Genomic DNA, 61210 nt, shown 5'->3' with positions numbered 1-61210 from the left:
TTTCTTAACTTCTACTGTGCCGAAATCTACTGTTAGGCAGACGTTTCGAAGGAATTTCTGGATGAATTAACGAAGGCATTTTGAGAGGATTTTCCGAAGGTGTCTCTGGAGGAAACTCAAAAGGAATCAATGGAGAAATTTTCTAAATTATTCCTGAAGTGGAACACAATTCTGGATATTTGAATGAATTCCTGTAGAAAGTTCAGAATAAATTCTCGAAGAAATTTCCAGAGGGAAGCCTGAAAGATTTTCGTAGATTTGGCAATGAAATTCTTTAAGAAATTTGAGATGGAATTTTCAATAGATAGGAATACCGATTAGAATAATAATAAATTATGTAAAACATTCGCCATCACTGCTCAAAGTGCGATATACAATTTTTCCAAAAATCCTCGAGAGCTGGAATTGGCAATAACTTCAAAAATTCCTTCGGAAGTTTCTCCTGGATTAATCAAAATTCAAAGAATTCAGTATGTTTTCCCAGAATGATTTTAGCGTATATGATTAAATTTCGGAGAATTATTCTATTTTTGTTGCCTGTATCGATCGTTGAATAAGTGCACAGTGGAGAAGAAATAGTTTGAAAAATGTAAAGATATCTGCGATCTCAAACCTTGTGCTGTGGCTGCTGTGAATCGTTTTATCACATCAGTCAGCAGTGCTATTTATTTGCCCTCCATGTAGGATCGAGCTGAATGGTCGTTCGATTCGCTCCTGTTATGCCGACAATAACAGTTGCCGACCATTGGCTATGAATCCTTACGATCAAGCGCTCGTTGATTTACCTGAACGTGTTCAGCAGCTTTTTGAAGTGTTTACTGACTTGAGCATAAAAATCGATGTTTTCACCGGTAAGTCGCAACAATTCAACAATATTGTTGAATTCAACAATAAGTCTTTTATTGTTTCAAAAATATTTAATTTTGATGGTGAAATATCCACAAGGCTAGCCACAGGTAAAAATAATATTATTTTCTAGATAATCATATATAAACATTACACCATTTGTAGCAGAATCTTTGATATCATCCGCTTTATGAAAACAGTTCCGTTTGTATTATGAATATATTCTTCCTAGTGAGGTGATTATTCCACCGCAGCTGTAATGATATTCTTTTATATTCAAAGTATAAATAAATTTAAAACGTGGTTGATTCAAAACATAAATATTATTAACCCTGAGTTAACAATATTTATTGTTGAATTTGAACAGGAATATTGTTGTTTCTACAATACACTTCTGTGTGTGAACGAAAGCAAATTCACCCTGGGCTTGAAAAACGCTTGCTTTGGTCTCATCGCACAGAAAAGACGAAAACTTGTACATTACATACAGCTACGTAGTTCATCGTCACCTTTGCGTTCAATCCGTTTGGGCTACACCTTTGAGTTTTCGATGAAGAACTAAATGTACAGTTTGTCTAGTTAAAACGATTCCCCATTGATTCGACAAAAAATCATAGTAGAATGAGCGAAAACTTTCCTTACCATTACCATACACCATTCACAATACAAGCATGGAGACGCATGGTTGTTCGTTCACCTTTATGTTTTGTTATGTCAAATTGTTACTAATTATTTAAAAGTAATTATAATTGCTTATGTATGTTCAGGACTACATCAAAGATACTTGGAATTAAATTCGTAAAATCGTAAGTTGAAACTATCGACACATCCTTTGGTTGACGCTTCCTAACCAATCTTTTCGGTCGTCGTAACCACGCAAAACCAAGTTTCAAGGCAGAGAGCATACTGCACTTTTTTTCTTGGTTCTGACATCCCAGTATCCAGAAGGTAGCTAAAGCCGGAAGGGTACGATGGGCAGGACATGTTGCAAGAATGCCGGACAGCAACCCTGCAAAGATGGTGTTCGCTTCCGATCCGGCAGGTACGAGACGGCGTGGAGCGCAGCGAGCGAGATGGGCAGACCAGGTGCAAAACGACTTGGCGAGCATGGGGCGTATCCGAGGATGGAGAGATGCGGTCTCGAACCGTGCATTGTGGCGTCAAATTGTTGATTCAGTGTTATCTGTTTAGATGTTAACTAAATAAATGAATGAATGAATGACATCCCACAGATTGCATTAAAAGGAATTTTAATTTTTAAAACACAACCGAGATACATTTGAGAAGGAATGTTCTTCCAATAATTGAGACAACATGCACAATACAACGAAATGTTCCATGGTCGAAAAAATATCAAATCTGAAACTGAAAGCAAATTAGTTGAATCCCAGATTTTCGTTTTGTTATAAAAAAATCTGGAAAATAAAAAGTGTTCGGTTTTCACAAAAAACAAATTCCTTTTTTACCACTTTTAATGTGACAAAATATAAGAAAATCACGTCTCATTTATCCATACAAAAATCCTCCAGTTAATTCCTTATTCATTCTTTGTGAAATTTTGAAAATGCTCCTTTTTAGTCTGATATGATCATTCAATCGGAAACGGTTTAATCTTGAAATTTCAATTAATTTCCACAGCACGGTTTCATCACGAAGTTCTAGGTTATATCCCTGATTAATCAATCAAGAAACTGGGAAGTTTAATTGAAGTTCATGCTTTGCGTATATGTTAGAAAACCACTGTGTTTTGAAATATAAAGTATTTGACGGTTATTGAATGTAGATATTGTTTATTGGCATGAGAATTTTCATGATATCTGATACTCACGCAAAAATATCGTTCAACATTGTTAACCAACTTCCTTGGTATTTTCGCTTAATAAATCATAGGTTTCAATTGAAACTGACTAGCCTGTCTATTAACGAAAGAGAGCGCGAGCAAAGAGAGCCTCTCTTTTGCACATACGATCTATTCTCAAAATAATCTAGATTTGTTCACCCAACCAGTGGATGGCGGATTTTAATACAGTTCTGCATAAGAACCTTACAGAAGCTGTATAAAATATTGGCATTTACAGTTACAGAAGCTTGTTACCGTTTATAACAGTAGGTCTGTGAGATTAATAAAATTTGATTATCCTACGTTAAAATGTTTTTGTTGTTGTAATATATAATTAATTCAAAAATTTAAATAATGCAAATGCCAATACATTATACCCCTAGGTTAAAATCATAACACTGTCACAGTATACTACAAGAAAACTGAAAATGGAATTGTAGAACAGTTAGATTCCGTGGATCACTATAAGGGGAAGCGAAAAAGAATCGGAGCTAGTGAGAAGAATGTATTAATGAGGGACAAGGTAGTGCGTAGGTGAGAAATCGGGCTACTTCCATTAGAGCTTCAGCCAGACCAGAATTGAGAAATATTAATATGTTTTTATTACCAAGTTCGTTAGATACGAAATTTCGAATCAGGTATGTGGCTCGATTATGAGTTGGTGCAAAGTGCAATCGAAATTGTAGTCAGGTTTTAAAAGAAAGTTCTCTTATGTGATTAGTACCCGTATGGTTTTGGACAAAAGTCTTCACCGGAACAAACGCCAGACACCTAGGTGCCCTATCTACAGGTGACCATTTTGAGGCTACGACCCCAAGCGGCGTCGACTCAGAGTCCCATCCATCATATCCCGATTCCTCTGTGGTCAAACCAGTCTTGCTGGCCCGAGGGCCGCTATATCGTCGCGGCGAGTTCAGAGTGACCTAACCTACAACTATAACGAAAAGGCCGTATCGTTGTTGGTCGGTGTCAAGCGAACCGAAGCTCCTACCCTCCTCCTCGTCGCTGACCTCGAATATGCGATCCAGTCTCATCACAGTTCCAGCAGTTGCCAGCCGGCCAGGTAGATTAATTGTAAGAAACATTACACCTAACACACACCCACACAGTTTTGTATGGAATAGTGCAATATACCGAAAAAGTGTAATCCATTAGTATTTTTCGACATATCCGAGGTCTGATTTGCCTAGTAAATTCCACATCAGCCGATCTTGAGACCAAAGAGGTTCTCCAGGCCGATCTAACCAATAAAAGAGGTCGTTGTGAAACCCAGCCTCACACGGCAGGCCGTTGCTTACCCAAGCTTGCCGAGGCCTTTGTTCTGGCAGTCCTCGTGCTGCCCATCATAGCAATTACAAGCTTCAAGGACAATCCTCACGGAATCCAAATTTCAAAGTACTCGCGTTCCCAAGGGAACACCACTCAATACGGAAGCAACGCACAACTGTCATTTTCATTATTCCACGCATGCTACGACGCAGCAAAGCTGGAATATTAGAAATTACAGTTGGCCGTTGCTTCCGTATTGAATGGTGTGGCCTTGAAAACCCGAGTTGACTCAAATTGGTCAAATTTGAGTTGATTACAGCAAAAAATGCTTGGGTTTTAGAGCTTTGCGACAATAAATTGTTATAGTTTATACGCTATTTGCGAAAAAATTTGAAAATTCGCAGAAAATTAGTAATTTTTTTCCAAAAACGAAAAAAAATATTTTGAAAAATTTGACACATTTTACTTCAAAAGTTTTTGTCACTTATACCCCTTTGAGTCGAGCAAATTGGCGTGATTTATACAATAGACATAAGGAAGTGAAAAGGTCTTTTCGTGTATTTATGCCGACGCGCAGCAAAGTGATTGTATATTAAGCATTCACAAATTTTACTCCAAATTTATGTAATCAAAAGCCACTCCGGTGCACGGTTCCCCATGCCTCCATTCCGGCAACCCATGCCCTGGTATGCGAAATCAAAATATACAAATTGAGAAAACAAATAACCACCATCCGCCGCCAATACCCCCTCACTCTCTAACCGAACCAAAGGTCGCAATTTCAAGGCAACTTTCTCATGCAGCCATCGTTGATGCGAGGCTGTCGACATTTGAGCTTCAAGAGAAGCAAAAGTCGAAACAGACCATATGAAAACAGTAGATGAGGAAAAAATGGGGGAAGCTTTCTTGAATTATGATGACTTTCACCCTACTTGCCCTGCCAGCAATGGAGCCTCAGTAAGATAGACCAGACCGAATATCAGGAAGCGGGTGGCGTGTTTTGAATACCTATTTCGAGAATTTCATAATTCAATGATACGCATAAATTTTGAGCTTTTATTATACACTAAGCGCAGTCGTCTTGACATGTGATTGAGTTGTTAAAAATGAGTTTATCTTACTTTCCTCGCAAGTCTACTCACGTACAGAAACAACGAGGACGGACCGCGAAAGGAACTGTTGAATCAGTTTAGGCAGAATGTGGAAGTTTATCAAGTGATAAGGAAACTCTCCCGAAGTGTTTCTCTTGGGAAAACCATTACCGTACTGTGAGATTTTCCACCTATACAGCGCAACGAATTTCCAGTCTCAGAGAACAACCCACGAGTATCATTGAATGCGAAGAGATGATGCTGATTCAGCTGGTGATGATGATGATGATTTGTAGAAACCGAGTCATATCAACAGCTGACGGATTGAGGTAGATATTCGTTCTTTTCCATGTGGCTCTTGAAGAGGAACGAGTCAAACAGTGAGCAGCCACATGTTGAACGAGCAGTCCGTGGTTCGTGGTGAAAACATGCGCAGAGCTATTCAGTCGAGGAAGGTATCTACAATCAGGAAACGTATCGAAGATTGACATCTTGCTACAGGTTTACTGGTGTTGTTACTGCGAGAATCATAAAATCTTTGTTGCCATGCCATTGCTGTGTATCAAAGTCCTTGCCAACAAAATTTCGAAATTCAAATAATTCGAGGAAACAGCCGTTGCCAAAACCATTTTACTAGCTAGGTATTTCTGAGAATGATATAAAAGGAATGTGGTTAAGGCATACGTAAGTGATCTAGGGCACGGAGTTGAGTCGGGAACATACTATTAGTTCAAGAATTCTTGATATTGATTATGATTTACAGGACCGTTAACAGTCAGTTTATTCAACTCTCCGGCATTCAAACGAAAGTTGATAAGTTGCGACAACCAGCCGATTTTCTGTGACAAAACGAAAAAAAGTCAGTTATTTGTTACCTATTTTGGATCAATATCAGGCCAATTCATCAGACCAGTTTACACTGCAGCACTTTTTCATTTTTTCTATTCAATTTTTTTTAATATTTAGAGCAGGCATAAAAAAGTCACTACAACTACAACAAAGCAGGTGACATGCAGCATGCAGTCAAGCCGCCAGTCCTTTACCTGCAGTGCCTTTAAATCTCAATATCCAATCCATTGAGCTTTTTGATCCGAATGTGAACTTAGCCTACGTAGATCTCAATTAAATACAGCGATCTTAATTGAGTAGCCCCTGTTTATTCAATTGATAGCAGCAAAAGCAAAAAAAATCCGTAAAACAATTAAGGCTTTCAGAGAAATAATACCTCATATGAAAAAATCCTTAGAATATTCAGAAAATTGTCCCCCACACACTTTTACTCCAACATGTTCAGTTATAAAACATGCCGTCAAAAAGAACTACGACTCGCATTTTACAGTATTTGTAAGTGAGTGTGAGTGAGTAAGTGAACGAAGATCGTGGGAAAAGTACACGGTGGAATATTTAAGCGTGAAAATGTTTCGAAAACTGTTGAAGGATGTTTGGTCTACAGAGCTCCATTGTATACAAAGTGGATTGGAAGATCAAAGACACGAGGCAACTCATCAATAGGATCAGATCACCATCCGGAAATGGCATGTGATACCTGCGAGATTAAACTACGTCGCATGGCGGACCACTGACCATATGCTATTATTCATTAATCTAAGTTTGAAGACTAAGGTAAACTCTTTATAAAATGTATATCAGATTAAACTGTACTTATTTGTTGTTTTCTTTCCGAGCCATTTAGTGGCCACCCGGTAATACAGTCAGCATTTAAAATTAAGACCGAAAAACATATGGAAGGCCTACCAAGAACCTCGTTATCTCTAGATAGGCAATCCAATGCCTTTGCCCACAAAGCTAACAGGAGACCCACTGCCTCCCACAATTATGGAACACTTACAACTAATCCCTTTTCCAAAAAATAATAATTTCACAATCAATGTCAGTATTTCCATGGTACATATGTTTCTATCAGCAATATTAGATATCTACCTGGCGACCCAACATAATTTTGACTGATTTAAACATCTTTATTTTTATTTTGACGTTGGACTTACGTCTTTCTTTACTATACTGGGTGTCATTTAGATTTTTGGAAATCGAGAGCGTTACGCTGGAAGGGAAGATTTTGAACGTTACTAGCGCCTTTATCTTTCGATGGATTTTGAAGATTTATATATCAATCGACTCGGACACTCTCCAGCATTTTGCCTATTTCACTGAAACTTAAGAATATTAACGATAAGCTATTGAAAATTTCAATTCTTGTCAAAGCCAGCAAAAATTTCATATGTAACCAATCCCGTGCATTCCTAACACGGACATCAGAATGCGGTATGTCACAGACCTTCAGGTCCGTCGGAAGATTTTCTTTGTGTATAAAAGAAGCAGTGCCTGCCGCGTGCGAGTCATTACAATTTGTGACAGCAGCGCGTGCTGACGTGCTTTTAGCTCGCGCATTTTTCGTTTCGTTCGTTCGTTCGCTGTGTTTACCTACACAGCGACAGCATGCAGTCACCAGTGGTAGAACTGCCGGTGGGTCTGCGAATATGCATGAAAGAAGTGGGCGAATTTTTGTCATTCTGTGCTTGATGATGGTCGGATGCAATGGTGTCGGTTGCGATGGATGCAATCGACCATCGCATCGCATCGCTCGGAGTTCGGTGGTGGATGAAGAAGAAGAAAATTAGAGAGATTTGGTCTGCTCTTCTTCTTCTTCTTCTTATTGGCATCCCCACACTGGGACAGAGCCGCCTCGCAGCTTAGTGTTCATTAAGCACTTCCACAGTTGTTAACTGCGAGATTTCTAAGCCAAGTTACCATTTTTGCATTCGTATATCATGAAGCTAAACACGATGATACTTTTAAGCCCGTCGAAACAATTTCCAATCCGAAAATTGCCTAGACCGGCACCGGGAATCTCCCCCTCAGCATGGTCTTGCTTTGTTGCCGCGCGTCTTACCGCCCGGCTAAGGAGGGCCCCTTGGTCTGCTCAATCAGGTGATTGGTTTCATAATTCAAATGATTTCGGGATGAGTACGAGTCATGTCATATGACTGACCGTATGTTAAGTTGTGCTTGGTACTAAACGACATGTACATTAAAACATGGTTATACTATAACAGTTCTGATTTCATATAAAAAAAATCAACTACACTGATGAAAATAAGATTTTAGATTAGAAAATTTTGCTGAATTACATGTAAATGTTTTAAAAAAAGTCCGCAAAAAATAATTTTCAGAAGAATATTTAAATAAACTTTATCTTATACTTTGTTTTTTTTTTATTTTCTGAGAAATTGTATCATTAAACTTGACGCAGACATGGAGTTTGGAATCGAAACATTATAATTTTTCTATGATGTATTAGCAGTATCTCCTCTATTATAGTAGGGCTCCTTGACTTGTTTCTTATTGTTGTGATTTTTTTTTATCAGTAAGCACGCATGGTAGCAAAAAGAAGCAACGAAATTGGTGCTGCATTTCTTTGTTTGGAAAACGGGACAGTTCCCCCAAAACAGCACATTTTGCCTAACTCTGAAAATTTTATAAATAGAATTGTTTAACTTCAAATGCTATCATCAATAAGAGATCTATAAATGCCCAACACTTGCTTGAGTAAATAAGGGCTTAATGAGCTTGAGCTTGAGCTTGAGCTTGATTGACTGCTCGTAGTTGCTACTCCATTATGACCAGATCAGCTGTTCTTGCACAGGGAACCAACAGATGTTTGCTTGGGACTAGCACACATCTTCAATGTACAAGTACTGGTGATCTCATTTGTTAGGTCATACTGGCGCCTGCCACGTCAGAATGCAAGTCAATGTAGGGAAGGGGAGGAAATGATGATGCAATCACTCGCCCACGGCAAGCCGAATATACCTCTGCACTTGCCACGAGTTCATGCGGAATTTGTTGGAATTTCTGGGTTAGGTTGGAGAGGCAGAGGTCCGTCTTGGTTAATGAGCTGCCAATGCGATAGATAGGAGAAGGTAACTGATGGAATTTCTAATTGGATGTAGGAAACGAGCTTTATAGTTCATTTCCAATTCTAGCAGATTACTGATAGAATACTCAAGTTGAAGGTATAGGAATAGTAATGGAAACGGTATGGAAGTCCATTTCCAGTTCTAGCGATTGCTAGAACATGAGAAATAAAGAGAAAGATACAAAGTAGGAGAATGGAACGGACCTGGGATTGAACCCACGACCTCCTGCGTATGAGGCAGAAGCAGTAGCCATATGACTACCAAGCCCGCTCCTTGCTTGAGTAAATAAGGGCTTAATAGTTAGAAACAAAGCAATTCTTATTATGTATTTAAATATTAGTTTTATTTCCAGAAGTTTTGAATACACAAATTGCTAATAATTCTACACAGCATGGACGTTGTCTTTCCAATATCCATACCGATAATCAACCTATATAGATCCAAAAGCTACAAGTTAAATGTAAATACGTTACGTTTATACAAGTCCTACGTCTACTCGCGGTTATGTTGAAAACATTACCCATTGCTCGTTTTTTATTTGAAGAAATATAATTTGATCAGTGTGATGACAATGACCATGACAATATTTTCCCACAGTTATGGAACAATTTAGTCTTTCCTGTATAAATCGCTTCTTTATCATTTTTTGTGACTACATCCACGATGCAATAATTGTAAGTTTGTTTTATATAGCTGTAATTGCAATGGCAAAGTAATCAATTTTGTAACTAATATTTGCATTAAAACAGCATTGTAAACATTCGTCACCATCTTGGATACAAAGTGTTCCATAATATTATGGTTATTTTCCATCGATCTGAAGTCGTGGAATTTTCTTATAATCAAACCTGTTTAAGATTGGATATTACATAGCGGATCTATCCTAACGATGATATTGGTGTATTATTATCTACAATTGATTGATTTTGTGGCGTTATGGATGTAATTCAATGTTAAGAAATTTGTTGTGTGTTCCATAACTGTGGAGTGAGTGTCTCAGCACTGACTACTGGCAGAGCATAATTCATAGTTATTTCTCTCATTTCCAATGCCGAAGACAAGAAGCGAAAAATTACATTTATTGTACACAGTAGAATATTATTAAGATCCGGATTTATCCAGCTTTTAACGCTCGCCATAATGGCGGAAGCTTTTATTTTTGACAATAACTTTTTCCCGACACTCAACTGGAATTTTGGTCTGAGCAAGCTTTGATTTTCTTCATCACATCCCAAAGTTTGTTATTTGCTATCAACAAAAATATTACTAAAATTGAAACGTATCTTGTTTACCATTCAAAATTAGATTTAAATAAATTGCAATTAATATGAGACAACAAACAGTTAAACAGTTGTCCTGATGTTTAAGAACGCTGCACTGAAAGTTAAAGGTCGGTAAAAGCTAATCTTTAGAGTGCAGCACGAATTTAGCAGCTCTCTGAGTTGTAAATTCTGTTGCTCGATACTGCAATATGATAGAATAAGCATCACTCACTAGTTCCTAGTCGGTAGTGTGGAGAGTGGTTTCCAGTTTGACGGTTTCGAAGACAACATTCTGCTAATTTAGAAGAAATCTCGCATCACATAAACATCGATACGTTTTCAAGGAAATTCAGAAAAACTGGATTTTTTTAATATGAACGTTATCACGTGGGCTGATCTTTCACATGCACTCATCCTAACTGTCTGTCGATCGTCGGCTATAGAACTTAATTATCAGACAGAAATCTTAATAATTTATAATATCTCAGAACTACTAATTAGCTGTTATGTTTGCAATACTGTATCTGACCCTCTGAATTCTAGAACATCGTTCTCATATTGCGTTTAAAACAAAACATATGCCGAACGTTTGGGTTATCTAATCAAAATGTTTGTAAATATGTTCAAATGCGTGATTATTTTACGGCTTTCGTCTATTTCAATCCATCCCTGAATACCAGAGGAACTGTAGACTCAACAGCCAACTTTCTGTCACTAAAACAATTACAATTTGTCTGGTAGGTTAATGGCGTTCCCTCTGAAGCGGCTAACCAAAGGAAACAGTACCTTCTATCGGATTACAGAGCTATTTTAGATAAATATATTAAGCTCTTTTAGTGGAATGTATTAAACCGTCTAAGACGAATTAAGTACTGTCCATTTAATTCCACCAGTTAATTTTCGTTATCTTTGCAGATACGTGGTCGAAATACGTATCTGCAAAGATAACGAAAATTAACTGGTGGAATTAAATGGACAGTACTTAATTCGTCTTAGACAATCTATTTTAGATGTTATATTTAGTACACCGTCAACGGGGGTGTCATTGGGCCAAAATGTGGTATGGTCCAAATAAATGTTACAAAGCTCTAGTAGTTAACATTGGAATCAAGTTTTAATTAGTTTGGTACAAGCTTGAACAATGAATTTACCACTGTGTGGGAAAAAAATAATAAATGAGGGAAATTCTTCAAAGTTATGTGTTGTTTAAAATTGGCTCATTCTCACCCCTCACAGGGGGTGACATTGGGCCAAGTACAATAAAGTTCAACGGTGACGATTCAATCGTTCATTAAAAATAATTGCCTACATTCCGGCTCTTGATAACTATGTACGGCAAATCAACCAAAGGTTTGGCCCAATCTCACCCCTTTTTAGCGTGCATTGCTCGTTGCTACGAAAACCAGAACCGCTATATAAAATATCCATAAAATTCGATAAAACAACAACAGATTATCGTAACATGATACCCAGGTATCCATTGATCTAAAAACTAGTTATGTAATAGATTTGTGGGGCATTACTGACACTATTTTATTACGGGTTCATTCGATCAATAGTTTTACATTCAAATTCCAAGCATTATGGTACGAGCACAATTAGTTTTTGAAATTTGTTTTATGATTTCCTAGACGTGAAATTTTCTATAATTTCGAACCGTTTGAAGTTTTGATCAAAATTCGTAAAAGTTTCTGAGATATTAGTTGTTGAAACATTTTTCGTTTTTGGCCCAATGTCACCCCGAACGCCGGTATTTTATTATATTCGTGGTATCAATTTATAAAAGAACTGTATCGTGTAAACAATTAATAAAAGAACTCAAAGGAAGAAAAATATGCTAAGATGTGAAACTGAACCAATGGAAAAAATCATGCTTCAGTAGTCCATGCTGCATCTACGGGTCCTTGGCCATAGTTGGTAGTTATTGAACAGAGTCCGGAGTCCGGAATTTGGACCAAATTGAGCTTCAGTAAAGACTGGCTAATCGTAGCACTTTAGGGACTGCTGCTATCTGATTTTCACTCTCATTTTCATCATTGGAAACGTCAAACTAAATTTCAAGACAAAATTTTCAAAACGACTTATCTGCTTTTGTAAACAAAGATTCAAACGACGATTTGACGAATCTGATAGCTCTCCCACGCAAACCAACACCAGCAATAGGTAGGTGAAGGTTTCCGCAACACTGACTATGTTGATCATGCACCTGACCTTGCCTGTTATCGTTCGACCGATGCAACAAGCTATTATGTCTTCCATTGCAAGTTTTACAGCCTCTAGAACTACATCTTTCCATTTCGTGCTTTGGAGAAAAGCAGTTGAAGCACAACTTCAGCTTTCTAACCTTTCGTTTCTTGGCTGTATAGCTCATCGCGATGAATCTCTTGCATTTCCATATGGGATGATAACGTTTGCTTTTACATACCTTGCAACCCACTGAGATCGTTGACATAAACGACACTTGTGGATTAGAATGCATAGGTCTGTGATGTTCACTTTTCGCTGTCATCAATATTTCCAACATGTGGCATCTTTTGGTGATGAATTGAATGATCTGTTCGTATGTCGGCGAATCGTCGTCCTGGGTCTGGTTTTCCCAATCTTGTCTTGATGCTCTATCAAGCTTGCTGGTGATCATGTAGGTATACCAGAATTGTACTCCATTGATCAGTGGGTTCACCAAGTTGCTTCAGTATATTGACGTTCCGCTGGCACTCAGTCAGCAAACGGCGCAATTCCTTTGGTGAATCTTCAGGCACCTGCTTTATTGTAAACAGTGCCTTCAAGTGTTTTTGTTTTATTATTCTCAGATTCTCAAACCGATCCACGAGCAGATCCCATGCTATGCGATAGTTATGTTCAGTGATGTCCATGGCATCCACAATGTGCACTGCTTCACCTTTCAAGGTTGATTTAAGGTAAAGAAGCTTTTGCACGTTTGATAGCTGTCCGTTTTTATCAATAAGTGCCTCAAACGTGTCGCGGAATGCCGGCCAATCCGTGTATTCACCGCTGAACGTTGGCAACTCCAATGTGGGCAATCGCACAGCTATTTTTGGTGGTTCTATGGCAGGTTGCTGATATTGAGCAGGCACCAGATTATGCCTACTGTTTGCGATAATTTGTCCTGAGCCTTGCAGTCTTTCGATGATTGAATGCAATGCTCCTTATTTACGTCTTCTTCTGCGTCGATGGCAGTTTGCACTGTGTCATAATCTGTCCAGCATTGGTCGACGACGTCTAGTCGCGCTCGAACCAATGCTGATGTTATCCCAGGCTTCGATTCGATGTCTCGGATGAACACCTCGATCCGTGTCAGGCGTCCGAGAATAACCCCACGCTGCCGATTTAACTGAACCATGCTAAACGTTTTGTGGATTCGTTGTTCCGTCGAAAATTGATGTGCCGCTGCCCGGTGACGTCGTTGAATGATACTGTAGCTGCGTTGCTACCATTAAAACCGACGAACTACTAAAATAGTGAACTACTCGAAACCAACAGTCCCGCTTACAGCGACGGACACTGTTACCACGGTCCCGTGATTATCACTTTACGCACACTAACCAACCCGCTACGCGATTCTTCACAGTGCGACCGTACACGATTTCGCGAAACTTGCCTTGCCTTCTGAATTGCTGGATTCACGCTATCCGGCTCGAAGGACCAAATGTACGAAAACGTCTTTTTCGGACAAGAAGGCAAACACTGGCAAGTTACTGTTTAACGAACGCTCACTTTATTTCACTATACTTTACTTGTTACAAACTTATGAAACATCCCTTCACTTACGTACGTTACGCGGAGTAAACATATAACTGAAGCTACACGCGCAACGCGCGCATATTTATATCTCCACGCTTCATGTTCCAGAAGCACGTGGAACGTTCTGGCACAGCGTAGCTCATTCTAAACGTGCATGATGTTGATGATGACGATGATGATTATGATGATGATGATGATGATGATGATGATGATGGCGATGATTATGGTGATATGTCCATACTCGTCTCGCCGATGTGCGCTGTGTATGCCATTGTTGGTGCTATTTGCAATCGAGGAGCACGAACACTTCGCGCTATCGACGTTGGGCATAAATTCACTCCCTTTCTTTCTGAACAGTACCAATACTATTAAAGCTTTGTTTTGGTACTCAACCCACCTTCACCTTAAAGACTATTTTTCCTATATACAAGTTTTATTGTTGACAAAAAATAACAAACTTTGGGCTACTACGAACAATATCATCGCTCGCTCATATGTTCAATTCCAGACTCGTCCTTTTCCTACTTTGTATTTCTATCTTATTTCTTTCTTGTATGTACGTTCTACCAAAACGATTCCTACTGTTATAACCTTCCGCACAATCCCAAAAAAACCTCCCGTGGTACCTATGAGAGGTCATATAGTTCTCTGCATTTTTCTTAAGTAGGTGATCAATTAATCATCCTTCCCCTTCCTCAGCATTTGCATGGACGTGGCCAGGACAGATCTCGACTATTGGAAAGTGCAATGCTTCCATCGAAGAGATAGTGATTAGTCCCAAATCAATATCTGTGGTAACGGAAGAAAGTGATGCTCCCAAGTAGCACATGCAACTTCATGTGATTGGAAAAATGATAAAAACAGTTGTAAATAAGTTGTGTTTATGTTTCATTCAAACCATAAGTTTAAAGTTAGTGTTAATGTTGTTTCCTGAGTTTTTATTTTTGTTGTTATGCCAAAGGTTTCGAAATTACATAATAAAAACACTTAGTTTTGAACTTAGCCTAATGCAACTGTTTAACAACTCAATTAAATCATGGAAAATTGCAATGTTATTATTAAAAAATTTCACAACCTTTTAACAACTGATGATCAGAATAGAATGAAAGAATAGATCTGATTTTATTTTTCATTTTTAATCACTGATTCACATAGATAAATAAACTCCTTTTTTGTAAAACTTTTATTTGAAATTACCTACCACCGAACACTATTTCCGATACCGTATTAAATAATAATTTTCATGCTATGCACTAAACACACAACACATCACGGAAAACTCTGATTCTGAAGAGGTTTAGATTCCTTTGGGGGCACCCGGCTCCTGTTGATGATCACGCGAGGCCAGCAATGCTTCCGAAGCTGATTTCAGTTGAAGGACATTCGAAAAACGTTCTGATTATGAACACGAATGAATCCGGTATTAAAGCTGACGTTGTATGTGGACATTGAATAATCTTGCCTGGATAAAATTCAAATTGGTATATTGACCTAAAATTATTATATTGTATATTGTATTACTCACCTTCATCTTCGAAATAATAAGCTGATGTACAATTTTCGTTGTTTTTCATCGTAAATTGAATGAAAAGGTAAATCAAAATTGGATTCAAAAACTGTTGCCTGTGGATTTGTTATTGTTGCAACGAAACTTAGTTACGCCTTATCTAAGACAATCAACATGACTTTACATTACCCAAGTGTTATTTAAACGTTGGCCTTGTAACTTATATAGGGCAAACGGAATAAATGTTGATTGGCTTGGATAGGGATACTATTTTTATCTACTTGTTCGATTGTACATTGTATTATGAAGCTTTAGTTAGTTTCAAACAAAATCATCTGACTACAACCAAATCGTGTGATGAACTTATACAACATAAAAAAATATACATGCTAAAGTGTGCTGGGTTAGAATTTCCTTCCAGTTAATGAATTTTTCATGAGGGAAATTTTGACGTCTTATTAATGTATATGCTGTACGTTTGTTTCACTAAATGGGATATGCAAAAGTATGTAGTCAAAAAGGAAGACAACAAGATCTCAATTGAATGTTAATAAAATAAATTAGACACCTGCCAAGTGAACAGATCTTTCACCCCTAGGACAATGCATCATTTTTGTTGTTGTAAGTGTTCAAGATTTCATATCTCTCATACCTGGTTAACAGAAAGCATGAGTATCGATGAAAAAAATCCTTTACCTAAGGTGAATATTCTTTTTTTTTGTATAATTCTCAAATAGTAATAAATTATGCATGAGCTCATAGGAAATGCAAAGGTACATATAACGGGTGGCCACATGTGCGACAATTTCTGAATATTCTAAGGATTAATTCAAATAAGGGAATATTTCTCTGAAAGCATTATTGTTCTCATAGGAAAGTATTACAGTATTACAGTTTGAGGGGATGATCATCATTTTCTCCCCATTGTGTTTTTTGGGTGGTACCTTTGTGGACTTACTATTGCTTGTACATTGAGGATGCATATTGTTCCCAAGTAAGAATTTATTTATATTCTTTGCAAGAAAAGCTGGTTATCATGGAGTAAAAATGCGCTATGCATCTGACAAATGCAGCACCAAGCACTTCCCTAGCAAAATGAACTTATTAAAGTTATACAAGATCCAAGAGGAAGAAAGATAGCGAAAAGTGTGGCGATATAATTTCCAATTTTCAAAATACGTTAACTGATCATTATTTTGCCAATACTTCTCCGTTATCGTATGTGCTCACTCGAGAATTTACGATACAGCTAATTAAGATGGAAAAATATGCAATTGCGGCTTTAGAGCGCAATAGTTTGCCGGGAATATCTGCCGATAAAATACGTTTTAAACTAAGATTAAAGTTCAATTAGGCAGACGAATCGGTCGGAGTTTCTAATAGATACTTCGCATGAGCTGTTGCAATAATGTTTAATATATTTGGTAACCCTATCTATGCAGTTTTAGGAGGCAATATGGTGATAATTCTGATACCAAATTTTCCTATTTGATGCAATGATTTGCCTTTATTCAGGAAGCGCGTGCAAAATACAAGAGTTTAATGTACATATTTACCATAAATCCAAATCCGCAATTGATTTTTTTATATAGCACCTATCAAAAGTTATTACCTTTTTCGATACTTTATTTTATCATCAACATTAGAATCATCAAAGACGACAAAAAACGAAATCTTTTTCTAAACTGATGACTGATGTGTTGAAACAATTGTGAATACTGGATATTTATTTACAATTTGCAGTGAGTTTTATATTAGTCATAATTGAGTTCCGAGAAAATGACAAATGCAACTTTGGATGTGTTTTATATTGGCTCCACCTCTTGCGCTTTTTCGGTTATAAATGAATTGTAAAGAAGTAGTAAAACCAAAATTCCGGCAATCAAAATTGTTGTAAATAAATCACTGAAACATATTTATAATTTTGTGTGTTGCTTGGGCTACTCTCATACAATAGCCTTGGCTTGTACCACCTACGAATTTGTGCGAATTGCTCAATAGACTAACGCAAAATGAACTCCCCCAAGAAATTATGATGTTTGAGCGGTTCGCATAATGAACGCAAAATGAACTTTTGTTCGAGAAGAAGACCCGCTCAAATGTCAAAGTCCATCGGGTGAGTGAATTTGATGAACTCCTGCACAGGTCTATGGTAATGCTAATTGGATTGATTAAAATACGAGATAATGACGACGACCTTACTATTGAGCAGTTTTTCATTGAGAATGATTTTTATTGAGAAAACAATAAAAGGAATAACGCCAAATTTTCACGGATTTTTATTTCACGAAAGCGCACCAAATTATTGTAGACAAGCTGTTTCTTCTTCAATAATGTTACTTCTAACTCGAATATCAGGAACAATATCCAGTATTTTGCGTTCGGTTATGGCGGCGTGAGTGCCACTCGATTTGACATTAGAGAGTTAGAAAACATTAGAACTCATCTAGTCAGCTTTGACAAAATTAAATTTTAATCGTAAATAAACAGTTGTCAAAAAAATGTTGTTGTTGTTGTCAATTCTCTGCTACATCTAAGCCTGAGACTTCTAGAATAGATTTTCTTATAAGATATTATATATTACTTCAAGACCTAAATAAATACATTTAACGATATCTTATATGTCTAGGGATATTGGAAAGGCTTAAACGCAATTGGGGATTGTGAAGCAGGGACTTAAATTTATGAGGTAACAAGATGATGTATGAAGAAAGGTGTTCAACTTTTATCTCTGGAAATGACACGATTTGTAATGCATAACAGGAACAGGTTTTCAAGAGTAAGTTGTGGTTTCCCCACCATTTTTGGAAAATGCTTATCGAAACAAATAATTGATCACCAAGCTTGTAACTACTGGATTAATTATTAAATACTTCAATGTGAATGTGTTTCAATTACATTAACCTTACTTTAAAAGTTTAGGACGATTAATGCATTTTACTTTCCCGAAGATAAGTATGTTGCATTCTGTAATCAGTTTCACAACCATTACTCCATCGCCAATGTTGGTTCAAATATATCCGCTGTAATACAAATAACAAAATTAATTTGGTGGTCCAGAATTTGAATTTTTGACGTTGTTTTGTTTGGAGAATCATAGTGAGTGCCAATATTTTTAATAGATCGAGGCCTACATTGATTATATAGGTAAATATTTTCTACCTCTTGAATATCAAAAGTACATTCATTAGAACTCACTTGGCCGCCATTATCTAGCGCAAAATACTGGATAATTATTTTTATTATCTTTATTAATGAGGTTTTCGGCCCTGGGCCGGTTTACCTCGCAAATACTGGATAATCTTGAAAATCAAATGCAACTGTTTTTGCGAAACGATAACGAAAACTACTAGTACTGCTTCCTCTTCTTCTTCTTCTTATTGGCATTAAATCCCCGCACTGGGACAGAGCCGCCTCGCAGCTAAGTGTTCATTAAGCACTTCCACAGTTATTAACTGCGAGGTTTCTAAGCCAAATTACCATTTATGCATTCGTATATCATGAGGCTAACATGATGATAGTTTTATGTCCAGGAAAGTCAAAACAATTTCCAAACCGAAAATTGTCTAGACCGGCACCGGAATCGAACCCAGCCACCCTCAGCATGGTCTTGCTTTGTAGCCACGCCGCTTTCCGCACCATACTAGTACCATACCATTGAGATCGAATTACACATCCTAAAGTTACAATCAAGTAGTGGAATTAAATGGAAAAATATTAACTCGTCTTATGGCAAGGAAATGTGTTCCACTTTAAAACGCTACCCATGCTAGGGGAAGGGGGGGCAATATGCCCTAGCTAAGCAAACACTGCTCTATTGTCTTATTTGTAACGCTATTCATGGGTATTTTTACATTATGCATCAGTTAAACAAGATAGCTAGTTGATGCCATTCAAAAATTGTCAAAAATCTCAATCATATTGATAATATTCACATTTCAAAAAAGTGGTGATATTTTGTAGCCGGAAAACTCATGAGGCAAAACGCCTTTCAGCTGGCGGCTCCTAGGGAACAAAGTACCACGCGTCGGCGAATCAGCATTCTAGTATGGATAGTCCGTGGAGACGCAAGTACTTTGTAGGTTATTGCCAGTAGGGCGTTTTGCCTCGCCAAAATGTTAGATGTTTCTTCAAAATGTGGAAATTTTCGTTTTTTCCGACCTTCCCATGAACTATTTTGAAACTTTTTTCGCCTACCCTACATAATTTTAGATCTAGTTTTGTTACGGACATATTAATTACGGTAAATATGAGGGAAACCACAAAAGGCGTTTTGCATCGGGGGGGCGTTTTGGGGCCTCTTCCCCTACGTAAAATATTGTAATGAATGAATGCTTAGGTAACAGCTATTCGCCGGGATTCTATCGTAAGGCCGCGGCAAGCAATGTTCCATTTACGTTTCCATACCAACGAGGCAAAAGAATCGCAGTCATCAAGCGAGTGAATCGCTTCTTCACGATAGTAGCGTCGCGTGTGTTTGGGAGAACCTTAAATTTGCTGGATGTGGAATAGTCCTCGCCCTAGTCATACAGGGCCTATAGGACCTATACTATAGTATAAATAATTTTTACAGCATCTTCTTGTAACAAACTATCATTAAAATTGCAATGCACTAGTCCCGTGATATTTTCTGAATTGTTCAATTTTACTTATTTATTCCATATGGACTTCCAAAAGCACGAACAGACTTTCATGCGTACTCGCTTACTTACGATCGAATACTCCGAAAGCTCTCCGATCAGCCTCCTTTAACATCCATGTTTCATAGCCGTATAAAGCCTCCGGAAGAATAAGAGTAGTATACTGCGCAAATGTTGTGTTCGATACTTAAGCTGGTTACGAAGTCCGTAATAATCCCCATTCGTAGTTGCAATATCACTTTTCATCTCGTGGGTAAAATAATTATCGCATGTCACTAGAGTTCCAAAGTACACAAATTCTTCTACAACTTCAAATGTTTCACTTCACTACCACCAGCACTAATAAAGCCACGTTGATTGTTAGCGATCAAATACTTCATTTTTCTGATACATATTGATCGTGAGTCCAATCGACGCTGTCTCCCTATCAAAAGGCACAAAAGCCTCTTCTACGACACGGCGATCAATCCCGATAATATCGATATCGTCCGCAAAGCCCAGGAGCATATACAATCTTGTGATAATAGTGGCGCTTCTTTGCACGCAAGCTCTTTCGTTTCACTGAATCGTACGCTACTTTGAAATCAATAAACAGATGATGTGTCTACAAGTTATACTTCCGGAATTTATCAAGGATTTGCCTCAAGGTAAACATTCGATCCGTCGTTGATCTGCTCTCACGAAAACCTACCTGGTATTCGCCGGAAAAGTACTCTTCAAGGGGTCTCAATCTCTACAACATATGCGGTGAAACGAACGACGGCAGATGACAGCCACGAGTTGGATATGTACTAACTTTCAATAGCAGCTTTGTCTTAATTCTTATTCGAAAAACTTATCAAAACTAGATTTATTTCATCCAGCTCAATACCATAATACATTCGCTCGACATAACGGTTCGGTTCTTTATTCAAAGGACTGCACGCCAATAAAGCTTTTCTCTGCCTTTCTATGAAAAGCAAAAGAAAAGAAATAGATTGCCAATAAATTCTCATTATCCCACAGCCTATCCCAATGAACATCTCCATCCATGGCAGTTCCAATCAGAAACTCATTACGATTATTTCCGAAATAAATATGTAACCCAGTGGAATAAGAATTGTTTTAAGATACACAGAGTTTATCTTCCGCCGTTATTATTTTTCTTCTTCTTCTCCAGCGAAATAACATTGTCAGGCATTCCCCAGCTGTATGAACTAAATATAAGGAAACGAGCATAAATCGCGTCAATCTGAGCGTTTCTTTCCTATTCTACCTAATAAAATGCTCTGATATCAAAATTCAGTACACAATCTTCTTTATTACCGGAGAGAAGAAAACATATACCAACTTTAATCTTTTTGTACAGGAATAAAGGGACAGATCTGAACGGAATTACAAAACCTAAAAAGTAACACAAATTATCGTAAAAGTTAATTCTACCCTTTGGAATCGAGTGACTATGAAAAGTGCCTGAAAGGGTGATGCTTGGTCGTTCGGCAGCACACGGTGGAGCCGTCACCACCGCCACATATCGCCCGGTCGTCAGCAGGAAACACTTTCCTTTCTCCTACGTACCTTCAATCAGCTTTGAATGGACGTCGTACAAGCTCTGCAGAGATATGGATCAGATAGAAAAGAGGGGGTTTCCCAACAGACGGTTGGATACCCGTTAATTAATACTACATCGGAATGAACGGGTTGATTAGCATCGGCAGCGCTTCACCCCTCGTGGATACAACACTCTTGATCATCCTCGTCCATCCGGAAATCACTCACACTTCACTTGCTTAAGGTTTTGCTTCCGTTGCGTCCCGTTCGTAAAATCCTTTCCCGGATCGGGGTGGGCGATTATAATGATGATGTGGCAAAGGTCAAACGCGTCTTGAACTAGGTGGATGGAAGGATATTCGAAAAGGATGTCACCCAACCATTTCCCATCGATGGATTTATACATAATTCGGTCTATAGATTCGAACTCACATCATCAGTTGGGCCGAGTAGCATCATCAAGGTTTCCGCTGGCTGCGGCCAAAACGTAACAATCCTGTGAAACGGGGCCAAGTTGAAGGTACATCAATGGAGCGACACCGGTTTCCGTGTTTCAATTTGGGACGGTGGGATTTGGGAGAAAATATAAAGTTGCACTTTTCCCGACTGAATATAGTTTTATATGGTGGTACTTCCATGCCAGACAATGGAAAATATGACTTTGCTTCTCTATGTAATATGGTCAAATCAGATGCTCATATGCAACTTTTGTTACTTTTTTAAATATGTATGAATGATTTTCTATTTATTTATTTTACTTAATATTGTTGTTTACTTAATTTAAAATTAATTGAAATTTTAGAACTTACTAATGACTAATATTTCAATCTATCTGGCAAGGACGATACCCAAACCGTACGACATAAACCACAAAGAAAGAAAATGCAGTGAGCGCACCGCAAGGTGGTCAGAACCTAGCGCCACAGTTAGGAACAAACAATCGTAAATTTAGTAACAACGAATTCGGGTTACCTTTGCCACACCAGTAAACCAGCAGGAGCCGAACTAGTGCCGTTATGCCAGGTAGTGGGTTATTGATCCTCGCCCCCACCTTTGGCTTGTCTTCGAAACAGCAGTACGGTGTATGTTAACATAAAGCAAATGCAGTGTGGTTGAGTGCGAAGCCGAAGTGAACGATACAGTGCACAAAAGGGTGTTGCTCGATGCTCGGATGCTAGTCAATGAAATTGAATTTAAAAGATGTTGAAAATGTCTCTGCCGTATGGTGTAGTTGGCACAAAGCCCTACAATATAGCTGGAGTCATTTTCAACACCCTGCATTACTATTTAGGTACACCCAAACGAGGTATTGCGGATTTTTGCTCTTATCCAATTTATATGTGTAACAATTTGGTAATGATAGGACGTTGCTAATAAAATACTGGAGGTGATCAGAGGTGTAGATTCCTTCAAGGCAGTGGAGATTTCATACGTCACTCATCGAATTTCACGAGCTCTGCCTAACAAACTATGTACAGTCAGATGTCCAACTACCGTATAAATGATAATATTTGCACCACCGTGCATGCACGTAATCAATAATTCATTCCATATCATAGTAGTCTGCGAGTAAAAGAAGCCAATTTAAATAGATTGGCAGTTGTAAAATGACGAAGTGATTGTCCCACGCACAAATGTTGCAAAAAGGCATTTCAATCACCGTGGGAGTGTCAGGTGGACCATGAAATGGGGAATTATACCCGGTGATCATTCCAGAAGGCAATACAATAGGGGAGAGCCGTCCAAATGCACCCCTTACGCTTTTTCGATGCTTTCAGCAATATAAACTAGAAAACCGAACCATTTCAACGTGTAGATGCAAAATTTACAAAAACAGCTACATTTCACAATGATATCCCTATCAAAACAGTAAGGTTTTCATGCCTTTCTAACGCATTTAAAAAAAATCTTTAAAAAATACACATACGGCAAGCGCCCGTATTGGGGTTAAATTGGCTCAATTGCATGTAAAATAATGGTGAACGCATGGTTGTTTATTTTTTCTTAACGGGTTTTAATCTTGCGGGTAAGGCGAAAGAATCACAAATCGTTGAATTTGAGCGAATAATGGCAATATTCGTTCATAAATGTCCTACAACAGATTATATGTGTGATTTCATTAGTGAGGCCATTTTCCCCCGGGGTACCTAGTCGCATTTTACGTTTTTCACGATATACGATATACGTATCACGATGTATAAATGATTTTTCATAGTAGGATGACAAAACTCTGTCAGACCCACAATAATGACGATTAAAATCGATTGCAAGGGGTAACAGAAGTTTTGATCATGGAGGGGTGGAGGACTTTCCGACTTTTTATTTACCCAAAAAATAGCCAGTAGGGTACCCGGTTACCCACGAAACTGAAATGGTTGTATCTCATGCAATTATCTTGGGTCCATCCGACGTGTGAACATTTGAGTGACCACTTCGGAACAGGTTCCCAGAAAGGCCAAGATATATCAACATTTTTCCGGGCTGAAAGACAATAAAAAAATAAAATAAAAATAAACATTTTTCAATAGAACCTAAGCAATATGGGTATCGAACTTCTTGGAATTGCATCAGCAGATTGCTTCTTACAATAAGATACGACTTTTTCTAATCCGTTTGTTGTAGCAATGTGAGTGCAAAATCGGTCACTCATTGACCCCTAAGTGGTCCTCGGGAAGGACATCCGGAGCAGTGCTCATTTTTAAATAGCAATGTGAAATCATTTTCAAGGACCACCCATTAATCCCGGAGGATCAGTAAGTGGTCCTCCGTAAGTTCCGGATCATCCGAAAAAGTTTCCGACTCCGATAATTTGTCTTAGAAAGCAGCGACTTTTTTAGAAATTGAGTGTTGTAGCCATGAGCGAGCAAAATCAGTACAAGGACTCATTTATTGCGGATGTGATTCTTCGGAAGTTCTGGATCATCCGGAGAAATGATCAGTTGAACAAGTTCGTTGATTGATTGGTTGACGTAATGTGATACCAAAATCAATGCACTGCTCCGGAAGATTCAGAAGATTCGAAGAAAGACAATTCTGGTACTGCATCCCAGAAAACTACGACTTCAAAAATTGCTTATTGTAGCATTGTTAAAGCAAAATCATTGCAAGGACAACGAATTGAACCCGATTGGCAATCAAGTGGTCCTATGGAAGCTCCGAAACACCCGGAGTAGTAACCAAATCGGAAATCGTCCTAGACTGCTGTGACTTTTTTATACGCTATTTGTTCTAGAAATTTGAGAGGAACTCCTGGAGGAACTTCTGGAAGAACTTCCGGAGTAACTCCTGGAGGAACTCCAGGAGGAACTTCCGGAGAAACAACTGGAGGAACTTCCGAAGGAACTCCTGGACGAACTTCAGGAAGAACTCCTGGACGAACTTCCGAAGCAACTTCCGAGGAACTTCCGGAGCAATTCCTGGAGGAACTTCCGGAGGCACTCCTGGAGGAACTTCCTGAAGAACTCCTGGAGGAACTTCCGGAAGAACTCTTGGAGGAACTTCCGGAGGAACTCCTAGAGGAACTTCTGGAGAAACCCTTGGAGGAACTTCCGGAGGAACTCCTGGAGGAACTTCCGGAGCAACTCCTGGTGGAACTTCCGAAGCAACTGCTGGAGGAACTTCCGGAGCAACTCCTGGAGGAACTTCCGGAGGAACTCCTGGAGGAACTTCCGAAGGAACTCCTGGAGAAATTTCCGGAGGAACTCCTGGAGGAACTTCCGGAGGAACTCCTGGAGGAACTTCAGGAGGAACTCCTGGAGGAACTTCCGGAGGAACTCCTGGAGGAACTTCCGGAGGAACTCCTGGAGGAACTTCCGGAGGAACTCCTGGAGGAACTTCCGGAGGAACTTCCGGAGGAACTTCTGGAGGAACTTCCGGAGGAACTTCTGGAAGAACTTCTAGAGGAACCCCTGGAGGAACTTCCAGAGGAACTCCTGAAAGAACTTCCGGAAGAACTCCTGGAGGAACTTCTGGAAGAACTCCTGGAGGAACTTCCTAAGGAACTTCATGAGGAACTACAGAAGGAACTTCCGGAGGAAATCCTGGCAGAACTTCCGGAGGAAATCCTGGAGGAACTTCCGGAGGAACTTCCAGAGGAAATCTTGGAGGAATCTCCGGAGGAACTTCCTGAGGAACTACCGAAGGAACTTTCGGAGGTAATCTTGGAGGAACTCCTAGAGGAGCTTCCGGAGGAACTTCCAGAAGAATTCCTGGAAGAACTTCCGGAGGAAATCCTGGAAGAACTTCCGGAGAAATTCCTGGAGGAGCTTTCGGTGGAACTCCTGGAGGAACTTCCGGAAGAACTCTTGGAGGAACTTCTGGAAGAACTTCTGGAGGAACTCCTGGAAGAACTCCTGTAGGAACTTCCGAAAGAACACCTGGAGGAATTTCCAAAAAAAACTCCTGAAGGAACTTCCGGTAAAAATTTCTGGGAGATTTCTAAGAACAATTCTGGAAGAACTTCTGAAGGAATTTCTGAAAGAACTTCTGGTGGAATTTCTGGAAGAACTTCCGGAGGAATTTCTGGAAAAACTTCCGGAGGAATTTCTGGAGGCTGAAAAGGTTCTGTTACACCACCGCCATAAAATTTCAATCTGTGTACAGTTATATTTCGGAGGACCACTTGATGGCTACCTAAAACCGAAGTGCATGCATTGATTTTGCTGAAACAAACGATGCATGAAAAGTCACAGCTGCCCAGAACGAATTTCCGGAATTATTCACTTCTCCGAATATCCTGAATCTGTCGGTGGACCACCTTGTGGCCACTGGGGGTCAATGAGTGGTCTTTGCATTGATTATGTACTCATCTTGCTAGAAAAATCGATTAAAAACATGTTACAGTTTTCTGAACCATTGAAAATGGTTTATAATCATCAAATTCATCAAATAAGTATACCCCGAAGTGTCCATTCCGAAATAGGTTTCATGATGGGTCATTAGTTTTTTTGTGTCTTTATTTGCGAGATTTTCAACGTGCTAGCTGCACGACATGGGGACCCTAAACGTTTGGAGAAACTGGAGCAACATCGTCCAGGGCCGACGACTACGGAGCTCAATAGGCTAAGCATTGCCCGAGCAAAGACGGTTAACAAAATGAGAGCAAACTGATATTTAGCTTTGCTGTTGAGATTATGTTGAAAACGAATAGTATACGAGTTCTGCCGACGTGTCACGTTATCAATATCACGGACATCTGCGTCGGTTGAATATTTTTTTGGAACGACGCAAATTTTCAAGTTATCAAACACCATGCAAACCTAAGTGGTTGTGTCTCCATAACCAACATACGCATAAGGCTTCCAAAAACAACTCAAGGGCAGGTATCAGATACGGCCAAAAGGCAATTCATACTTCTTTTTAAAACTGATTCAAACAATTTTTGTTTACATTCATATTAGAGGCGAAAAATATTCTAAAAAATAATTAACAAATCAAGCATAATTTTTCATAACGACGTATGTAACAATTATGAGGATTCGAGAAATCCTTTGCAGAAAGTTGTCAAAACTTTTTCTAAAACTGTTTTAAAACTAAATCTTTTTTCAATGTTTTTTCCGCTGGCATGCATCAATACATGGCACTTAATAAGCGTGCTTCACGTCATAGCTCAGTTAATTCAAATTCCCTGTGAAAAACGATAAAGTTATACATATACCGGTATGCTGTACATACGTCGCTGTACATTGGTCGGTTTTCCATAGTGCACGATTGACGCAACTGCAGTTTTGTTTTGTTTTGCTTTTTTGGTACATAGGTCGCTCTTAGTTCCCATATATTAAAGCAACGTATGTAATAGTGAGACTTCAAAAATAGAAAAATCTACATACGTCGATTCGCAAAAAGATTAAATTAAATAATATTAAGATCTAACATCAGTAAAATCGATGCGTATTATATAAAGTCGCGTGTGATTGGCATGTTGTATTGAAAACCTCGTTTTGTTTACTTTTGTTACATACGTCCTTGTGAAAAATTATGCTTATATTTAATATTCTAAAACATCAAAATGTGACATAACCGCACATCGCCTCGTTTGGGTGTATTGGAAATAAGAACAAGTCCGCACAGCAGTATAGACTAAAATTGTACATTTTACCGTTTGATGCTTTGGTCATCCGAAACCGAATGATGGCTCGGTGGTGGTGGTGGTGCTGCTGATGGTCAGTCTCCGCAGGGTACAAACAAACGAATTGCACATCCTTTCAACTTTCAAGGCACAATTTGCATAAGGGTAAAACGTGCACAGGTCAAAGATAGTCACGATAAGGTTAGGAAGTCAATAAAAAAGGGCTTCTTGTTCAAAGAGGGAGTGAATACGTGTCACGGGGAAGCTTGAAAGTAGATTCGTTGGTCCAAAGTTTGCTCGTTAACCTTACTTGCACAGCTGTCTTACGTCTGCCGAGCCCTCCTCAATCAGTTTGTGGTGAACGTTGCTCAGGGCCTGAATACGATTAAATGGTCCGATTTATGTATGGGTATGTGCGGATGAGACAAAATTAAGAAAGTTTAGGAGGTAGTTTAGTAGATATAACGTCTAATCCCATTACCAAGTACCGTATAAAGTTATCTAAATGCAGTAATAGTTTGAAGCTATATACAGTTGAAATTGCATACCCTTATACCTATCATATCATACCTTGGTTATACTAGTCTTTAAATATTCCTCTAGAAAAATTGTGATTAACATAGAATATGTATATTTAATGAAAAAAGGTACGAAGGCGTTGGTACGTTTTGTTTTGACCATTTTTTCAAGCTCGTAGAATTTGTGACCGAGATTCGAAATCTTATGTACAATAACAGACTAAAATTTGCCAAAGTCTTCATTTCCCTACATAACACGAAACCAGCATGAAAAGTAAAAAACTACCATTTATAAAAAGAAAATATGAAGCATAATCAAAATGATTTGATCGCACATGATTATGTGAACAAATATTGTTTTATCGATTCCGCAAAATTTAAACTTTTTTCTTCAAAGCTAATTCTCTTATCACATATATCAAACATCATGAAGCGGTCCTTGATTATCGCATCCGAAGTTCAAACGGCACTATTTGAATATAATTCGCCCTTTATTTTTTAGTTACGGCAACGTCTAAATCTGATGCAATCAAATCAATGAATATCCAAATAAAAATATCGTAATTCTAAGAAGCAAATAATTACACCCATGTTTTTTTACGCATATGGAACCCTGGTTAACCTGAACTTTCATAGCATTTTAAATACCACCTGAATTTTCTTTGATTTTTTGTGAATTTTTACGTAGGGTTAACTCAATGTCTCATTAACGCTAAAGGTCTTAATCGACTAAAACCAAACCGTGCAAAAAAAAAACCTGGGTGTATTGTATGGCTTATTGCCGCAGCAAGCATAACTGTCCCATATTCATATGGATTTCATATCAATATGGGACAGTTATGTTTGCAGCGTCAGTTTAGCTCATGTACATATTATAAGAACAATACTAAACATTTCAGACACTAAGGTCGCAAAGATTTATAAACATGTTTTCATAGTTATCGAAAAGCGTCATTACGTCTCATTCCTACTCATTGCTATGTATGCAATTAATACGATCAAACTGACCAGCACCACCACCACCATCCATTAACATACGCCTTATAGATAGATAATGGAAGAATACCTCGACCAAACAGTAAATTAAGCAATTCTCTAAATAAAAAAATCCTTCACCTACCTTGAAATACTTCACGGTTTTAACACGAAGTTCCAGCGTGGCATCCTCATCGCATATCATAATCGTATGCGGATGCTGCTGGAAGGCACTGACCGTCCACATGTGATTAACCCCTTCCTCAATCGCCTTATACAAGGCAAAGGCCTTGTGCGCACCAATGATCAGAATCATCACCTCCCGGGCGTCCATCACCGTCCCCACTCCGACGGTCAGCGCTTGCTTCGGAACTTTGCTGATATCGTTGCCAAAGAACCGCGCGTTGGCCTCTAGTGTATCTTGCGCCAGAGTTTTCACCCTCGTTCGCGACACCAAACTTGACCCCGGCTCGTTGAAAGCAATGTGCCCATCCGGTCCGATTCCTCCGATGAACAGTTCGATTCCTCCGGCAGCTTTGATCTTATCCTCGAATGCATTACACTCGGCCACCAAATCCGGCGCATTTCCATCCAAAATGTGCACATTCACCGGATCGATGTCGATATGTTTGAAGAAGTTGTGCCACATGAAGTAGTGATAGCTCTCCGGATGGTCCCGCGGCAAATCCACGTACTCGTCCATGTTGAATGTTTTCACGTACTTGAAGGAAATCCTGCCCGCTTGGTGGAATTTGATCAGATTGCGGTACAAGCCCAGCGGAGTGGATCCGGTTGGGAGGCCCAGCGTGAAGAACCGGTCCGGGCCCGGTTTGAAGTCATTGATGCGCTTCATGACGTACTTGGCCGACCATTCGCCCACGTAATCGGCCGTGTCCAGGATGATGAGCCGCATTGTTTATTCTGTCTGCAATGGAAATGGGTTGAACGTTGATTCCATTAGTATCAAATTTCGGCTACGTAAGGATCGAGCCTTAATGGGAATAGAGTTTAATACAAGCGTTTACCGAGGACAATGAATAACAAATAACGTATCGCAATTAGGTAGATCAGTAACCAGAATTATAAATTTGATGAATCACAAAACACCAAATAACACCCGCGATACGATTCAACGATTGAAAATAAGTATTTCGAATAGAAATCCACAAGTAGGTATATGTAAGCATATGAGCACATTGAAAAATTTACGTTACGTAATAAAACAAACGAACTCCGCGGCTTAACATTGGGCTGCTACTAGACGGTAGACAAGCCCAAGACTGCGCGCAGCAACTAGAAGTGGCACTCTCAACGGAAGAAGCTAGGCGCAGTTTCTCTTGAAGATGGCTGAAGAGATATTCGATGGCACGGTGCTCCGGATCAGAAAACCGACTGGTATGACGGCGATTGTGAACAGGAAGTGGAGGAGAAGAATACAGCATTGGCGAGATTGCTGCAACACCGCACGAGAGCAAACGAGGCACGATACAAACGGACGCGTAACAGACAAAACTTGATTTTCCGAAGGAAACAGCGCTAACAGGAAGATCGAGACCGTGAAAACACTATGCAACTGTACTACCGCGCTAATAACACACGGAAGTTCTATGAGAACCGCATGAACCGCCCACGTAAGGGCCCACGTAATGGCCAAGCCGTAGCCTGACATGTGTAAGGATATCGTTCACACCGCGAAAATCGGACGACTGCTATGGGCCGGGCACAGCCGGGCCAGAATGTCGGACAATAATCTGGTGAAACTGGTTATCGACAACAATCCAACGGGCACAAGAAGGCGATTTGCACAGTGAGCAAGATGGATCGATCTGGTGGAAGACAATTTGCGAACCCTTCACAGACTGCGGGGCTGGCGACGTGCAGCCATGGACCGAATTGAACGGAGAAGGCTTTTATTTTCTTCGCATGCCACTCCGGCCTTAATCTGAGAGATAAATAAATAAGTAATGATTCCACAATTTAAATATATGCCTTTTTTTCTGCTGTGTCGTGTCTGCATACAAAACGAGATCAACTGGAGTAATCATATAATTGACATCATGACAGCAAATTTTGATTTTAATTTGATTTCAACTTTGCTCGGGTTGGGGACATCCCGAGCAGGAAAAATCAACTCAATTATACCTCATTCTGTTATTGATACCATACTCTGTTATGAACTAGCCTTGCATAAGACAATTTTTGAAACCTAGAACATCTGCCTTAGACACATTTGAAGAAAATACGGAAGAGTTTTCTGTTAAAAAAGCACGTGGCAGCTCTGTTTGAGAGAGAAAACGCAAGATTGGGCCAGCCAGAGTGAATCTTGCTTGAGAATTTAGCAGTAAACGGAGAACAAAAAGGACGGGCAACAATGGGGAAGAAATTTATCACTCGTGCAGTGGATCATCGGCGAGAAAAAACAGCAGCATCAACCACCCAAGTAACCATGAAGCTATATATGCATGTAAAAAACACAGCCCTAAAAGTAGACTTAAAGTGGAAAAGGGCAATTATAAGACCGAATTAATGGTTCATTACTTTGGCATGGGCTGCAAAATGGTGGGTTGACATCAAGGAAGAAGCGCCCAACAGAGCTCTGGTCCCCACAAGTCCCTATCTCACGCTTCCACGGGTCGTCCGATGACAAAAGACCGCCAGCTAAGGGTTGTGTACTTAGCTGGTAGTGCAGCCTGGGCACTGTTGTCCTTCTGACATTAGCTAGAGTGAGAAGGTACGCCTCGAGCGTCTGTTCACCAGGAGGTGCGGCTCAAACAGCGTCTGCCTGGTACCCAGCGGCTGATTAACGAAATGCTGTATCGCGTCAGCTATACCTAAGGTGGCAGCCCCATCATCGCGATGTAGGTAACGCGACCCCGGTAAGGTAGCTTACTGAAGCCTCTCAAATACCACGAAAAATGGAGATAGAAGAAAAAGAGAACGTTATTTTTGGAAACCGACCCGGCAACGAAATAAGGACTATGATTGGAAACTCGGTACCTGGAATGTCAGGACCCTAAATGAACCTGGACGAGTGAGCCTTCTGGCTCGTGAACTGCAGAAGGTTGGGGTGAACGTGGCTGCTATTCAAGAAGTCCGATGGCCTAGATCCGGAGAACGTGAATTCCGAGCCGTGGACCCCACGACCAATACTGCATTCAAGTATAACATCTATCACAGCGGCGGTGAAAAAGCAGAGCATGGAGTTGGTTTCGTAGTGATGGGCAAGCAGATGAAGCGAGTGTTGCGGTGGAAACCCATTAGCGAACAAATCTGTGTGTTGAGGATACAGGGAAAATTCTTCAATTACAGCCTAATCAACGTTTACGCACCGACAAACGATAAATCCGACGACGTGAAGGACACGTTTTATGAATGTCTTGATAAAGCCTATGGAGAGTGCCCAAAGCATGACGTGAAAATTGTTATCGGAGACGCTAACGCTCAGGTCGGTAGAGAGGACTTTTTCCGTCCCATAATCGGTAGGGAGAGCCTTCACTCCGCTACCAATGACAACGGCCTACGGCTAGTAAATTTGCTGCTGCCAGAGGGATGGCCATCAGTAGCACCTACTTTGCACGAAAGAACATCCGAAAGCACACCTGGAGACACCCAAATGGTGAAACTTGCAACCAGATAGACCATGTTCTGGTGGATGGGCGCCATTTCTCGGATGTTATCGATGTGCGGACATTCAGAGGTCCGAACATTGACTCTGATCACTACCTCGTTGTCAGTAAAATTCGATCACGGTTGTCAACTGTATCGAACGAAAGATCACAGCGAACGATGCGTTACAATATCCAGCGATTGTCGTCGGAAGGAGTATCGGCTGAGTACCGCCAGAAGCTCGACGAACGGATAAGTGCAATCAACGTTAGCGACAACATCAACGATCTATGGGAGTCGATCCATGGAGCGGTGAGCACAACAACACAAGAAGTGGTAGGCACTGCACAGAGGCGACCCAGGACGGGTTGGTTCGATGTGGAGTGCCAGAGAGTGACAGACGAGAAGAACGTTGCCAGAAGCCGGATGTTGGTGTCAGGTACCCGATCGAATAGAGATCGGTACAAGGAAGCAAGAGCAGCCGAAAAACGAACCCACCGCAGGAAGAAAAAAGAGTACGAAGAACAAGTGATTAGTGAGGCGCAGGAAAAATGGCGCAGAACGATATGCGGAGGTTTTATGATACTGTCAATGGCGTGCGGCGAAAGACAGCGTCATCTTCCGTCATGTGTAACGAGCAAGAAAGGAATTTACTGACAGATAAATCTGAAGTGGCTGTCAGGTGGAAGCAACACTTCGAGACTTTGTTGAATGGAGGAAGTGACGGTGCATCGGAGAACAGAATAAATATTAGCGACGATGGACAAGCTGTGGAATCACCTACACTAGATGAGGTTAAAAAAGCTGTCAAAGAGCTGAAAAACAATAAGGCTGCGGGGAAGGACCAGCTCCCGGCTGAACTTCTCAAACATGGCAGTGAGCAGCTTAACGAAGTTCTGCACCATATGATGTCGAAAATATGGGAAGACGAGGAAATGCCTGCTAGCTGGTTGGACGGCCTCATTTGCCCTCTCTTTAAGAAAGGGCACAGACTGGAGTGCGCCAATTACCGAGGAATAACCCTCCTTAATTCGGCGTACAAAATTATGTCCCGTATTCTGTTCAACAGATTGAGACCGCTTGAAGAGTCCTTCGTCGGCGAATACCAAGCAGGTTTTCGTGAGGGCCGATCAACGACGGATCAAATGTTTACCCTGAGACAAATCCTTGATAAATTCCGGGAGTACAACTTGCAGACACATCATCTGTTTATTGATGTCAAGGCGGCGTACGATTCAGTGAAACGGAATGAATTATGGCAAATTATGCTTGAATATGGTTTTCCGGCGAAACTGATACGGCTGATTCGTATAACGTTGGACGGATCGAAATCAAGTGTAAGGGTTGCGGATGAAATATCGACGTCATTCGTTACCTTAGATGGATTAAAGCAGGGTGATGCACTCTCGAACCTACTGTTCAATATAGCGCTCGAGGGAGCGATTAGGAGAGCTGGTGTGCAAAGAAGCGGTACCATTATCACAAAATCGCATATGTTCCTGGGATTTGCGGACGATATCGATATTATCGGAATTGATCGCCGTGCCGTGGAAGAGCCTTTTTGCCTTTTAAGAGGGAGACAGCGAGGATTGGACTCACGATCAATACCAGCAAAACGAAGTACATGGTCGCTGGCAATCAACGTGGGTTCATTAGTGGTGGTGGTAGCGAAATAGTGCTGGATGGTGAAAAATTTGAAGTGGTAGAAGAATTTGTGTATCTTGGAACATTAGTGACGTGCGATAATGATGTTACCCGCGAGGTGAAAAGGCGTATTGCAGCTGCAAATAGGGCTTATTACGGACTTCGTAACCAGCTTAAGTCCCGTAGTCTGCAAACGAAAATAAAACTCACGCTGTATACTACTCTGATTCTTGCGGTGGCTTCAAACGGCCATGTAACATGGACGTTAATAGAGTCTGATCGGAGAGCTTTCGGAGTGTTTGAGCGTAAGGTTCTGCGGACAATACTCGGCGGTAAACAGGAGAACGGTATCTGGCGGCGTCGCATGAATCACGAATTGTACCAGGTGTATAAAGGGCTGGATATTATTAAGCTTATACAACACGGCAGACTACGGTGGGCTGGTCACGTTGTTCGTATGCCGGAAGAACGACAAGCGAAGATAATATTTAGTAGAGAACCCGGAAGAGGCCGCAGGCTTCGTGGAAGGCCGCGTACACGATGGCTTTTTGCAGTTGAAGAGGACCTGAGGGCGCTCAATGTTCAGGGCGACTGGAAGCGATTGGCCCAGGATCGAGTCCAGTGGAGAAGGATACTCCATTCAGCGTAGGTTCATCGAAAAGCTGTAGCCCATCAAGTATCAAGTATCAAGTAAGTACTTTGGCATGTTGAAATAAAGCACCAGTAATGTATCGCTGCATTCGTACTGCTGAGTTAGAGTATCGTTGTCTGACAGTTGATAAATAAATGCAACAACACATCGTTAAAACAGATCTAATGCAATTAGCATTTAGCATGCCGATTTGTGATTGATATATGTGCAATATTGTAATGCTTCGTGTTACTTGGGCAATCACGGATTGAAGAGATCCAAATAACCAAGGATGTGAAATACAAAAGCCATATAAGACAAATAAGACAAACAAGACTAATAAGACAAACAAGACTAATAAGACAAACAATACTAATAAGACAAATAATACAAATATGACAGACAAATAAGACAAATCAGACGAATAAGACAAGAAAGACAAATAAGACAAAAAAAGGTAAATAAGATCGATTAAATCACATGTCCCGAACTCCAGAACGTTTTGGAGAACCGAAAAGACCTGTAGTAGTTTGTAGAAATAATGAGTTAAATCCTATTGGTTCAAAAGACCTGCTGGGATGTTCAACGATGCATGGATTAGGGTGGTTCAAAAAATCGATTTTGCTCCACAGTGCTTATCTGATTCTTTATCATGCTCTAAGTGTCCTCTGAAAATTTGAGCTCATTTGGATGAAAAATGATTTAGCACAAGCCGTTTCAAGTTTGCATGCAAATTAGAATGGGGAAAATTATTTTTTCATTGTACTGTTAATGACGCTTCCCCACCTGCGCCTGTTAAAAGCTACATAGCTAAAAGGAATACTCAACAGCTTTCACCCAGTGAAAACCGCATCTTAATTAATCTTTCCAATAATTAGTAATCAAATTTAATCTATGCCGTGGTTTTCTGGAGCTAATTGCATAACTCCTCAACAGGCAACATTGCTGCTCGTGGCGCGAAAGATAGCACACACAAATTCAGGCTACTATGTTGTACTGCACATTTCAGTGATGCCCTCAAAGAAGTTTAACTATCATGACTAAAGATTTGCATCCTGTCTTAAAATCGATTACTAATTATTGGGGCAATTAATCAACATGCGGTTTCCGTTGGGTGAAAGCTGTTGAGTATTCCTTCTAGCTATGCAGGTTTTCTTTTAACCTGTGCTCAATGGGGAAGCGTCATTAACAGTATAATGAAAAAATAAATTTCCCCATACTAATTTGCATGCAAACTTGAAACGGCTTGTGCTAAATCAGTTTTAATCCAAATGAGCTCAAATTTTCAGGGGACACTCAGAACATGATAAAGAATCAGATTAGCACTGTGGAGCAAAATCGATTTCTTGAACCACCCTAATGGATATATCGTTCAGGACTTGGTTGATCGGGTAGATCACATGTTTTGAACTGTTTTGATCTCAAGGGAAATCCTATCGGCTCAATGCTAAGATGTTCAACGATGCAAAAATACGTGGTTCAGGGCTTGGTTGATCGTATATATTACGTGTTTTGAACTCCAGAACGTTTTGGAGATCCTGAAATAGTTTACGTTGATTCCAAACTCGATCAATTTTTGTCTTATGATCACATAGATATTTTTGGACTTATATCTCAGCTTAGGACATTCTGTTTGTAGACATATTTCCTGATACAATCGAGGATATGTACTCCAAAACAGTTTGGACGGCCTAGAACACCCGAAAAAGTATTTCAACGATTATTAAATTATATCAGAACGCCAGATAACAATCGTCCTGAAGTAATAAAGTGCAAACAAACCCGCATCTTGTCACTTTTATTTCGATGAGGGGAAGTTGGTGATGGGAATCCTCTCTTGTTATTTAGGGCCTTATTGCCGCTAGTGCTTGAAATATTATAAATACAACATTTGGCCAAAAGCTAACCCAAGTTATTTTATTTTAAAAGCTAAATCTCTTTAAAAAAAATTATTGAATTTTCTTGTTGATAAAAACGGAATAATTGTGTTGACGAAATCGGAGCGTGACAAAATCGGAACGTGACAAAATCGGAACATATACACCCAAATGATCGTTGGAAAATTTCAAAACTTTTGCCAGTTGGTTTTGCAAAATTCTTTTTTTACGCCTCAAATCATTGGAGTGCTGAGAAGCAAAAAATTCAGTTGTACAGCTAAAAAACAAATCAGACAATTATTGTATAAAATATTGGCAAAAACAATTCTGTAAGCTTTTTATACAGATATTGTATTAAAATAATACAAATCTGTAAGATTTTAATACAACAATTGTATTAAAATCTTCCGAAATTGTATATGCCAAAATATCATATAGTTTTTGTAAGATGATAAGGTATCAAAATCTGCTATTCGCTGGTTGGGTGTACAATAGTTCAACATTTAGAGTCTAATTCATTGTCTAATTGAGGAATGGTAGGTCTACGAAATTATCTTGGAACATTTCTTGATAAATTTCAAAAAGATTGTCAGCTGGGATAAGCGAAATTCCTTCCCAATTTCGAGTTATAGACATTTTAGTTCGAAAATAGTGCTCTACCGCGAGAGAGCTTCCCTCAGACCTAATAGTAAGGTTATGCAAAATTTTGTAAAGCAATTGTACGTTATGTTTATCGAAATTTTCTATTTTTTTTATGACAGCATCCTTACTCTTACCGATCTAGCAGAAAATAAGCATCTCTAAGATTATAAACTGTTGGCGACAGGGACTATGTCCAAGGGCTAAATGAACTTTTAAATAGTTTTCGGCTGATTTATTAGGAGCTGATTTGTGTATTTTTGGATTTTTTAATCGAATCGCATCAGCCATAACCTATATAAAAGTTCATTTAATCATCATACAATGTTCTGTGAAATTGTTCTGTAGCATACCAACTGCCGTTTTTGCAATTCTGAGGTCAATCGAGCAATCAGAACCAATTTTCAGATCGAATGAGTGACGGAGGTGTATTTTCCTATACATTTTGGCTGAAATCCCCATACAAACTTCAAATCAAATGCGCCAGCTTATGCAACAAGTGATTGAGCTGAAATTTTCAGAGATTGATTTTCTCACCCAAAGACACAATCCTGGGGGGTGCCCCGTGGAATTACACAACTTTTTGTTTCCTGGGCCAGTCTAGTGTACAACACGCGTCGAAGTCGGACGCCGCGGCTTAACATTGGGCGGCTACAAGACGGTAGACTAGCCCAAGAATACGCGCAGCAGCTGGAAGTGGCAGTCCCAACGGAAGATCAGCTAGGCGCAGCATCTCTTGAAGATGGCTGGAGAGATATTCGATCCGCCATTGGTAGCACCGCAACCGCTGCACTTGGCACGATGCCCCCGGATCAGAGAAACGACTGGTATGACGGCGAATGTGAGCAGTAAGTAGAAGAGAAGAATGCAGCATGGGCGAGATTGCTGCAACAGCGCACGAGGGTGAATGAGGCACGATATAAACGGGCGCGGAACAGACAAAACTCGATTTTCCGGAGGAAAAAGCGCCAGCAGGAAGATCAAGATTGTGAAGACACGGTGCAACTGAACCGCGCTAATAACACACGAAAGTTCTATGAGAAGATAAACCGTTCACGTAGGGTCACGTACCACAGCCAGATATGTGTAAGGACATAAACGGGAACCTTCTTACGAACGAGCGTGAGGTGATCCAAAGGTGGCGGCAGCACTACGAAGAACACCTGAATGGCGATGTGGCAGACGAAGATGGCGGTATGGTGATGAACCTGGGAGAACGCGCGCAGGACATAATTTTACCGGCTTCGGATCTCCAGGAAATCCAGGAGGAGATTGGCCGGCTGAAGAACAACAAAGCCCCTGGGGTTGACCAACTACCAGGAGAGCTATTTAAACACGGTGGTGAGGCATTGGCTAGAGCGCTGCACTGGGTCATTACCAAGATTTGGGAGGAGGAAGTTTTGCCGCAGGAGTGGATGGAAAGTGTCGTGTGTCCCATCTACAAAAAGGGCGATAAGCTGCTACCGCGCAATCACATTGCTGAACGCCGCCTACAAGGTACTCTCCCAAATTTTATGCCGTCGACTAGCACCAATTGCAAGGGAGTTCGTGGGGCAGTACCAGGCGGGTTTTATGGGCGAACGCTCCACCACGGACCAGGTGTTCGCCATTTGCCAAGTACTGCAGAAATGCCGCGAATACAATGTGCCCACACATCATCTATTCATCGACTTCAAAGCCGCATATGATACAATCGATCGGGACCAGCTATGGCAGCTAATGCACAAACACGGATTTCCGGATAAACTGACACGGTTGATCAAAGCGACGACGGATCGGGTGATGTGCGTAGTTCGAGTTTCAGGGACATTCTCGAGTCCCTTCGAAACCCGCAGAGGGTTATGGCAAGGCGATGGTCTTTCGTGTCTGCTATTCAACATCGCTTTAGAAGGGGTAATACGAAGAGCAGGGATTAACACGAGTGCTACAATTTTCAATAAGTCCGTCAGCTATTTGGCTTCGCGGACGACATAGATATTATGGCACGTAACTTTGAGAAAATGGAGGAAGCCTACATTAGACTGAAGAGGGAAGCCAAGCGGATCGGACTAGTCATCAACACGTCTAAGACGAAGTACATGATTGGAAGGGGTTCAAGAGAAGACAATGTGATATCCACCTCGAGTTTGCGTCGATGATGACGAAATCGAGGTGGTGGAAGAATTTGTGTATTTGGGCTCACTGGTGACTGCCGAAAATAATATCCGCAGATAAATTCGGAGACGCATAGTGGCTGGAAATCGTACGTACATTGGACTCCGCAATCCGTTCTTCCGTACGTACATTGGACTCCGTTCGCCGCCGTACCAAACAGACAATCTACAAAACGCTCATTAGACCGGTAGTCCTCTACGCACACGAGACCTGGACGATGCTCGTGGAGGACCAACGCGCAGTTCTGCGTATCATCTATGGTGGGGTGCAGATGGCGGACGGTACGTGGAGGAGGCGAATGAACAACGAGTTGCATGAGCTGCTGGGAGAGCCATCCATCGTTCACACCGCGAAAATCGGACGACTGTGGTGGGCCGGGCACGTAGCCAGAATGTCGGACAGTAACCCGGTGAAAATGGTTCTCGACAACGATCCGACGGGCACAAGAAGGCGAGGTGCGCAGCGGGCAAGGTGGATCGATCAGGAGGAAGATGACTTGCGGACCCTCCGTAGACTGCGTGGTTGGCGACGTGTAGCCATGGACCGAGCCGAATGGAGAAGACTCTTATATATCGCACAGGCCACTTCGGCCTTAGTATGAATAAATAATAATAAGATTATAAACTAGAGGGGCCTTCCTTATCCGTGCGCTAAGATGCTATAAACCACGGCTATAAACCAAAGAATAAAATAAATAATTGTGAGAATCCTTCAGGAAATACTCTTTCCTTACTTTCCAACATGTAATTAGGTTGAAGATTTCCTTGATACAAGTTGTCATTCTAATACAAGCATTTTTGTAATGTGTTGGAATTTGCCCAACAAACCATAGGAAGTTGTTACACCAATGTACACATGTACCATGCGTCTCCATATGCTCGTATGCTTATTATGATTACACCCAATATTTTTTTACACGGTTGGTATTCTTTAATTTGCCGGTTAACGGTTTAAATACCACCTGAATTTTCTTTCATTTTTGACGTAAACTACGTCTAAGGGGAAGACTCAGATACAGGGTGTAAAATGAAAATTTCAAAATTGGGGACCGTCACGAAATCATGTAAGATTTGTAACATTAATAGGTCCTTTATCTTCCGCTGGATTTTGAAGATTTATATATCAATCGATTCGCAAACTCTCCACCAGTAGGATTGAAACTTTTGATTATCAACGCTAAACTATTGAAAATTTTAGTTTTTTCATGCATTATGCATCCCCTATACGCGCGTACCAATCCTTGGTAATTGCCTAATTTTAAGACACAGAGAAACAGACGTCTCACTCAACATATGTTCCATCGTTCACCTTTTCAACGGAAGATTCAATGTTTTGTAGGTGGTCGATCGGCTACCGATGGCGCTTTCATCGATTTTGCTTGTGTTTGACGTTTGCACACTACAGCCATCTGGTGTCCGATTGTCCAATCACAGTGCATTTAGCATTGGGCAATAATGTTTCCGTGACGATGATTTTGATTGCATTTTGTTCTAAGTGAGACGTCTGTTTCTCTGTGTTTAAGATATTATCAATTATTGAACTGGGGTGAATGAATGGGGTGGTGTACTATATTTGGTTTAACGTAGTTTACGTCGAGCGGTCATATCTTGTATACAACCCCAAAATTTTTTTGTGAAGAAAATTATTTTGAGCTTTTTAGTGGAATGTCTTCACTTGTCATAAGACGAGTTTGTATAATCCCATTGAATTCCATCACTTAATTGTATCTTGACAGATACGTATTTCGACCTCAACAGTAAGGCCGTCTTCAGTGTCTCGTACTTGACTCGACTCAGACGACTAAGTCAAGATACAATTAAGTGGTGGAATTCAATGGGATTGTACAAACTCGTCTTATGACAAGTGATTTTTTTTGTGATTTTTTTTAATGGGGTTAACTCATAGTTCCATCTACGCTAAAGGTCGTAACCAACTAAAACCCACCCGTGTAAAAAAAGAACTAACTTAATATTTGGACTCCTAATCATGCAAGTGACTTCAACGCCAAGAAAGCGACGAACACCTTCTATTTTGTGACCAAATAATCTTGGAATGTTCCCAATCAATCAACTATCGCCAGTCACTAGTCATTTTTTGAGATCTTTAAGTACAAATGCGGCAAATGAGCATCCCAAAAACAAATTTACTGTCGCCCAGTGTTATTATTACCAAACACTATATATGATGATCACGATGGTTCACCGGATTAGGTAGGGTACTAACTGAATTGAAAAGTCTATACATGACGTTTGGATAAGATGCTTTTAATAAACATTTCACTAGCAAATTTTCAAAACGACTTATCTGCTTTTGTAAACAAAGATTCAAACGACGATTTGACGAATCTGTTAGTACTTCCACGCAAACCAACGACATTAACAGGTAGCCGATGTCTTTACCTACGTATAGTTAATAGTTATAGTTATTACTAGAGGCCTTAATTGTGGCTCTTATTAATACTTAATATTTTAATTTAAAAAATCATTTACGCCCAATAATGGTGTTGCCATAATTGATGAAAATCGTCTTTGGCAATCAATACCATTGTTTCTTTTTGGAAATCGGTAATTAATTGGGATTTAAAGCTATTGCCAAAATACTATTTTTATATGCCCGACAAAGATACAATCACCGCTAGGTGGAAAAATCAGGATTTTTCTGATACGACAATTCTTAGTTTAGTTTTTGTCATCTGTTCTATCACGTTAGGAAACCACCAATGTGTTGCTGCTGTAGCTATGAAATCCAAAAGTCCTTATTACGGTTACTCTGCGTCCACCCATTCGAGTATGGTTATTTACGCACCTTTGATTCGCGGTATTCAAAAATACTAACTACTTCAACATCCGTATATTATAACTTGATGTCTAATGTAAACTGATTCTGTTCAAATGTTGACTGCTGAGCGTCCAATGTAGACTAACTCAGTTAAGCACATCACTCGCTAGCTGGTCATCATCGTTCCGCTCCAAGCACTAAAACGCACCCATACCAGCATTTCCAACAACCATTCTTATCGTCCAATGACTCTTCCAATAACACCACCATAGCGCAAATCACATCAGAGCTACCAAAGTCGCCAATGACCTAAAACAGCTGTCTGAGAGTACCACTACTTTGTCAAACAGAGCCCCGGCCCACACTATCAAACACGTTGATTGCTTGGAGGAAGGAAACGCCGTTCAAAACATTCATCGGCTGAACCATTGAGTGCGCTCCTAATGAATGGTTTGTTATTGGATTGGCAAAAATTGTAGGTCAATGCCGTTTTGGCCAATGTGCCAAGCATTGAGCTATCGGACTGGTAGATTGCTTTGAAGATTTGTTGTTCGGATTCTTCTATCTGCGCATATGTTTTAAGAAATGTGGAATAGTATGTAGATTTTGTGATAAATAACCTTTATGAAGAGAGCGCAAGACATCTTTAATTGATATTTACTCGTATAATAATTACGAGCAAAGAATAGTATTTATTACCTTATTACATATATATTATATATATTTCATAAATTCATTGACTTATTTTGCCCTATTTGATATTTAAACAAAAAAAATATGATCGATTTCGAATCCATCAACAGCTTTGCATCCGATTCGACGAAAAGCGTGATTTGAGATAAACAATTGGAGACAAATTAAACATTACTATCTCATAAGGGTGAAGGTCGCTATGTTTAAGTTGCAACTTTCGAGCTTATAAAACAACTTTGTAGATTTGGCTCAGTGTTCGCGGTATTGCACACTTCCATTTGTTAAAAGCTTAAAAGACATAATAATTGATAAATTTGTTGTCTGCTTTTTGTTCATGAATGACAACTTTTTGTACTGGAACAACTTTAATATATACTCACGATGGTCTATATGCTGCAACAACTGCAATAGTTAACTTAAATAACTCCGAGCTACCGAAAAAGCATAAAATAAAAGGAAAAAGTGGTACCAAAACTCTCAACACAGCGCGTTCAAGCTGACCGACACTCAACAACTGAATCCCCCGAGTCATGCATCTGCAAATTTTATTTGAGAGCCACATACACAGAATACGCAGCACGAAGATAACGTAGGTAGGTGGACGTCCTATCACTCGCAACGAAAATCAAGAGGCAAACTTTTATCAATATTTGTTTTTGTTGGTCATTCGGAAATCTGGTTTGAGCTGATGTCGGTGACGACCGACAAAAAGTATACGCTGGCCAGAATCACAACTGCAACTTCTCCTCGGGCGAAAAGCGCACCATCAAAATCAGGACCAGCACAACAAGCAGCTTACGGGGATGGAGTAAAATTTAACATGCGGCGTGATGAAACTGGATTTGAGCAAAAAGGCCAATGAACCACAATAAGCAAAAAGTGTTGGTCAACCTGCAGCTACCCAAAGTACACGTGTGTCAGGAAATTAGGTTTCGCATATGAAACCAAATTAAGTTGCATTTAAGTTACTGCTGCTTTATGGTGCTAGACTCTGCTTCGTGTATCTGAAGATCAGTTTGAATAGAATAAAATTGAATTAAATATAGGCATCTTTGCTGTGGAATGTAGTCCATAAATGATTTTGAAATGCTAGCGAACCTAACGAACCATAAGTTTGGATAACAGTACATTTCTGGCTTGATCAGCTCTAAGAGGGATCTTGAATAGAATTCTATTCAGCTCACTTTTTAAGTAGTTAACCGAACTATCAAGTTCACATTATGTTATTTTCAAGTTCTAACAGATTGCTATTCAGCTTCTAAAGTGGACATCAAAGTTCACAAAATGTTCGGCGAGAGTCCTGTATAGCATGCTATTCAGTTAGAAAATTAACTTAAAGTTCACTTTACAAAATAAAATAAAAATGTCTCTATGAGGAAATATTATTTTTCTAAAATAAGTATCTCTGAAACACCCACCACGCAAAAGTATATGGTCTCCTCTTTCATCTCGTGGGTAAACTAAAATGTTCTGTCGGGGGATCTAGAACAATTCTCGCGTGATTTTTGAAAACGTCGTAAGTCCAAATGAGAGACTCTCTTTCATTACGCTCTCTTTTGCTAATATCTAGGCTAGTTTAAAATTTGTTGCAATATTTTCACCTCAGCACACTAGACAAAGCTATTTTCTTCAGATCGGTACTGGAAAATCTAATGTAAATGTTAGTATGGCTTTGTAATAATCGAAAGAGAAAGTAAACAAAGAGAGCCTCTCTTTTGGACTTACGACGTTTTCAAAATCACGCGAGAATTTTTTTAATGCTATTTTTGATGCAAACTCCGTAGAAATCTCAAATGATAGCCGATTTGTATGGAAAAATAGCCCCCGATAGAACTTTTTAAACATGCACCTGAAAGATTTGGTATTGGTATTGGTATTTGGTATTGTGTTCATCTTCTTCTGCTGTTTGGTGGTGTGCCCTGTAAAGTAGGTCTTCAGAACTTGATAAGTTCCTGTGGGAATAATGAGCCGAGATAAGAGAAGACTGGGTCACACGCAGAGCCTATCTCGCCTCTTGTTTGTTTTTCTTTCTTTTGTGACGTAAAGTCTGAATCCTATAAATTCTTTAAGAATTGAACATAAGTCGTATGTCTAAAAGAGAAGCTCTCTTTGTTTACGCTTTTTTCACTGATGACTAGGATCTCCTGTAGCTTTACGAGCAAAACCATAGGATTGACAACCCGTAGATGGCGCCTTTGATTCTCGGTCCGGTCAAGGATGTTTTCGGGTTGGAAACTTTCTCAACACCCTCCTGGGCATAATGTATCCATTGTACTTGCCACAAAAGATTTAAAAAAAATGCTCACACTAAGGGCGGAGTGTCAAATGTCTTCTCCATTCGGCTCGCTTTATGACTGCACGTTGCCAACCAGTCTGCGGAGGGTCAGCAAATTGTCCTCCACCTGATCGATTCACCTTGCTCGCTGTGCACCTCGCCTTCTTCCTCCCGTCGAATCGTTGTTAAGAACCATTTTCACCGAATTACGGTCCGACATTCTGGCTACGTGCCCGGCCCACCACAGTCTTCCGATTTTCGCGGTGTGAATGATGGACGGTTCTCCCAATAGTTGATTCAATTCGTGGTTCATTCGCCTCCTCCACGTACCGTACGTCGGCAATCACCAGTGAGCCCTAGTACACAAATTCTTCGACCACCTCGATTTCGTCACCTCCGATACAAACACGCAGAAAAGCTATTTTAAAAACAATAATAACTAACGTAAACTCAACAAAATGTGTGCATGGTTTGGCGATGATAGAACTATTGTATTGGAGAGTCTACCGGAGAGAAATAAAACACAACCGATTAGGTCAAGATAGAAAATTCAACTAACGTTTATTCAAAGCAAATATAAAATAAACAGTAGAACAGTTCGTGATTTCCAGTCTCCACAAACGGCAGGGTTGCCACGCCATCACTCCTCCTCATCACGTGCTGGCCTAAGTCCAATTCTTCCCAATTCCAGCAATTCCAGCTTAACACGACTCAACGGCTTAGTAAGGATATCCGCCAGCATATCTTCAGATGGGCAATAGATCACATTGATTTGCTTACATTCGAAAAGGTCTTCGACAAAATGGTACTTAGTGTCAATGTGTTTTGAACGCTTGCCACTGGTTTGACTGAGTTGTTTAATGCAGCTCTGATTGTCCTAAAAGATGCATACGGGTTTATTCACTGGCTCACCGAAATTTTGAATTAACTTTTTCAGCCACATCAGTTCCTGACAGCTTTCGGACAAGGAAACATACTCCGCCTCGGTTGAAGATAAAGCCACGCATGATTGCTTTCTTGCGCTCCAAGAAACAAGGCCGCCACCCAGACGAAAAAGATATCCTGAATTCGATTTTCTATCGGGAACGTTTCCGGCCCAATCAGCATCGGCATAACCTTCCAAATCACCGATGGCACCACCTAGTTGAAGCTGCAGATCACTAGTGGATTTCAGATACCGTAATGTTCTTTTCGCTTCTGTCCAATCCGCAGCAGTGGGATTGCTGACCCGGCGTCCAAGAATCGAAGCACTGATTGCAATGTCGGGACGGGTATGAACGGATACATAAAGCAGACCACCAACAAGGCTCTGATACTTATCGTTAGTGGGAAGCCTCTCTGTCTCCTCCTTCTGCTGCATGTACCCCGGATCCAAAGGAATACGCGACCCTTTAGCATCTTCCAGTCCGTAATTTGCAACCATTTGATTGATATATACTTGCTGGTTCAAACAATAGCCTTCTGCAGTTTTGGTGATTTGTATTCCCAAAAATCGTTTTACATCACCTAGCGCGGTCAATTGGAACTTATCACTCAATGCATTCCAAATTTCATCGTACTCCTTTTCCGAATAAGAGCAAATTAACATGTCATCAACATAAATTAAAATAAACGATTTCTTGTTGTTACGGCAACGAACATATAGGCAAGGATCACCTTCCGCAGGTGAAAATCCCATTTGTTTTAATGTCTCGTCCAATTTGCGATTCCACATACGTGCCGACTGTTTAAGTCCGTACAAACTTTTTCGTAACAGACAAACTTCATCACGTTTTGCAGTGACACCTGGTGGTATTCGCATAAAAACAGTCTCCTCCAAGGTGCCATTCAAATATGCTGTCTTAACATCAACATGTTTTACCTGCATCTTACGACGGTTTGCAATAGTAAGCAGCATACGAAGAGTAACTTGTTTTGCTACTGGGGCAAATACCTCATCGTAATCTAGTCCCAGTCGTTGTGTATAACCCTGGGCTACTAGTCGTGCTTTATACCTGGTAGTCTTCCCATGTTCATCGAGCTTTTTCTTGTATAGCCATCGACATCCAATGGCTTTTTTTCCCGGCGGTAGTTGGACGAGATCCCAGGTTTTGTTCTCGGACAGTGAATTCAGTTCATCCTTCATAGCGGAGATCCATTGTCCGCTTTCTTCACCAGTTGTTGCTTCCTTGTAACTCTTTGGTTCCACAGATTGTGAACAAGCAAAATTACTGCTGGCTGCAAACCGTTCTGGAGGTATTCCTCTATTCCATCGATTGGATCGCCGTGGTTCTCCACTTAACTGTTGCTCATCAGTTTCACCTAACTCCTCCTGAACCGGACCAGTTTCGCCGTAGCCCTCGAAAGTTTCCTTGTCACTACCGCAAGCATCTTCATACGATGAGTCGTCTTCATAACCATAGAAATCTTCTTCATCTGAGACAGAATTCTCCGCCGGTTTTCCAGCCGTAGTTGTAGTTACACTCGATAATGGTGACAATTCCAACACCAACTCATCCTTCGACGAATGCTCGCTAAATGAACGTGTCACGTCTCTCATAGGCAAAAATTTTGCATCACGACTAAAAACGACTTTGTTAGTTTTTGTGTCAATGAATCTCCAAGCCTTGTGCTGCGATGAATAGCCCACAAAGGTCATCTTCATAGATTTCGATTCGAGTTTCGTCCTCTTTTCCTTTGGTACAAACACGTATGCTTCTGCGCCAAAAACTTGCATCATCCTTAAATCCGGCTTCTCGCCGTACCATGTCTCGTGCGGGGTTCCTTGAATCGGTTTGGTAGGTAGCATATTTTGAACGAAATTAGCTGTACTTACGGCTTCAGCCCAATACTTATAATGCATACCAGCATCGATGATCATGCAGCGAGCCATCTCAACCAGGGAGCGATTTTTCCGCTCGGCGACGCCATTCTGCTGCGGCGTATATGCGGTAGTAAATTGTTGCAGTATTCCTTCTTCCTTCAAAAAACATATTAGTTTTGTAGAGCGATACTCTCCGCCTTGATCGGATCTAATGATTTTTGGCGGTTTTCCGAACTGGGTCTTCATGCACCGCACGAAGTCTTTGATTGCTTCAACCGTTTCAGACTTCTTATGCAGGAAATACAGCGTAGTGAAACGACTAAAATCGTCGATCAATGTCAAAAAGTAACGATGTCCACCTGGTGTGACTGTGTTCATGGGGCCACACAAATCACTGTGTACCAGATCTAGAATACTTTTTGACTTAATTTTAGCCTTTTTAGGAAACGGAAGGCGAGTCATTTTTCCTTGCAGACACGGTTTACAAGTATTGTTATGTGAACAGCGACCTACTGTAATGCCGGTTGCTAGGCGGTTGCTATCCAGGATCCGAATAGCATTGATGTCTCTGTGTCCTAATCTGCGGTGCCATTCGTGAACACAATATTTGACACAATTCTGCTCTAAAGTTGCACTTGTGTGCTCTACCATTCGCAGGTGATAGAGACCTTTACTCCGGGACGCAACAGCAGCGATTCGGTTTCCGACAGCGATTGTGCACCCAATTTCGGTAAAAGCTACAGTTGCACCTTTCTGCACCAACTTGCTGACTGACACGAGGTTCATGTCGAGGTTAGGAACGTACAAAACATCACTCAACACTATTTCCTTCACATCTGTGCCTTTTCCATGGCAACGCAGTTTGCAAATACCGACACCTTTCACTTCGGCACTTTTTCCATCAGCAACCATCACTGACCTAGGAGTGTCCGCGCCCGGTTTGTTCATTGATTCGAAATGACCTCGATTCGCGCACATATGCGAACTAGCACCGGAATCAATTATCCATCCGCTTACCGATCCGTCACATACGCCGAACGCGAAACTGTCTTCTTCCGATTTCACCACCTTTGCCTTCGCTATTTTACGATCGGGCACACTTCGGTGTCGCTCACTTTCTTCTTTTTTCTCATTCGCCAAAAGTCTACAAAACCGCTTCTTATGTCCCACCTTTTTACAATGGTGACACACAATATTCTTCTTCTTTTCTTCCGACTTCATGACAGCAGCTTCGATCGGTGTTTTCTCCTTTCGCTTGATCACCTCGTTAACGATTTTTCCTTTTACCAGTTCCAAACTCAAGTCGTCCTCCGAGCGGTTCTCTAGCGTGGTCGTTAACGCGTCAAACGAGCTTGGTAGACTGCGAAACACAAGGATCACTTGTAGATCGTCGTCCAACTTGGTTCCCGCATTTGCAAGCTTCTCAAACAGATCCTCGAACTCTTGCAAGTGCTCAACAATGTCGTCTTCCTCACAATATTGAAGGTCACAAATTCGTTTCAAAAGTTGAACTTTTGAAGTCAACGTCTTTTTCTCGTGCTGCTTCTTCAAGTTGTCCCACACAGCCTTAGCGGACGTAGTGTTCCGAATATGTCCATGTTGACTCCGGGTTATCAGCAACCCGATAGTAGCACGCGCTTTTTGATCTGCCTCATCCCAAGCGGCCAACTGATCAGCATTCGCACCGTTAGCGGCAAGTTGCGGCCTCACTCCCGGTGAAACGTACTTCCACAGTCCTTCCCTGACGAGCAGAAACTCCACTTCAAGTTTCCATGAGTCGTAATTCTCATTGTTCAATTTTGCAATACCGGTTCTCTCCATTTCCACTTAAATTCGGTAATTTATGTGAATGCACGCGATAAAACTTCGATTCGAAAGAAAAAATCAACGTGGTCAAAGTCAAAATGGCTGACACCGGCCCATAACCTATTGGAGAGTCTACCGGAGAGAAATAAAACACAACCGATTAGGTCAAGATAGAAAATTCAACTAACGTTTATTCAAAGCAAATATAAAATAAAAGTAGAACAGTTCGTGATGGTAAGTCTCCACAAACGGCAGGGTTGCCACGCCATCATATTGTTGTTTTAACAATACGATATTGTTATTTTTTTAGAAGCTTAAAAAGCTTAAACTTCAAAGTGTTTTTATGAAAGTTCATTATGGTTGAAAAAGTATTGTTGCTTCAACAAGAGACCTCTGTTTGTTTCAAAACTCGTGATTATTTTAAATCGCTTTTCTGTTTGAAATTCAATAGTTTTATTTAGTATTTTATTAAAAAAAACATTTATTTTCAATTCCCATTAGTATCTCATAAACATAGTTTTTCAATAGTTTTATTTTTATAAGGAGCATAGCGTATTAAGGATGATACGAATAATTTTAGCAGAATCCGCCTAAAATCCATTAGAAGGAGTATCAGCTGTCAATCTGAAATGTAAATCTGCAAACTTGTAAACTTGAAATCAGTATTTAGAATTATGTTTGTATATTTTTGACATACCTTAATAAATGACACAGATCCTGTAGATAATCACTTGGGGTATTTCTTTTCCATCACCTGAGAAAAACGTTGTTTTGGACTTCCAAATTTTTGTTTTTGTCGATTGTTTACGCGAAAAACAAACCAAACATTCAAAATTTCCTAATTATTTTTTGATTAACAAATATGTTTCATTATCAGACTTTTGTTTTTAATTATAAACGGTAAAATTGGCGGCCACAAAACGAGTCAATTGGGCTTATTCTACGAGTGAGGTGACGTGAGATTGCTCGAATGACGTGAGAAGAGTCATATAGCCCCATTTGAATCACATGGTCACCTCTCGTGAGAATTGCTAAAAACGACTCACCTCACGTCACTCGACTCGTAGAATAAGCCGAAATATCAAGCTTAATTTCGGTTCGATTTTGATACCTCTGCGCTGGCGCAGGCTAATCATAAATACACTGGTAGGCATAATAAAGTGCCTACTTGCCGTTTTTTATACAAAATGGTCAACTTTGTAGCTCAAGATCCCGGTTGCCCGTGAACCGATTTTGTTTATTCAAGTCAAGTACGAGACACTGAAGACGAGCTTACAGTTGAGGTCGAAATACGTATATGTAAAAGTAATACGAGGTGGTGGAATTAAATGGAATTGTATTAAACTCGTCTTATGACATTGATTTTCTCTGTAATGATTAACAGATCATCAACGTAGAGAATTACATAGATCACATCATCCCCCCCCCCATGCATGGAATAATGTATGGTAAAAAGAAATGTCAACCATCCCCGTCCCTGGTACCAAGCGACGATGCCGCAACCAGCTTGCATCCATCGTGCTGATGTTAGCTTGACCAACATAGTCTACTTCCAGCTCTAATTCATACAAATTACCTTTTAAGTAAGCCACACCTAAGACTTCATCATTGAAGCTTGAATACCACTCGCTCGATTCCTCCTCTGCCAGTGAACAGGATATAAATTCCAGTTTGAGAAAGTTTTTTGACAGAAAGCAAATTTCCCTCAACTCAAATGTTACGTCCTTCATACGGAATTCCACATTCTTGTTTGACACTTCTATAAGCTCTCCGATTGTTTTGCCGATCAAAGATATACCTTCCTTAACGACTTCGACCACAAACGGATTTTTCAGATTTTGTTATGACTACAGATAATTTTCTTTATTACCGAGGTGGTCACTACATCCGAAGTCTCTCTAATAAACAAACAAACACACACACAAAAGAAGATGCTTCCACCCCTTGATGCCTTCGCTTCGGATCTTCCCATGAAAGCAACTGCCTTTCGATTTCCAACAACAGAATGAGCCTTTGCATCCGATTTGTTCCATGAGCAGTCCTTCTTCATATGGCCTGACTTCTTACACCGATGGCATCTACCAGCGGGCAGCAGGGACTATGTCCAAGGGCTTGACGATCCCTCCTCAGGCCATCTGCGAGTTGTGGGGCTTGCCTAGGATGTGGTGGGGTTTGACAGTGGGCCCTGTTAAATTCCTATAAAAAGCTGCATGTATCCGCAAGTAGGCCCCATCAAAGCGACCGTGTGCCGCTCAAAGCGCACAAGCCCAAGTCCTGGTGTCAGGTGGGACACAAAACAGACCTGACACGACGGCCCTTCGACGAGACAGGAGGTTTGCGCAGGCCCAATAAGCCGCCTGGAAAACCAATAATTACGAGCAATATAAGAGATAATACGACTCGATATAATCGGCAAAGACCTAGGCGACGAATAAAGGATCACGATTGGAAGCTTGGAACATGGAACTGCAAGTCGCTAGGTTTCGTAGGTTGCGACAGGTTGATCTACGATGAATTACATCCCGCAACTTCGACGTCGTGACGCTGCAGGAGATTTGCAGGACAGAACAGACAGTGTGGAAAAGCGGGCATCGAGCGGCTACCTTTTACCAAAGCAGTGGCACCACCAATGAACTGGGAATCGGCTTCATAGTGCTGTGTAAGATGCGCCAACGTGTGATTGGCTAGCAGCCAATCAACGCAAGGATGTGCAAGCTGAGGATAAAAGGCCGTTTCTTCAACTATAGCATCATCAACGTGCACTGCACACACGAAGGGAGACCCGACGACGAGAAAGAAGCGTTCTACGCACAGCTGGAGCAGACATACGATGGATGCCCACTGCGGGACGTCAAAATCATCATCGGCGACATGAACGCACAGGTAGGAAGGGAGGAAATGTATAGACCGGTCATCGGACCGGATAGTCTTTCTGCACACCGTATCGAATGATAACGGCCAACGATGCATGAACTTCGCAGCCTCCCGCGGAATGGTAGTCCGAAGCACCTTCTTTCCCCGCAAAAATATCCACAAGCCCGCATGGAGATCACCTAACCAAGAAACGGAAAACCAAATCGACAAACTTTCTAATCGACGGTAAATTCTTCTCCGACATCACGAACGTCCGCACTTACCGCAGTGCAAATATTGAATCCGACCACTACCTCGTTGCAGTATGCCTGCGCTCAAAACTCTCGACAGTGTACAACACGCATCAAAGTCAGACGCTGCGGCTTAACATTGGGCGGCTACAAGACGGTAGACTAACCCAAGGATACGCGCAGCAGCTGGCACTCCCAACGAAAGAGCAGCTAGGCGCAGCGTCTCTTGAAGATGGCTGGAGAGATATTCGATCCGCCATTGGTAGCACCACAACCGCTGCACTTGGCACGGTGCCCCCGGATCAGAGAAACGACTGGTGTTACGGCGAATGTGGTTAGTTAGTGGAAGAGAAGAATGCAGCATGGGCGAGATTGCTGCAACAGCGCACGAGGGCGAATGAGGCACGATATAAACGGGCGTGGAACAGACAAAACTCGATTTTCCGGAGGAAAAGCGCCAGCAGGAAGTTCGATACCGCGAAGAGACGGAGCAACTGTACCGCGCTAATAACACACGAAAGTTTTATGAGAAGTTGAACCGTCCACGTATGGGCCACGTGCCACAGCCTGATATGTGTGAGGACATAAACGAGAACCTTCTTACAAACGAACGTGAGGTGGTCCAAAGGTGGCGGCAGCACTATGAAGAGCACCTGAATGGCGATGTGGCAGACGAAGATGGCGGCATGGTGATGGACTTGGGAGAACGCGCGCAGGACATAATTTTACCGGCTCCGGATCTTCAGGAAATCCAGGAGGAGATTGGCCGGCTGAAGAACAACAAAGCCCCTGGGGTTAACCAACTACCAGGAGAGCTATTTAAACACGGTGGTGAGGCATTGGCTAGAGCGCTGCACTGGGTCATTACCAAGATTTGGGAGGAGGAAGTTTTGCCGCAGGAGTGGATGAAAGGTGTTCTACATCTACAAAAAGGGCGATAAGCTGGATTGTAGCAACTACCGCGCAATCTCATTGTTGAACGCCGCCTACAAGGTACTCTCCCACATTTTATGCCGTCGACTAGCACCAATTGCAATAGAGTTCGGCAAGGCAGTACCAGGCGGGTTTTATGGACGAACGCTCCACCACGGACCAGGTGTTCGCCATTCACCAAGTACTGCAGAAATGCTGCGAATACAACGTGCCCACACATCATTTGGTCGGGGTTCAGCCAAACCGCACCAAGCGGCTTTTCGACTGGCTTGTGATATTTTGTTCGTTCAAAGACAACGGAAATAGTTTCATACAAAATTAAGCGTACATTTGCAGTAGGATATCCTCAGTTACTGCCGTAATCTGAAAAAGTGACGTTTTAACCATTTTCCGAAAATGATGTTAACGGGTAGTACTCATCGTGCTGGAAAATGGAAACCTGGTATGTTGCAATTTGGCGCATACGTCACTTTTCAGATTATGGCAGGTTATGGGGTTGAGGGATATCCGATGCGATTTGCGACTAATTAAATCTGCTAAACCAAAGTTTGAGCAGAAAAGACGAGCTCGGTGGTCTAGTGGCTACCGCCTCTGCCTTATAATCAGGAGGTCGTGGGTTCGATTCCAGGCTCGTCCCTATCCTGTGTTTCACGTTCTACCAAAACGATTCCTACACGGTTAGTAAAATGTACCTAATATTAGGTACTTTTCACTCAAATCGGGGGTTCAGTGTGGGAATCCAAAATTAAGTAATTTTTTCTTGAAATTAGGTAAAATTCAATTATTATTAAGTAAAATATACTTAATTTTAAATAGAAACTAGCCAAAAGTTAGGTAAATTTCACTCAACTTTTGTAAACATGAGATAACTCAACGTTGGGTTCCAACACTTAAATGCCCTTGTTGAGTGGTTTTGCTCTTCATTTTATGACAACAAAGTAAAGAGGGAGGGAGATGCAAGGGAAAAAAGTACCTAAAATTAGGTACTTTTTTCTAACCGTGTACTGTTATAACCTTCCACATAATACCAAAACCTCCCGTGGCACCTAGGGACCGTACACATATTACACACTTAAATCAATAATTTCAGCTCGGTATTTTATTTTACTGGTTTTGTCCTGTTAAAAAATATTTATGCCGGAAGCTCGGTTATTAGTTGAAAATTTACTGACATCTGTAATATGGTTCACCGATCTCTCTGTAAAATGAAACGTCAAAGTATATTACCTACCGAGCACCTCGGTTTTCATACATTGTTCTTTATTTTTACCAAGCTTACCGTCATCGTTAAATTTTAAACCGAGTTCTCAGTAAGCAGTCGTCTTATACGTGATGGTTGAGAAAGCGCCATTTTTTTTAAAGTTTGCGAGTTCAAAACGAATGGCTGGGCAGCAGAATTTTTTTAATCCAAATCAAGTGGAGTGAAATGGGTTTCTCGAACCCAGAATTATCAACGTTATTTATGGTAAGTAATGTAATTAGACTTTAACTATGTTTTAAATACATGGTTTCAATTATATTTCCAGAAGTTTCCTCTCCGAAGAGGTTTCGATTTCAAAGTGATGAAGGGTGCTACGCTCCACCGCTACAAAGAATTTTCAGCCTTTCGCGTATAGAACGTGGCATCTACACTTGTTTCATTTCCGATGGAAACGCTGAGTCACACCGCAAAATATGGCCCAACACAATCGGATTTCATGCTCAAGAAACGTTTACAAGACTCTGGGAGTTAAGTTCTCCCAATTTTTGAAAAAAAAACATGCGCACGAACAAATATGCTTATATAAAAAATTAATTAATAAAAATGTTTAGTTCATCCAGTTTTTTAATTAAATTACGACTGAAATATAAATAAAAACAAATTACAAATCACTCGGTAATTTTTTTACAGATGCACCGCGAAAAAGTACCGAATAAATGTTAAAAAAGTACTGAAAAATCAGCAAAACTGATTTTTTTCTACGTGCAAATTACCGGAATGTTCGGTTTTATTTTACCGAGTGCTCAGTTGATTTAACAGAAGATTTCGGTAAAATTTGACATTTCATCAGATAGAATGCAGTACCGAGGACTCGGTTGTCGATGTTGACGACCGAGCTGACTACCGAGAGCTCAGCTGTTGAGAAATCGGTAATTTGGTAACCGAGACCGGTAATATAAATTAAGTGTGTACGTAAGCACTTATGGGGGGAGGTGGGGTCGGTCAATATCTTACGCTCCATATAAATAAAAAATCATTTGCATGAAAAAAATCTTACATGGGGGGAGGGGGCGTCGAAAAACCCAGAAAAAATGCTTACGTAATAAGTGTACGACCCCCTATGAGAGGTCGTAGAGTTCTCTGCATCTTTCTTAAGTAGGTGTCCAACTAACCATCCTTCCCCTTCCTCAGCATTCGCAAGGACGTGGCCAGGACAGATCTCGACTGTTGGAGAGTGCATTGCTTCCATCTAAGAGATAGTGATTAGTCCCAAATCAATATCTGTGGTAACGGATGAAAGTGATGCTACTCTCATACAATAGTCTTGGCTTGTACCGTACCACCTACGAATTTGTGCGAATTGCTCAATGCTAATGCTAAACGAAAGTTTGAGCAGAAAAATGGGTAATTTTTCGTTGGCGCTTGGTGCGATTTGGCTGAACCCCGACCATCTACTTCAAAGCCGCATAAGATACAATCGATCAGGACCAGCTATGGCAGCTAATTCACGAATACGGATTTCCGGATGAACTGACACGGTTGATCAAAGCGACGATGGATCGGGTAATGTGCGTAGTTCGAGTTTCGTCGGGGGCATTCTCGGGTCCGTTCGAAACGCGCAAAGGGATACGGCAATATGATACAATCGGTGATGGTCTTTCGTGTTTGCTATTCAATATCGCTTTGGAAGGGGTAATACGAAGAGCAGGGATTAACACGAGTGGTACAATTTTCGATAAGTACGTCCAACTATTTAGCTTCGTCGACGACATAGATATTATGGCACGTAACTTTGAGAAGATGGAGGAAGCCTACGTCAGACTGAAAAGGGAAGCTAAGCGGATAGAACTAGTCATCAACACGTCGAAGACGAAGTACACACTGAGAAACCAAACTATCCAAAATTAAGTCTTTTTCACTCAACTTGACAGCTAAGTGCAACCACTCAAAATTGAGTTCTTCGTGAAGTACTTAATTCTAAGTAGTTTTAGGAGACCTACTTTTGAGTGAAAATTACTGTATTAGGAAGACTTTGGCTTGGATGAAAAATACGCAGGATTGAGTAACGATTTTTCACGAAAATTCTTAAAAATTAGTTCTTTGTCTTCATTAAGTGCTTATGAATGACTAGTACGAATAAATTATAATTTTATTTCCTTTGATTCATACATTTTTAATCCTACTTTACTGCCGTTGCAAGTATAATAATTGTCCCATATTGATATAAAATTCATATCAATATGGGACAATTGCTTGCGGTGGCATTCTATTATATTAATAAAACTTTACGCACAACCGACACCGACGTATCATATTGCAGTCCCGCTCGCTGCTGTTGCTGTTGAATAGATGATGTCCGTTGCTGGTGGCATGGTTGGGACGACATTCTTTTGATCATGTATGGACGACAACCCCACAGGGTCCGAACTGGAAGATGGCTGGATCTAAAATATATTTCAGTATTTAATAATGTGCTTTGGAACAAATCGGAATCGGTATTAATGCTTACCTTGTATTAATTACCAAAAATCCGATGATCCGGAATAATTCAGCTTTAGCGAGAATCGTTGTCGGTAGATTTCACGGAAAGTTCCTTCTCGGATGTTCTCACCCAAATTCGTTGTGATGAAGGTTTACTGAAAATGTAATAACTACTCATAGAAATTGAATGTTAGTTCGTCGATATTAACTACTTACCCGTAAAATCGGTTAGATTTTCCGAGGTTTTCCCACCTTTTTTCTTTAAAAATAAACTAATTCCGGAATCACTCAAAAATGCTTTTAAAACTCAAGTATTTTTTCAGCCAAAATGAAGTAAAAGGTCAACACTCTGGCTTGGGTATTTTCATAGATTCGAAACTACTCAGAAGGGAGTTGTTAGAAATAACCTTCAAACGAGGTTATAATTACCCATCAATGTAAACATAAAAATATCCAAAAGGGAAGTGTTCGCGAAATTCTTGATTTTGAGTACTTTTAAACTTGATTTTGGATAGTTTGGTTTCTCAGTGCATGATAGGAAGAGGTTCAAGAGAAGACAATGTGAGCCACCCACCTCGAGTTTGCATCGGTGGTGACGAAATCGAGGTGGTAGAAGAATTAGTGTACTTGGGCTCACTGGTGACTATCGAAAATGAATGTAGCCAAAATGTCGGACAGTGCCATGGACCGGGCCGAATGGAGAAGACTCTAATATACCGCACAGGCCACTTCGGCCTTAGTCTGAATAAATAATAATAATCTAACAGTAAACTCGCGTGTTGACTATTTATTCTTGTTCTTTCCTCCAACAAAAGCTGCTACTTTATCACTAGGATAGGATGTGACAACTCAATTTTGACTGCCTTGTTGTTTCCTCAGTCGATTGCTTCGACGAGGTGGTGGCCAGTGCTTCCAAATCATTTTTATGCAAAATCCGCCAAATAATTTGTTATCAAATTTGATGTTTTCTCGTTCATTTCGTCCATAATTCATCCTAAAAGATGTTACGTACTAACATAAATAAGTTTTTACGTGGAATTAGATGAGTTTCAGAGTGAAAATAGTTAAAATGTGTTCAATGATGGTTTACATCAAGTGCCTTAAATTAGCATAACTTTGAGAATCATGTAGATATCATTTGCAGTCCAGCATAAATTTATTTTACACAAAAAATCAATAAAAAAAACTTTTGCATATTTTTTATGAACATCAATTTTATGCCCCAGCAACACGGCCAAGTTAACAATAAACTACCCTTCTGAAAATGTGCCACCGCCGATCGAAGTAATCGATTGTCATTTTCACCCAATCAGCAACCGGTACGATAATGACAGAAAATCGGTACGATTTTTAATGACTTATTGGCACATCCTATCCTAGCTTTATCATCGCTTGTGAAATCCATAGACGATCAACCCTCTTCGGCCGATGCCATAATGAAGGAGAATAGAAGAGACAGCTTCAGATTTTACAAGTGATGAGGAGAGCGTTCTGCGACATACTGGAAGCGTTTTCAAAATCGTACAATTCTGAACAGTCAACGCGTGACATTTATATTTTCCGCTGGTATACATCAAACAAACACGTAACTTAGACCTACTGCGTTGCCTAGCGTCAAAACATCACATAGCCCGACTCGTCGCTTTAATGAACTCTTCTATTCGCTTTCGGTATGCCACGACCAGCAGATTTCCATAGAACAGTTATGGAGTCAGCTCAATCGCCAACGCTTCCTTTTCCTTCATCTCATCATTTCGGTTTGTCTATGTCGTCAACCTTCGACTCCTCAGCTAGCAGTCGCTGCTTCAATGTTTCCAGGGTCAACATGTTTTCGTACAAGTTCTCAAGCACTGTTACCAAAGGATCATAGCTATCTGGTAGTGTTGGAAATAGCTGTGAAACTAAGTCATTTTCTTACAGCTTGGCACCTGCAAACTTCAGCTGCCGGACTATGTCATCAAACATCACGAAATGACTGCGCATAGATGATCCTTCCTTCATTCGCAATCTTGCAAGCTGCTTTCTCAAAAGAGTTTGACTGGTCACAGAACGTTTCGCGAATGTATCTTCCAGGACCTTCCACATGCTCCAAGCTGATTCTTTCTCACGGACTACTTCGTCGGAAATGAACCCACTAACAGCGACTTTGCCTTTCTGTCCAGCTTATCCCATTTTGGCCTAGCTTCAACAGTTACAGCCGGAATTTATTCCTTCAACACTGAGAAGAGCTCCGCGGCGGAGCTGGATGCGGCATCCAGATAGCTTGACTCGGAACTTCCAATTTTCATAAATTGATCCAGTCAGCTGTGGGATACCAGATCCTTATTTCATTGACGAGCCCATAACCTAAAGGAGGTTCTAGTAAGGATTGACAAAGAAAGGGACAAATGATTTTCAACTAAACAAAGTAATGAGCTTTATCGAAGAGCTATGAATAAAACATTTGGTTTGTTTGTCGTGGAATGGGGGTTCAGATTTGACATGATCAATAACGTCTCTGTTTCACCGATTCCTACGATTGATTCATTTCTTCAAAAAATGATTAGACTGGAGAATTACATTAAACTCAATCATTAAAGTGTAAATTTACAGACGCATATTACGGCTTCAAAAGCCACGAGACATAGAAGCCAGCCTCCCTGTTGAAGTTGAAATACCTACGTATTCAATTCATATAAACTTACAATCAAGTAATGGAACAGTTTCGCTTGTGGCGGCAGTATACTGCAGATTCATTTTTATCGAATAGATAATTTGATCCCAGATATAATCGTTTGTTCGATTACACTCATGGTTTGACCTTATCCAGATCCAGGTATAAGAAATTATTGAATCAAGGAATAATTCCGTAAGGAATTATTCTTACGTACTCACCCTTTATTGACAAAAGCCGGTATTGACCTTTTTCACCTTGCACGTAAAGTATCCCCGCTAATGCTTCCTCGAAATAACTAGAAATGCTAGAAATTGATATTATAAAAATACAAGAAAGCTCCGTATCTGAGCAATCCAAATACTTACTTGGAATATCCAAATCGTATAAATAATAACAATAGGATCAAGAATTGCGTCTGGTTTTCTGAACTCGAATCTGAATCTGCGACAGGGATGCCAGATATAATTTTTATAAATCTGTATCAATCTCAGCAAAATGTCTGTATTTGTCTGTATAGAGTTTAGAATGTACAGGAATTAGAAAATTATTCAAAAAACCATGCACTTTTGACAACGTAGATTATCGAGGTTCAATAATTGAAAAGTCGGTGTAAGACTGTCGAGTCAAGTACGTATTACTGAAGACAAGTAAGGCTACTGTTGAGATCGAAATACGTATTCTTGA

General features: G+C 40.4%; 1 protein-coding gene and 1 long non-coding RNA gene across 10 annotated transcripts; both read right to left on the bottom strand.

The window, feature by feature from the left end:
* Positions 1–21429: 21429 nt before the first annotated feature.
* On the bottom strand, positions 21430–61009 carry LOC134213469 (glucosamine-6-phosphate isomerase). 9 transcript variants are annotated; one of them, XR_009979464.1, is made up of 7 exons: positions 60892–61009; positions 60745–60830; positions 29391–30170; positions 27783–28127; positions 22658–22859; positions 22118–22181; positions 21430–22024 (listed from the first exon to the last, which is right to left on the bottom strand). XR_009979464.1 is itself a non-coding variant. In XM_062692549.1 (5 exons), the coding sequence occupies exons 3-4, from the start codon at positions 30156–30158 to the stop codon at positions 22122–22124; spliced, it is 828 nt and encodes a 275-aa protein (XP_062548533.1). In that variant the 5' UTR covers positions 30159–30170; positions 60745–60830; positions 60892–61009; the 3' UTR covers positions 21430–22024; positions 22118–22121. The 9 variants fall into 9 exon arrangements, 3 of the variants coding, with proteins under 3 accessions (XP_062548533.1, XP_062548532.1, XP_062548534.1); XR_009979461.1 differs by having other exon boundaries at positions 21430–22181; XR_009979465.1 differs by having other exon boundaries at positions 21430–22181; positions 60745–60821; positions 60892–60962.
* On the bottom strand, positions 57561–59227 carry LOC134217784 (uncharacterized). Its single transcript, XR_009981163.1, has 3 exons — positions 58087–59227; positions 57899–58025; positions 57561–57833 (listed from the first exon to the last, which is right to left on the bottom strand). It is a non-coding gene; the product is annotated as an uncharacterized LOC134217784 (long non-coding RNA).
* Positions 61010–61210: the final 201 nt, after the last annotated feature.

This window comes from Armigeres subalbatus, chromosome 2 (genome assembly GCF_024139115.2).
Source record: "Armigeres subalbatus isolate Guangzhou_Male chromosome 2, GZ_Asu_2, whole genome shotgun sequence".
In the NCBI taxonomy this organism is placed as follows: Eukaryota; Metazoa; Arthropoda; class Insecta; order Diptera; family Culicidae; genus Armigeres; species Armigeres subalbatus.
This window is presented reverse-complemented; position numbering and strand designations above follow the sequence as displayed.

Bases quoted from the DNA above. Each gene is read 5' to 3' on its own strand.
- LOC134213469 (XM_062692548.1), bottom strand. From the start codon at position 30,158: ATGCGGCTCATCATCCTGGACACGGCCGATTACGTGGGCGAATGGTCG. The intron at 22,182-29,390 runs GTAGGTGAAGGA...CCCGTTTCACAG, and splicing joins AAACCGTGAAGTATTTCAAG to GATTGTTACGTTTTGGCCGC.